Source organism: Ovis aries, chromosome 23 (assembly GCF_016772045.2).
Source record: "Ovis aries strain OAR_USU_Benz2616 breed Rambouillet chromosome 23, ARS-UI_Ramb_v3.0, whole genome shotgun sequence".
NCBI classification, from domain to species: Eukaryota; Metazoa; Chordata; class Mammalia; order Artiodactyla; family Bovidae; genus Ovis; species Ovis aries.
In genome coordinates this window covers 34078557-34150645 of record NC_056076.1, presented here as the reverse complement: position 1 = coordinate 34150645, position 72089 = coordinate 34078557, and positions in this window count along the sequence as shown.

Here is a 72089-nt window from a genome sequence, read left to right as displayed (position 1 = left end):
ATACCTGATGTGTAGAAGATAAGTATGAGAGCATTTGAATAAGTGCTAGGAATCAGAGAGAAGTTCTCAGCCTCATTTTGATGCATAAAAATTACTAAGCCAGAAAAGGGGACATTCCAGTCAATGGGAAGAGTGTAGGCAAAGCTTTGGAAGCAATTATATCCTAACACATTTGGAGATCTGCAAGGAGCTCACCGTTGTTAAAGCAGAGAGTATGTTTCAGGGTAAGGATGATTTTGACCCATCTCACAGGCAATCCAAGCCTTATAAGTAAAAAAACATGTTCAAGGATAGATGGTGCTTCACAAATATAATGTTCAGTTACAGATAAATCATAATTACAATATTTGTGCCAGAAAAAGCTATTTGTGACTATCTGAAAGAGATAGATGGTGCACACACACATGTCTGTGTGTGTGTGTGTGTGTGTGTGTGTGTGTGTATACATGCAGAGGTGGATTGGAAGTTAAAACACACTAGATTCCAAAATTATTTTATAAGCCACATACAACAGTTCGACTAGGAATTTGTTTGCTGTCCAGGTTATATCATAAAATACGGCCAAAAATGTAGCTATGACACCGCATAAACAAAAGGAAAATAAAATACAATGATCCCATTGCTGATCACCCCCACTGGCATGCGTCTCATTAGTTAGCCTAAGTTAAAGTGTGTTTAAATATCCAGCTGATGAAAAGAGTTGGTTTTTTTTTTTTTTAATTGGACTGTCGGGCAACAATTTGTCCTGCATGTGTTGCCTACAGTCATTAATCAGAAAGGAACTATTACTTCCCTATGGAATTCAGCTTCAGTTATTTTCCTCTTGAATGTATCTGGGAATCCTTGACGTGGAGAGTCGTGCTACACCCATTTTTAATTGGAAGATTCGGCTCATCCTTCAAATGTATCTCCTGAAGCTGAAATCTTTCTGTATTAGTCAGAAGGTACCAACTGAGGTTGAGTTTTCTCCCATCTTTCACATACATCTTTCTGTCACTGTTAAGGACTATGGAAATTAATTTTAAGCGGAGGGTTGAAAGCCTGCATGTGGGGCTGTTTAAACAAAACCACATCTTTAGCCACAAATTAACTGAACCAGATGATCTAGAAACTCAGTTTTGAAAAGCTTACTCTGCACTAAGGTTTTTGTTTGGTTTTGATTTTATTTCTTAAATAAAATAACAATTGAGGTTTGGAGAAAGTGACCAGAGCCTCAAAGAAAATCTTGGGCTATCTTTTTTAAAGTTTTATATGCCAACAAATTATTTTACTTCTGAAAGACTGCCTTTAATTTCTGATTTCTTTTTTAAATTAAGAAGCCATATCATAGGGGTATAGGTTACTGAGACATCGATCTTTTCCCCCACACCAGATTCACTATGTAATACTACTCTATTGCTTAGACCCATCACTCATTATTAGCAGAGTAAATAGAAAACTTATTTCATTACTGGACTGCAGTTTTAATTTTCACTTGCCCTCTGTCCTTAGCTCTGCTCTGCTAATACCAATGAATAAGGTGCAAATATGGAAGCAATGTTCAACAGATTTGCAGATGATAAAAATCCAGAAAGGACAGCAAATATCACTGATAAAAGAATCAAGGTTCAGAAAGAGCATGAGAGACTTAAACAATGGCCCAAATATAGCAAATTGAATGAGTAGAAAATCTTATACTTGGGTTCAAAAATCAACTGTGCAAGTGGCTACAAGTCTCTGTGTGGAAGAGATTTGGGAATTTTTTAATAATAAAATCAATATGTGTTGACAGTGTGATATGATTCCAAAAGAAATCTAATGGCTCTTTATGGTGCACTCATAAATACAGAATATCAAGAATGAGAAAGTAGAGAGCTCAGTACTGAATTCAAGTCTGGGCATATATTAGAGTATGTTTGGGATATGCTTGGTTTAAAAAAAAAAAAAAGCCTGAATTCACATTCGAAGAGAATGTTTTCAGGGACTAGGTTATTTAACATAAAGATAGGACTTGGGGAACAAACAGCAGGTATCACCAAATAGTTAAAAAGGGATTCTGTGTGTTGGTGTATTGCAGAAAGCAACACAATATTGTAAAGCAATTATCCTTCAATTAAAATAAATAATCTTTTAAAAATGATTCAACTTACTGTGCATAGACCCATAAAGGAAGAACTAAGATTAATGAGCCTACATTTTAGGAAAGCAGATTTCAGTGCAAAAGAAAAGACTTTTTTGTAGTCAGACCAATAGTAAGGCAAAGATGGAATGGGTTGCCTCTGAGTCTCCTGCTCTTCAGTGGTGGTGATCGAGTTCAGGCTGGACAACCCCAGCTAGGAATATCAGCAAACATCACAGAGAGGACTCCAGCATTACGTGGACTATTGGACTGGACAGTCTATGATCCAGCCTTTTTGGACAAACTCAGCTAGCTATCACGAAGGGACTCTGGGCCCCCGTAAGGCACAAGATTTCTTTCAGCTGTCATAAAATATAGCCTCAAGTGTGGTAAGGCTGACAGAAAGCTAATATTTTAATTGTTCTGCATGGGATCTCAGCCAAAAGGTCAAGAAGCAATATATTTTAGTAATGTGCAACGGCCTGAGAAAGGGACCACGATTTTATTATGTGGCCCTTCTTCCAGCTGGGTGAGATCATACTCATGTTTCCAAGAACATTGCCCAGACCTTGTGGGGACTGCAGGGTGAAGTAATGCCATACTTGGGCCTTTCAGAAAAATGATGGGCTGACAGTGAACCCAACTCAGGAGCCCTGAGCACAAATCTAAGGACCTTTGAGTCAGAGCAGACCTACAAAGACCTACAAAGACAGAAGTCTCAGAGACTAAATGGGGAATTTATCTACAAAGTTTTCAGACAAGGTATCTTTCATACTTGGATTTCCGTCACGATGCATTCAATAAAAGCAGCAAACCCACCACGATGTCCTGCTTGACTTTGCATAGTATATCCTCTAATGAGAGCTGGGGTCTGGGGTGTGCCATCAAACCTAGAATCCTCATTTCCTTAGTTTTGTTGAAGATATTTTCCTTATTATGTGAAAATACTGAACCACCACCCACCTTCTCTCCCTTCTCAGAAAATCCCGGCCCCCGCTACTTGACACCATGTTCACTCTCAGAACTGCAGAACTAATAGTCAGAAGCATGAAAACTTTATCGCCCTCAAACCACAAGAGGAACAACTGGAAGAAAAGGAAAAGCAAATGGACTCCATACTTTAAAAAGCCTAAGCTCTTCTACCAGAAGGTGAGGAGGAAGGGGTTGCTATCTAGCCTAGTTAAGTGAGAGCCTTCTTGTAGTCAGCTGTACCCGAGAAAACAGACTCATAGAAGCAAAGGGTAGACTTCTGATGGCCAGCGGCCAGAGGAAGGGAGAATGGGGAGTTACTGTACAAAAATTTCTGTCTTGCAATGTCAAAAGTTCTAGAGAGCTGCTCTACAACATTGGGACTATCATAAACGATACTGTGAGTGAGTGAGTGAAAGTTGCTCAGTCTTGTCCGATTCTTGGTGACTCCATGGACGGTAGCCCGCCAGGCTGCTCTGTCCATGGGATTCTCCAGGCAGGAATACTGGAGTGGGTTGCCATTCCCTTCTCCAGGAGATCTTCTTGACCCAGGAATCGAACCTGGGTCTCTAGGCAGATTCTTTACTGTCTGAGCCACTGGAGAAGCCCAAACAACACTATACTGTACACTAACAATTTTGTCAAGAGGGTAGATCTCACATTATCTGCTTTTTGTCACAACAAGAAAAGGTATTTTAACCTCCAAAAGATAAGTTCAGCCAGGTTGCAGATTATAAGATCAATGTAAAAATTCTTTTTTTGTGCTTTTCTTTATAAAGCTATGAACATATATAAACCAAAATTAAAAATAGATGCCATTTTAAATTGTACCAAAGAAAATGAAACAAAACATGTACAGGATCTGTATGCTTTAATTATGTATATAATGAAAGACATCAAAGAAGATCCATATAATAGGAGAGTTCATAGGTTGGAAAATTCAAAATAATAAAAGTGTCAGTTCTCCCCAACTTGATGTATAAGCTTAGCACAATTCATATCAAAATTTCAGCAGAGTCTCTTGTAGAGACAGAAAGCTTATTCTAAAATTTATATGGACCTATATTAGCAAAGGACCTAGATTAGCCAAAACCAGGATAAAACCATCAAACATTGTGTAAGTTGCTACTTGCACTTTTTTCACTTTTATAATCACTTTTGTGTGACTACTTTACCTACATATGAAAGGTCAGGGAACTGATAAAACAAGATGCACTCACAAATCAACCACTGAGCCCAAAAGACCTTATGACCTCGTAGTATGTTTTCTTTCCTTACTCTTTAGTGTAAAATCAAGAACAAGTCTAATTATGAAAAATTCACAACTGTTCACATATTCCAGAGGTCCTCATCTTCCTCTGACTCTACTGAGGATCAAAAATAGAATAGGTGGTTCCTTGTTCCCTCATAACATTTGAAAAATTTTCCAGTCATCCAATCCAGTCAATTAACTTCGTTTTTTTATTGTTTTGAAATAAAAGGATTATTTGTGCATAAAAATCAATCTATAGCTATGAGACTTGTGGATACACAGTATTGTCTCTTTTCCCAACTACAGTCTTGATTTAGGATTTTTGATGTCTTTTGGGATTTTTTTTTTTTTTTTTTTTTTTTTTGCCCTTACTACGTGACTTGCAGGATCTTAGTTCCCCAACCAAGGATTGGCATGTTAGTTCTAAAAGATCTTGTAGGTCTTCATAAAACCGTTCAACTTCAGTTTCTTCAGTGTTACTGGTTGGGGCATAGACTTGGATAACTGTGATATTGAATGGTTTGCCTTGGAGACAAACAGAGATCATTCTGTCGTTTTGAGATTGCATCCAAGTACTGCATTTCGGACTCTTTTGTTGACCATGATGGCTACTCCATTTCTTCTGAGGGATTCCTGCCCGCAGTAGTAGATTTAATGGTCATCTGAGTTAAATTCACCCATTCCAGTCCATTTTAGTTCACTGATTCCTAGAATGTCGACATTCACCCTTGCCATCTCTTGTTTGACCACTTCCAATTTGCTTTGATTCATGGACCTGACATTCCAGGTTCCTATGCAATATTGCTCTTTACAGCATCGGATCTTGCTTCTATCACCAGTCACATCCACAACTGGGTATTGTTTTTGCTTTGGCTCCATCCCTTCATTCTTTCTGGAGTTATTTCTCCACTGATCTCCAGTAGCATATTGGGCACCTACTGACCTGGGGAGTTCCTCTTTGGTATCCTATCATTTTGCCATTTCCTACTGTTCATGAGGTTCTCAAGGCAAGAATACTGAAGTGGTTTGTCATTCCCTTCTCCAGTGGACCACATTCTGTCAGGCCTCTCCACCATGACCCGCCCGTCTTGGGTTGCCCTGCAGGCATGGCTTGGTTTCATTGAGTTAGACAAGGCTGTGGTCCTAGTGTGATTAGATTGACTAGTTTTCTGTGAGTATGGTTTCAGTGTGTCTGCCCTCTGATGCCCTCTTGCAGCACCTACCATCTTACTTGGGTTTCACTTACCTTGGGCGTGGGGTATCTCTTCATGGCTGCTCCAGCGAAGCACAACCGCTGTTCCTTACCTTGGACGAGAGGTATCTCCTTCCCACTGCCGTTTCTGACCTTCAATGTGGGATAGCTCCTCTAGGCCCTCCTGTGCCTGCCCAGCCACCACTCCTCTTTTAGAACTAACACCCCAAAAAGATGTCCTTTTCATTATAGGGGACTGGAATGCAAAAGTAGGAAGTCAAGAAACACCTGGAGTAACAAGAAAATTTGGCCTTGGAATGTGGAATGAAGCAGGACAAAGACTAATAGAGTTTTCCCAAGAAAATGCACTGGTCATAGCAAACACCCTCTTCCAACAATACAAGAGAAGACTCTACACATGGATATCACCAGATGGTCAACACCAAAATCAGATTGATTATATTCTTTGCATCCAAAGATGGAGAAGCTCTATACAGTCAACAAAAACAAGACCAGGAGCTGACTGCGTACTCCTTATTGCCAAATTCAGACTTAAATTGAAGAAAGCAGGGAAAACCGCTAGACCACACAGGTATGACCTAAATCAAATCCCTCATGATTATACAGTGGAAGTGAGAAATAGATTTAAGGGTCTATATCTGATGGATAGAGTGCCTGATGAACTATGGAATGAGGTTTGTGACATTGTACAGGAGACAGGGATCAAGACCATCCCCATGGAAAAGAAATGCAAAAAAACAAAATGGCTGTCTGGGGAGGCCTTACAAATAGCTGTGAAAAGAAGATAGGCAAAAAGCAAAGGAGAAAAGGAAAGGTATAAGCATCTGAATGCAGAGTTCCAAAGAATAGCAAGAAGAGATAAGAAAGCCTTCTTCAGCAATCAATGCAAAGAAATAGAGGAAAACAGCAGAATGGGAACGACTAGAGATCTCTTCAAGAAAATTAGAGATACCAAGGGAACATCTCATGCAAAGAAGGGCTCGATAAGGGACAGAAATGGTCTGGACCTAAGAGAAGCAGAAGATATTAAGAAAAGGTGGCAAGAATACACGGAAGAACTGTACAAAAAAGATCTTCACGACCCAGATAATCATGATGAAGTGATCACTAATCTAGAGCCAGACATCCTGGAATGTGAAATCAAGTGGGCCTTAGAAAGCATCACTATGAACAAAGCTAACGGAGGTGATGGAATTCCAGTTGAGCTGTTTCAAATCCTGAAAGATGATGCTGTGAAAGTGCTGCACTCAATATGCCAGCACATTTGGAAAACTCAGCAGTGGCCACAGGACTGGAAAAGGTCAGTTTTCATTCAAATTCCAAAGAAACGCAATGCCAAAGAATGTTCAAACTACTGCACTCATCTCACATGCTAGTAAAGTAATGCTCAAAATTCTCCAAGCCAGGCTTCAGCAATACGTGAACCGTGAACTCCCTGATGTTCAAGCTGGTTTTAGAAAAGGCAGAGGAACCAGAGATCAAACTGCCAACATCCGCTGGATCATGGAAAAGCAAGAGTGTTCCAGAAAAACATCTATTTCTGCTTTATTGACTATGCCAAAGCCTTTGACTGTGTGGATCACAATAAACCGTGGAAAATTCTGAAAGAGATGGGAATACAAGACCACCTAACCTGCCTCTTGAGAAATCTGTATGCAGGTCAGGAGGCAACAGTTAGAACTGGACATGGAACAACAGACTGGTTCCAAATAGGAAAAGGAGTACGTCAAGGCTGTATATTGTCACCCTGCTTATTTAACTTATATGCAGAGTACATCATGAGAAATGCTGGGCTGGAAGAAACACAAGATGGAATCAAGATTGCCAGGAGAAATATTAATAACCTCAGATATGCAGATGACACCACCCTTATGGCAGAAAGTGAAGAGGAGCTAAAAGCCTCTTGATGAAAGTGAAAGAGGAGAGTGAAAAAGTTGGCTTAAAGCTCAACATTCAGAAAACGAAGATCATGGCATCCGGTCCCATCACTTCATGGGAAATAGATGGGGAAACAGTGGAAACACTGTCAGACTTTATTTTGGAGGGCTCCAAAATCACTGCAGATGGTAACTGCAGCCATGAAATTAAAAGATGCTTACTCCTTGGAAGAAAAGTTATGACCAACCTAGATAGTATATTCAAAAGCAGAGACGTTACTTTGCCAACTAAGTTCTGTCTAGTCAAGGCTATGGTTTTTCCAGTGGTCATGTGTGGATGTGAGAGTTGGACTGTGAAGAAGGCCGAGGGCCGAAGAATTGATGTTTTTGAACTGTTGTGTTGGAGAAGACTCTTGAGGGTCCCTTGGAGTGCAAGGAGATCCAACCAGTCCATTCTGAAGGAGATCAACCCTGGAATTTCTTTGGAAGGAATGATGCTAAAGCTGAAGCTCCAGTACTTTGGATACCTCATGCGAAGAGCTGACTCACTGGAAAAGACTCTGATGCTGGGAGAGATTGGGGGCAGGAGGAGAAGGGGATGACCCAGGATGAGATGGCTGGATGGCATCACTGACTTGATCGACGTGAGTCTAAGTGAACTCCAGGAGATGGTGATGGACAGGGAGGCCTGGCGTGCTGCAATTCATGGGGTCGCAAAGAGTCGGACACGACTGAGCGACTGAACTGAACTGAACCAAGGATTGAACCTTGGACCACATCAGTGAAAGTGCCAAGTCTTAACCGGTAGACCACGACGGATGGTCCCAGTTTTGGATTTTTTTCACCAAATAGGGGTTAAAAGCATGGAGTCTGAACACACACAGTTTGGATTTGAATTCTTTTATCCTGGTAACTGCATACCTACCTCTCTTGTGCCTCTCTTTTCTTATCTATAAGAGGAAAATTAAATAACAACCTCATAGGGTTGTCGAGGATTAAACAAATCAATATTTTCAAAGCACTTAGAATAACGCCTGGCATATAATAAGTGCTATAAAATTGCTATTAATAGTTTTTACCCAGTTTGTCCCAATTGGTTTTCTCTTTATATTTCTCCTTATCCCTTATAAGTACCTCATTCCCACTCTCAAGCTTAACTTGGAAAGGATGAGATTTTTCTTCATTACATCAAGACAAAGTGTTATTGTTGGATCCCTCTTTAGGTGGAGACCACATGATTGCATTAAACCTTGTACTATTGTAACTTTCTGAAATGTGAAGCTGACTGGTGTGATGACTGTGGTCAGAGATAAACAGTACCAGGATTTGAACCTGACATACCTGCTGGGAAGCTAACGAGAGCTGCAAAACCCAGAGCTCATCACATCCAAGTAGTGAAAAACATTTCCCCTCCTTCTCCCTAAAGGAGCCCAGGGATTTCTCCCACTAACTAAGATGCATGCTCCTCGACAAAAGAAGCCACCGTGGTGGGAAGCCCATGTACCACAACTAGAGAGTAACCCCCTCTTGCCACAAGTAGAGAAAGCCCATGTGCAACAAGAAGACACAGAGCAGCCAAAAATACATAAATAATTCTTTTTAATGGCACCAGATTCAGGAGGTTTGCAAGTTATTACTAAATTCAAAGAACAATCATTCCCATTTTATTTTATTTCAGAGGATGGTGGGGGGGAGAGGCTACAGAGGTCTTCCTGATTCATTTTATAATTCTATCATAATACTGATGCCAAGACTTGATAAAGCTATTCCAATAACGAAAACTAGCATGCTTATAATTAACAAAAATTAAAGTCTGAAACCAGATATCAACAAGTCAGATCCAGTAACATGTTAAAATAGTTATAAGTGAAGCTTATTCCAACTAAGTGAAGCTTATTCCAGAGAATCAAGATGTTCCAATTTTAAGAAACATATTAGTAAAATAATTACATTTAAAAATTAAAGGAGAAAATACATGGTTACAGAAGTACAGACCAGAAAAACTTTTGAGATATTGGAACAGATATTTCTGATCTTAAAAAACTCTATAAAATAAGAATACTTTCTAAATGTGAAAAAATAAATTAAACAAATCAATAAATATTGGGGGAAAAAACAAAAATAATTATTTGCAGAGGATTTGGCACATGCCTGGAAAATACAGAAGACTATTGACCCTAATTAGAGAATTCAGTAAACTGGCTAGATAAAAGATATAAATGGTGAAGAACAAAGAAGCCTAGTGTGCTTCAGTCCATAGGCTTGCAAACGGTGGGGCATGACTGAGTGAATGAACAACAGCAACAAGATACAAATATATAAACTTATTAATTTATTTTAATAAGCACTTTAATAAGAAAATGTTGTGTGGGGGTGCTTAATAAGAAACTCTGCAAAATAGTGATAAAACTCAGAAATACATTTAAGAATAAAGATATAAGACCTACTGAAAATACAGAATAAATGAAGAAACACATTATCATTCTAGGACGTGAAGATGGAAAGAATTAACAGCATTAAAAAGTCTTATCCTCAAGTTAATGCACAAATTAAATGTAATATCAATTATAATCATACAGAATATGATTTTGGTTTTGGTATGAGGGTAGGGTAAGATTGGAACTACATAAAATAATTCTCAAATGCACCAGGAAAATAAATGTCTAACAATTTTGTAAGAAAATTCTGAAAAAGAATACTGATTACAGGACAAACCTGCCAGTTGTTACCCACTGTAAGGTTTGTGTAAACAGACAATTATGGTACAGGAACAGCACAGGAGAGTAGATCAATGGACCAGACTGTGGAACAAATCAAAGTGTATTCAGACATTTGCATTTAATAAAAAACAGCACTTCGGTTCAGTGGGTTAAAGAAGTATTCTTTGAAAAAATATTGATGTTGGGACAAGCCAGTATCCATGCAGAAGAAAATGCTGAATCCTAAAAGAAATTTCAGGCCAAAGGAAGTAAATGAGAAAAAACTATATATTTTAAATGGTGAAACTTTTTTGTAATCCTGAGATGTAGATCTTACTAAACAAGAAACTCAGAAGCCATAAAGAGAAAAAAGCACAGTAAAACCGACCAAATAAAAATCTAAAGTTTCTCTATAGAAAATAAGCCCATAAACAATATAAAAACACAATATAAAGGAGACAAATGGTTAAATTTTCTAATATAGCCAGTTCATTTCTGAGGTATGAGATGAATGGAAAGGAAAACAATTAATCTCTATTTTATATTCTTTTAAGTGTTGGAAATTACGGGTAACTTTAACTTTTTGAGGTTGCTCAGTAGTTTTCAAATAAAACTAAGAATAATTGCATTGGAAGCAGAAGCCAGATTATGATGGATTAAGGAAGCGAAGGGAATTGATAAAATAGAAGAAACTGATGACAGGAAAGCATTTGATAGGGAAAATTAGGGAAGGTATTTTTTAGATCGTCGATATTTTTGCAACTAGAGGAGAAAGAGCCAGTAGAAGAGGGATACGAAAGACAGAAAAGAGGTAGAGAATGAGACCCAGGATATAGGAGGATTACGTTAAGATAAAGGAGAGACTGCTTCCTATGAGGTGGGATAGGATCTCTCATAGACAAGGTTTAAGGAAGACAGTAATAGAACAGAGATAATGCCTTGCTGCTTATGGTCTCCACTTTCTCTTTGAAGAGGGAAAGACTATGACTATACTGCTGGCTGAGAATGAGACAAATGAAAAGGGACAGAATTTCTAAATAAAACACTACATTTTAAAATAGCTGCTGTTGAGGAAAAGAAAACAAGCTGATCAAGGACAAGCAAGGATTCTGAGCTTCGTGGAAGCTGGAGTTCATATTAATACCAACCTGGCGGGTCATATAGGTTTTTTCCAGCTGTATTCCTACAACAGAGAGCAGAACACAACACTGGAAGAAGGATTCCCTTAGAGTGAAAGACTGACTGGGTAAATGGCACGAGCATGCAAAAGGGTGGAAGGAATTGAGGACATTACAACGGTGATCAGTGAAATCCAAGCCTGGTGGGGAGTGAAATGAAGATAGGGGATAGGGGATAAACCAAGACAGTAGCTTCCAAACTTTACTGTGGACAGGGATTGCCTTCAGAGGAGCCTAGGCATGTACTCTGAAAAATGCTAGTCTAGAATAATAGATACGTAGAAGAGACTTGAGACCCCAAGAGGCAAAAATACAGAAGAGGGAGTAAGACTATTCTGAAGGAAGTTTGGATGTGGCTTTGACCTTGGTGCACTTTCGGCAGAGGAAGGGAGTGTGAGTTTTCTGCAAATGCTGCTAGCACATATTAGATATTCTTCTCTGCTATGACATCTCCATTACAGAAGATAAAGATGCTATTTTTCCCTCCTTGTATTTAGTTAAGGGTTAACTGTTGTTGTTTTTTTAAAAAAAAAAAAAACAACAACAAAAATTGCTTACTCCACTTGAGCTTGAGACCTGGTGAAATAATATACCCAGGAGATTTCCCAACCTAACAGTTTTCATCATTAGGAGGCAATGAAATAGTCTGTTGTGGCTTTGCCTTTTTGAAATATGGTTAACAAATTGGAGCCTTGTGGTTGTTCAGTCACTCAGTCTTGTCCAATTCTTTTGTGACTCCTTGGACTGTAGCCTGCAAAGTTCCTCTGCTCATGGGGTCTCCCAGGCAGGAATACTGGAGGGGGGTTCCATCTCCTTCTCCAGGGGACCTTCCCAACCCAGCGATCAAACCCAGGTCTCCTGATTTGCAGGCAGATTCTTTACCACTGAGCCACCAGGGAAGACAAATTGGGATCTATAATGGCTAATTTAATGTGTCAATGTGACTGGGCTGAAGGGTACCAGATATTAATAGCTAGTAAAATGTCATTTCTGGGTATGTCTGAGAGTGTCTTTGAAAGAAATTAACATTGGGGTTGGTGTACTGAGTAAAGAAGACATCCTCACCATTGCAGGTGGGCATCATCTAATCCACTGAGAGCCTAAATAGAAGAAAAGGAGGAGGCAAGGCAAATTTGTTCTCTGTTTGAGCTGGAGCATCCATCTCCTGCCCTCAGACATCAGTGCTCCAGGTTCTTAGGTCTTTGGACTCAAAGTGAGTTAAGCCAACTTTCTTGGTTCTTCACCGTACAGATAGCAGATCATGAGAATTCTCAGCCTCCATACCTTGTAAGCCAATTCCTGTAGTAAATCTCTTACACAATCATTGCTCAGTATCTACAGGGGACTGATTCCAGAACACACCTTGAATACCAAAATCCAAGGATGATCAAGTCCCATAGTTGGCCTTACGTATCTGAAGTTCCAAATCCACAGAATCAACCAGCCATACACCATATAGTATGTGCGGTTGTGCGTGCTAAGTCACTTCAGTCATGTCCAACTCTTTATGACCCTATGGACTGTAGCCTGTCAGACTCCTCCAGAAGACTGGAGTGGGTTGCCATTTCCTTCTCCAGGGGACTTTCCCATCCCAGGGATCAAACCTATGTCTGCCTGCAACTCCTGCATTGCAGATGGATTCTTTTCCACTGAGCCACCTGGGAAGCCTCACCATGTAGTACTGTAGAATGTATTTATGAAAAAAATTCTCATACAAGTGGACCTGCACAGTTCAAACTCAAGTTGTTCAGGGGTCAACAATATATACTATTGGTTCTGTTTCTCTGGAAAACCCTAATACGTTAAATAATAACTCTAATACTAAACTAAGTGTGGTAAGGAATATAAAGAAACAAATGTCATGATACAGTCTTCATGGTACTCAGAGTCAAGTTGCTCCAGCTCAGGAGACAGTCAGTGAAAGCTGCTGAACAGCATTTAATGAATCTTGTTCATTTAGTCATGTCATTTATTCATTCACTGTAAAACACTTCCTGAATTCCAAATAATAGTGTTTATGCTAGTGAGGAATATTCATTCTTCAGAACCTTACTAATTATACAGAAGCCACCTAATCCACTCTTTATATCTAGACTGGCAGTTTCTTCTTTTCTCTATTTTTTTTTTTTAACTTTTCCATTTCCACAGATTTAAAGGTAGTTGTGGAATGTGGCTTTCCTTTTCAGAAAATACAGTGCCAGCATTTTTCCCTCAGGCCAGCAATTCTTGGGCTTTAAGATATTTCCCTTTGCAGGGGGCAGGTGGGGGTGGGGTGGGGGTGGGGTGTTGTTCTTTTTTAATTTATTTGGCTGCACCTAGTCTTAGTTTCAGCACACGGGATCTTTGATCTTCACTGAGGTATATGAATTCTTAGTTGCAACATGTGGGATCTAGTTCCCCAACCAGGGATTAAACCTGGGCCCTCTGCAATGGGAGCACAAAGTCTTAGCCACTGGACATCCAGAGAAGTCTCTCAGATATTAATTTAGTGTGACCATTATATTTGCTTTCATAAAGAGAAGTCTATGTCATTTGGGCACTGGCTCAGGGTCACATGATGAGAGCGTGGACCCCATTCCTGAATTTGCTGACAAACTTGAACCGTAATTAGTAAGCAGCGTTTGAGCCAGGAGACAAGATGGCGCCAAAGTCACACCATCACCATTCAAAGAACTTGCCAAACCTACTTCAACTTTTTTGTTGTTGTTAGCACAAAACATTATGAATAAATAAAGGGCCAGAATATACCTCACCTAATTGCCCTCCAAACTACAAACAATGCTGTAGTTTGGCAACCCCAAAGCAATAAAGTTGAATCAAGTAACAAGGGGAAATCTTATCTTATTCATGTTAAACCTGCTCTAATGCCTCCATTATGTGACTCACCACACAGAGAATCACTCTATTTTTCTTCTGGTGGAACTCGGGATGCTAAAATTTTTATTTGTATATGTTAACTTTTAAGAACAGAACTTCACTTAATGAAGCTATTGCTGCTAAGTTGCCTCAGTCGTGTCCGACTCTGTGTGACCCCATAGACGGCAGTCCTCCAGGCTCCCCCGTCCCTGGGATTCTCCAGGCAAGAACACTGGAGTGGGTTGCCATTTCCTTCTCCAATGCATGAAAGTGAAAAGTGAAAGTGAAGTCACTCAGTCATGTCTGACTCTTAGCGACACCATGGACTGTAGCCCACCAGGCTCCTCCATCCATGGGATTTTCCAGGCAAGAGTACTGGAGTGGGGTGCCATTGCCTTCTCTGAATGAAGCTATTACTTCTCTATAAAATTGGTGGATTAATAGCAATTTCCAAATCCTCATGTATTTTTGTTGCTGTTGTATAACATAGTGATTCAATATTTTTATACATTATAAAATGATCACATTCATAAGTCTAGTTACCATCTGTCATCATGCAAAATTAGAGAAGCCCAAATAAACAGTGGAGACAAAACCAAGGATGAAAGAGAAAGCTGAAAGGTCTTCTGGCACCTACAGCTACAGCAAACATTAAACACCACCTAACTTACGTCATTGGCTCCTCTGGTTCTCAGGACATTCAGTCTGAACTGGACTACAGTTTTCTGGTCCTCCAGCTGGCAGATGGTTGACCTCTCCATAACTGCACAAGCTAATGCCTTATAAAAAATCTTCTTGTATGTCTATCTGTCTATCTGCATGCGTGCTCAGTCGCTTCAGTCGTGTCTGACTCTTTGCTACCCCACGGACTATAGCACACCAGACTTCTCTGTCCATGGGATTCTCCAGGCAAGAACAATGAAGTGGGTTGCCATGCCCTCTTCCAGGGGATCCTCCTGTTCGAGGGACCAAATCAATGTCTTTTAAGTCTCTGCATTGGCAGGCAGGTTCTTTCCACTAGCGCCACCTGGGAAGCCCATATACCTATCCATCTATCTTCTACTAGTTCTGTTTCTCTGGAGAACCCAGACTAATACAGATCTTATACTTTCAAGCGATGGTCATATTAAGAACAATCTATTTGGTTCAGTTCAGTTCAGTCGCTCAGTCGTGTCTGACTCTTTAGTACAGTATAAACCAGAATGTGCTAGAGTCTCTCGATATTAGTAGGAGGAAACTAAAATTTTCCCATAGCCTAAGTGAATTGCAAGAACCTTGGAAAGGTCTTCCCTGGTAGCTAGGCTGGTAAATAATCTGCCTGCAATGAAGGAGACCCTGATTCAATTTCTGGGTTGGGAAGATCCGCTGGAGAAGGGATAGGCTACCCACTCCAGTATTCTTGGGCTTTCCTGGTGGCTCAGCTGGTAAATAATCTGCCTACAATGCAGGAGACCTGGGTTCAATCCCTGGATTGGGAAGATCCCCAGGAGAAGGGAATGGCTTACCCACTCCTGTATTCTGGCCTGGAGAATTCCATGGACTATATAATCCATGGGATCACAAAGAGTCGGACACTACTGAGTGACTTTCACTTTCACTTTTTGAATGGTCTTCTAGTCTAATTCTTGCTTTCACTACCTCTTGATGCATCTAAATATTCATCATTGTTAAACAAACGGTAAAAACATCAGCCCTCCCCCCGCAACTTGCTAAGCAGAAATTGAAATTACACCATTCCAAGGCCTTATAATTGGAGAAATGACATCCCAGCTGCCTAAGATAAAGCATTGTCATACTTTCGGAAATGAAAAGATAAAAATACTCTCTCTTTTATTGAGGTATCTCCTCCCTCCAAACGCTAAAGCGTAGGGAGAAGAAGCAAATTAAACTATTGGAATAAAAGATTTTCCTTCTAAGGAGAGTTGGCCTAATAAAATTATTCTCTCTAAAATGCAAATCAAGAGCAAAATGAGGTATCACCTCACACATTTCACTCAGGACCCACTAAGGAAAACAGAAACCATTCCAGGTTTTTCAATAAAGAAAATTTAAAATAAGGAGTTGGTTACCTAGGTGGTGGAAGCATTGATTAAAACTAGGAGGGGTGGTGAAGCAACCCAGAGATTCCTCATACCAGGAAACCACTACCACACCAAGCAGATAGGGGAGATGTCAACAGATCCCAGAAACCTCAGAAAAGAGGTAGCCCCTGCTGGAAACGGGAAAAACACTCTCAGAAACACAGAAAGAGGGAGAAAGAGAGATCCAGTTCTCCCTTTCTCCCCCCAGTCCCTCCTTCCAGACAGACTTAGTTGAAGAAAGTTAGTAAAGGAGCTAGAGAACTTGAGATTGCAAAAGAGTGAGGAATGAGCCTGAGGACAAAGGAAGCTGTAGCAATGATCCTTGTAGATGAGTCTAATACGCATAATATACATTTCTTTGTCATATCAAAGCAAGCTTCCGGACGCCCTACTTTTGCAAGAGAAATCCATAGTCACATGTACCTCTTGGAGACCAGACTATCCCTAACCAAATTTGATTGTGCCTATTCCAGTATCCCACCGGCTTGTATGTACTCAACTTGCACTGTTGACAAATATTGACACGCATTCATTAGTAATTTTTAGGATGCAAATATTTTGTCACTTCATGTATATTATAAGCCTCTCTCACACCATATATTATTTCACTTACAAGATACATCCAAACCCTATTCCCTCACTCTACCCTAGGTCTCTTGGATTTCCATGCAGTCTAAACAACCTATGTATTTAAAAATAATTTGAGCATACATTTCAAGAGACAAGCTTAAGGTAATTATTCAAGAAAAAAAATTATCCATGGCCAAATAAGTTTGGAGAAACTATATATTGTGCTTTCCTCTTAGAGATTTACAATGAAGTTCAGTTAAAGATTCAGAGCAATTCTCCAGAGTTTCCCAAGTTAATCAAGTTAACACACACAGAACACATTTGTGCTTATGATGCCTATTAATACCCCACGAATACACTGATAAACACTGATTCAGATCATGCAGTCACAATGTCAGTCTGAGCATCAGTAACATTTATTGTTTAGGGCATTGTGTGAGGTACTGCTGGAGACATTGGGTTGTAAGATACAATCTATTCCCACAGATTATTATAATAAAGTTGAGCCAGAGCATATAAATAAAGAGATAAATAATAATTTAAGGCACCATGGTATAAGTACCAAAAGGGGAAACAAACAGTGTAGCTAGAGCACATAGGAGGCTGAATTGTTATAAGCTAAGTGTTCAGGGAAGGATCTAGAAGAATATGAGACTTGATCCTTGAGAGAAGATACATATACAGAGAGAGGCAAAAATGCAGATGGCATATTTGGGAAAAATAAGACCAGTTAAGAGTTTGTGCAAGTAGATAGAACCAGTGTAACATACCTTGCTTCAATTTCTATAATAAGGATGTAGATCATTATTATTCAGGCCAAAAGAGTTGTTGGAATTCTTTGAGTGAAGAGAGCATTTCAGAGAAAAGTGTGTTTATAGAAAGTTGTGTTCCCCTCAGCAATTAGAACAGAGGAGGCTTTCTTCTTGACTTCTGAGCTTAGGTTCTCCAAAACAGTAGAGCCCACGACAAGGCCTGGCATACAGGTATTTTTTAGGGGGGTGTGATTCTGAGGACCCAGAGCTGGACACTGGGACGAGTAGAGGAGGGAAGAGGGGAAGTCAATGCCATCAAGCCCCTCGCCATTGTGGGCAACTGAGGCTTGATCTGCCAGGACACTCTAAAAGAACCATGAAGAATACATCTCAGAATTGTTCACCCAAAAGATTAAAGGGAGAAGTATCTATCAATTCCCATCACCCTTCAAGGGTTGCCCTCTCATTGGAAGGTTTATATATGCTTCAGAATGCCCAAATGGGTTTCTGCAAGCATCCTACTTAGTGTAAGTGGAGAAGCCCTGGGCAGAAAGTGAGAAATATACAGTGAGGCTAAGGTACAGTGTGGTCCAGTAACTCCTGCATGCAACTGGTGACCCAACTACGGCTGAAGTTAAGAAGAGGGGTTCAAGAGGCTGTCTATGTAAGTGATATCTGATACAACCTCCAAAGGAAGATCAATCCAGTCCAAACCCTTATTTCCACATTACTACCTGATTCCTTTTTCTTCAGTCTTTTTGTACCACGGTCCTTGCACATGTAATCAACTCCAGGGTTTTTAGCATTGTCCTTTTTTCCTCCTTTCATTTCTCCTATCATTCCAAAAAGAAAAAAGGGGGGAAAAAGGAAACAAAAATAGGCAAATATTTTGCTTCAACTTATTTACATACCCAAAAAAAAGAGTTTTCAGATTTGTTTAACAAGGTACGTTTGATGGCCAAAGATTTCCAGAAGTTCCCAGGCAAGATGCACATGCTCCATACATAAAAACGAACTGCCGATGCAGGAGACAGGCATTCGGTCCCTGATCCAGGAAGATCCCCCACGCTGAGGGCCGGCTGCTGAGCCCATATGCCACAACTACTGAGTCTATGTTCTAGAGTTAGGAGCCACAACTACTCAGCCCATGTGCTGAAACTACTGAAGTCCACATGCCCTAAAGCCTGTGCTCCCCAACAAGAGAAGCCACCACAATGAGAAGACCACGCACCGCAACTAGAGAAAAGCCTGTACAGCAAGGAAGACCCAGCGTGGCCAAAAATAAATAAATTATTTTAAAACACTAACTTCCAAAATAAATCTTTCTATAAACTTTACACTGCTAGGACAGTTCAGCACTTCCAATCAGAACAAACCAAAGCAGTGAAGTCAGTGCCTTGCCCATCACTCCAGGACAAGTCTGCCTCAGCAGAAGTCATACTAGAAGGTGTGATTCTTCAAAACTGCCAAAACCATCAATATTCATCATCTATTCATTCAACAAATATTTGTTAGAGACCTACTATGGTCCAGGTATTGTTTTAAGCTCTGGGAATAAAGTTTAATGAAATAGACTAAGTCTCTGTTCTTACGAAACTTATAATCTGATTGCAAGGGAAATACACAAACAAATATCTAATGAGTTGAATGATAACATAAAGGATGGGGGAGGGCTTCCCTGGTGGTCCAGTGGTTAAGAATCCACCTGCCAATGCAGGGGACATGGTTTGATCCCTTATTTGGGAAGATCTCACGTGCCACAGAGCAACCAAGCCCATGCTCCACAAGACAAGCCACAGCAGTGAGACGCCAACACACTACAACGAAGAGTGGCCCCCAGTTTCTGCAACTAGAGAAAGTCCTCGAGCAGTAACAAAGACCCTGTGCAGCCACAAATAAATAAATTAAAGAAAAAAGAAAGAAACTAAGGAGGGAAAACCAGTATAAGAGAATAAAGGATTGCCAGATGAGGAATGAAAGCATGGGTATCATCCTTTTATATGTGTGTGTGTTTAATCACTCAGTCGGGTCTGACTCTTTGCGACCCCATGGACTACAGCCCGCCAGGCTTCTGTGTCCATGGGGATTCTCCAGGCAAGGATACTGGAGTGGGTTGCCATGTCCTCTCCCAGGGGATCTTCCCAACTTAGGTATCCAACCCAGGTCTCCCACCCTGTAGGCAGATTCTTTACCGACTGAGCCACCAAGGAAGCCCATGCTTTTACATAGCACAGCAAGTGCGATATTTGTGCAGAGGCATGGAGGAAATAAGGGTATAAGCCATGTGGTTATGTGGGGAAGAAGCTACCAGACACAGGTAAATTACGTGCCAAGACCCTGAGGCAAAGTATGCCTGGCCTGTCCAGGGAAGAGAGAGGAGGCCAGTGCAGCTCGAGTAGAGGAAGCAGGGGAGAATGTATATGAGGTACGACATATAGGGCCCTGGATATCATTATAAAACCAGCTTTAACGCTGATTGAAACAGGAAGTCACAGAAGGATTTTGAGTAGAGGAGGTGCATACCAACTTATGATTTTAAAGGATGTAATCATTCTGATTACAATGGGGAATAGATGTAGAGCATTGGGGTAGACAAAAGGGACCAGTTAGTGAGGGAGGCTAGAGATGATGTTGGCCCAGAGGAGGATGACAGCAGCGGGGCTCCCAAGAAATGGTGGGATTAGAATTATATTTCGAACATAGTTACAGGATTGGCTGATGGATTGGATGTGTTGTATAAGAGAAAGTGAGGAGTCACAAATGACTCCAAGGTTTTTGACCCAAAAAACTAGAAGAATGAAGCTGTCATTTGACAAAACAAGGAAGATTGCAGGCTTGGGGCTGGAGAAAATTAAAAGCTCACTTTAGGGCATGTCACATATGATATTTGTTAAACAAGTAGTGATGTAGCTGAACATAGGTAGTCCTCTCCCTGCATGATTCTAAAACTGCACAAATTTCAGTTACCACAGTTCCATTAAATAACAGCAGTCCTCCAATAGTGCAGTGCAAATTCCAATTTGTTGTTGTTTAATCCCTAAATCGTGTCCAACTCTTTTGCAACCCCATGGACTGCAGCCCCACTGGGCTCCTCTCTCCATGGATTTCCCAGGCAAGAACACCAGAGTGGGTTGCCATTTCCTCCTCTAGGGGACCTTTCCAACCCAGGGATCAAAGTCATGTCTCCTGCTTGACAGGTGGATTCTTTCCCGCTAAGCTACCTGCAAAGCCCTCAAATTCCAGTTGCCAACAGTATATTAACTACGTGTAACTGCAGAAAGTACAACTTCCGCATTGTGATCAGCGACCAATCGTACCGCTTCTTTCAGAGTCTGTGCTTGGTCACTGCACATCGGTTACTCAGTTCCCACACAGACTGCAAAGTGTTTTGTGCCTCCTTATCTCCCAGTGATAAACCCATATGACATTCCACCAAAATGGGTTCTCAACAGAGGAAACTGGTTAACAAAGATGAAAAAAAGTGCAACTCTGAAAGTAAAAAGTGAAGCAAGCATAAACAAAGTTATAGAAGAAATCTTAATAGCTGACTTGACAGCATCCTGCTACCATCAAGAGACTTTTCACCTGCAGCCACAGGTGCCTAGTGAAGGAAAGTTTGAAGACACAAAGGAGGAAAGCAGCGGTAATGAAACAGATGAAGGTGTCCCAGAGCAAGTGATCCTGGCAAAAGCCTTCACATCAGAGAAACCCTTGGAGATATTTCACAACATTGAAAGGACAGAAGCTAAAATGTTGGAAGTTGATCCATACTTAGAGAGGACTGTGATGATTTTCCAGGGCATAGGAAAGATGCTGGCTCTGTATCACATTAGACAACAAGAAGAAGGCAAGCATGGTTCAAACTACCCCTAGTAAGTATTTTACAAAGAAATAAAACATTAATTCTCAATGTTTCTAATATTTTAAATTAGTGTTGTTGTTGTTCAGTCACTCAGTCCAGTCTGACCCTTTGTGACCCCATGGACTGCAGCATGCCAGGCTTTCCTGTCCTTCACCATCTCCCGGAGCTTGCTCAAACTCATGTCCACTGAGTTGGTGATGTCATCCAACCATCTTGTCCTGTCGCCCTTCTCCTCTTGCCTTCAATCTTTCCTGGCATCAGGGTGTCTTCTAATGAGTCATCTCTTTGCATCAGGTGGCCAAAGTGTTGGAGCTTCAGCCTCAGCATCAGTCCTTCCAATGAATACTCAGGATTGATTTCCTTTAGGATTGACTGGTTTGATCTCCTTGCTGTCCAAGGGACTCTCAGGAGTCTTCTCCAACACCACAGTTTGGGATGGAGGGGATGTGGGTGTACCTATGGCTGATTCTTGTTGATGTATGACAGAAAACCACAAAATTCTGTACAGCAATTATCCTTCAATTAAAAAAATGAAGTGGCAAAAAAGCATCAATATTTTAAATTAGTGTGCTAAATACTCATTTTTATTTTTTTAAATTTATTTGTAATTGGATAGTTGTTTTAAAATGTTGTGTAGGTTTCTGCTGTACAACGTGAGTCAGCCATAAGTATATACATACGTCCTCCTTCTTGAGCCTGTCTCTCACCTCGCCCCATCCCCCGCTCCAGGTCATCACAGAGCACTAGGGTGAGCTCTCTGTGCCATACAGCAGCTTTTCACTAGCTACCTATTTTACATATGGTAATGTATATGTAAAAACTAGTTTACAGATGTAAGTTTTTATTTTTTCATTTTCCTATTTGTTTATAACTGACGGTGTGAGCCTTTACTTTTTGACAATATTTTAAGGGTCCCAGAGAAAAACAATAATGTTTCTCATTGATTCTTAAGAAACCTTTGCACAGTCTCAGTCTGCATGGTCATTTTTACAGTCCCACAGTGTGCAAAGTAAGGACTGCCTGTGTGGTTGTTTGGAGTTCAGGAGAAGAGGCCCGGGCTGGAGACATAAATTTGTGAATTCTTACTGGATAGTTGATATTCCAGGATGAGATCACCTTGAGTGTGAGTGTAGATTAAAAAAGGTCTAAGGACTAGACCCAGGGGAACTCCAGTGATTAGAGTTTAGGGAAAGGAGGACGAATCTACAAAGAAAGCCAACAGGGAGTGCTGATATACTACAACGAGAACCAAGAAAGAGGTGTCCCAAAGCCAACACAGCATTTCAAGGAAAGAGTAATCAACTGTGCTGCTGGCAAGACAAGTGAGACAATACCGAGGAAACGATCGCGGCATTTGGTTGCCACTATGAAGATGACTGATGCCTTGACAAGAGCTGTTTTCAGTAAAGTGATGGGATGCAAGTCTGATTAGAGTGAGTTCAAGAGAGAATGGAAGGAGAGGAAATGGAATGGTGACCACAGACATCTCCTCTGAGGACACTGTCTGTGGAGGGAACTGGCATAGGCTGTGAGTCCAGAGAACTGTCTTCTTAAAGCAGACACTATCACAGAACATTTGTATGCTGTTTAACATAGTTAACTAGAGAACTGTTAGCAGGAGAGGTTGATGCCAAGAGAAGGAACAACTATTAAAACAATGTCCTTGAAAGAGGGTAATATCTTATACTCAACTAGAGGACCTCACCTTACACAGGGACATGGCCTAACAACAGGGCCAGCCTCTGGGCTTCAGGACTCAGTTGCCTCACCTATAAAATGAGACTGGACTAGACCAGAGGTTCTCAAAGTGCAGTCTCCAGAACAGCCATATCAATATCACCTGACAATTTTATTTAAAATGCAGGTTCCCAGGCCTATCAAAGACCTACTGAATCAGAAATGCCATTTTGGAGTTAGGCCTAGCAATCTGGGCTCTTGAACAAGCCCTCTTGGGGGTTCTTATGCACCCTGAGGCTTAGAACCACTGGACTCGATTTTTAAGCAACCTTCTGGCTTTGTATTCCGTCAATCTATACTTCAATAACCTGTTCTAAAATAGGTATATACTTCAATTACCTTCCAAAATCTATTAATTAAGTTTTCATAATACTGAAGACTGTTTTCAAGTAGAAGTTCAAGAACCCAAGCTGTTTTCTAGGTTTTGTCAGCCCCCAAGAGCCAAATCAAGCAACAATAACATTTATGCATCTTAAAATCATGGTTATTCCAATTTCCAACCCAACTTTTTCATGGTGGAGTATTCAACTTAACATTGAGGATATCAGTACAGATATATCAGTAAAGTATACTTTTTAATGAAAACTCACTGGGAATTAAAAGCTATTGCTTTCGAGTCATTTGGCGTTGTTCTGTATTACGTGGAACGTGTTATTCCCTAGGAGCCGACCAGACAAGGATAGACAGGTGACATTAATCCTGTCCCACACTGTTGTTCTTTGTGAGCTTGGGTCTCTCCAGTCACACACTTGGAGGAAATTCCATACAAACAGAGGAAGCCAGACTCTTTCTGGGAGAACTAAGTAGCTGACTTACTGCATTAGACATTGATGCCTGCTAAAGATAAAACCTGGGAAAAGACCTCAGGTTCTATTCTCCATTGTTGCTGCCTGGGCCAGTGTGTATGTCTCAACCATGCACATTTCCCTGGGTGGTGGGGGGCGGCCATCAGCCTGCAGCTGTGACAGGATTGCTGATGTTTACAGTAGGCAAGTTAACACTGCTTTCTGCCAATCCATGTGGTTTCTTATTTTAAAGATGAGAACAATTCCTTCTCTCCCCCACTCCATTGTTATTTGGTTTACTAGGCTTGCAGGAGAAGGAAGCAGTAAATTACCAAAGCAAAGAAGTGTAAATCTCACCAGGGTGTGCCCCTCAGATTTGGATAAACCTTAGCATATGGATCTGATATGGGGATACAGAAAATGGGTCCTCTCCGCTTTGCGGTGAATCGCTTTGGGGAAGTGAAATGAAAGCCACTAGATACTGTGTCGGTGTCTGCACTTTTCTATTTCTGAATCAAACCAGCTGTCCTAATGCCTAGTTTGATGGCTCCGGAAAGCCAGCTGGTTAAGGAGCAGTGAGGACTCTGCTGGCCAAGAACTCTCAGTGCCAGCGAGCCTTCTCAGGAAGGTTTCCCAAAACTCTTTCCTTATTTAATTCTGTTAATTAATATCACATTCTCCCATCAGTGTCTGTTAGCAACGATGCACTGGGGAGTGGAGGGAGAGGAGAATTACAATTTCCTCCATCACAAAAGAAAAAGAAAAGATTTGCATGAAAGCTCAAATTGTTTTCAAACCACATCTATAGGAAGCCAGTATTAAGACAAGGCCAGCAGGTGCATAAATGACTTACCTATCATCTGAATAAGTCATCTACTTCCTCTGTTCAGCTACCCTTTCCTGAATAGTGTCAGTGCCTGCCTGGCTTAGCCCCCGCCCCCTGCTTCAGTGGGTTTCAATCCTGGCTGGTACACTGGGGTCACCTGAAGGTGAAAGTGTTATCGCTCAATCATGTCTGACTCTTTGCGGTCCCGTGGACTGTAGCTCTCCAGGCTCCTCTGTCCGTGGAGTTCTTCAGGCAAGAATACTGGAGTGGGTTGTCATGCCCTCCTCCAGGGGATCTTCCCAACTCAGGGATCAAACCCAGGTCTCCCACATTGCAGGTGGATTCTTTACAGTCTGAGACACCAGGCAAGCCCATTTAAAAGCATAATAAACACTAATAAGTTCAGGGTTGAAAAGTACTTGAAAGATAACTGTCTTACCATTAATCTGAATCACTATGAACCCCCAAATCAAGCAGCCATCCAGTTTAGAAATGAATACTTCTTAATGACAGGTAACTCATTACCTTCCTAGGCAGTCCATTTCTTTCATCTTTGGTCAGCTCTAACCCGCCCCCCACCCCAAAAAAATTCATACATCGAAAAACTAATTCCCTGTATTTCTTTTATTTAGAAAGCTTTTTGTTTGGGGAAACTTTTGTAGAATGAAGAGATTATGGGACAGTTTATAGCAAGGATGCAGTGTCTCTGCATGTTTAACTTATTGCAAATGCTAAAAATATGCAGTAGATGGCAGGGAGTCTGCTGGCACTGTTATACACCCTAGAACGTGAAATGCATTCCCTGCCTCAACATACCTGTAGCCTAACGACATACAAAATAAATCAGGAGTCAAACACTGTGTGATAAAATAGAGTAATACAGGACCACAGGAACTTATCAGAGGGTACTTAATCCAGTCTGGAGGATGAGAATCCCCAAGAAGTGACATCAAAGCTGAGGCTGAAACATGTGTGCTAAGCCCCTTCAGTCATGTCCAACTCTGTGTGATCCCATGGACTACAGTCTGCTTGGTTTTTCTGTCCATGGGATTCTCCAGGCAAGAATACTGGAGTGGGTTGCCATGCCCTTCTCCAGGGGATCTTCCTGACCCAGGGATCAAAACCAGGTCTCCTGCATTGCAGGCAGATTTTTTACTATCTGAGCCACTAAGTGAAAGTGAAAGTCGCTCAGTGATGTCTGACTCTATGCGACCCCATGGACTATACAGTCCATGGAATTCTCCAGGCCAGAATACAGAAGTGGGTAGCCTTTCCCTTCTCCAGGGGATCTTCCCAACCCAGGAATTGAACCCAGGTCTCCTGCATTGCAGGCGGATTCTTTATCAGCTAAGTCACAAGGGAAGCTGTAAATCAGTGTTGCCATTTTTTGCATAGTAGAAAATTGTTTTTATCTTTTCCCCAATACTATACTGAATCTCACTTAACCAGAGATAACTTTCTTTTTACCTCCAGTTTCAAAGCTGAAAATAGGCCAGTGCAAAAATGCAACCTCATATCTGACTTAATGGTTCTTTAGTGTGTTAGGACTGAGAGGAGGATGAAGGAAAAGGGTAAGCATCTCCTAACTGGACACAATAATGGTTTTCTCAGCGTGTCTCTGGTGAACATGGACTTCTCTTGAGGCACTCTCTTATGCACATGTGTATGAGTTCCTCAGAGGGCCCTACAAGTCCTCTCCACCACACAGTTCTCAGACAAGCCCATCCCTCCGCCCTTACCCAGTGGTACATCCCACAACCAATGCCCCTTGCCCAAAAGCAGTCCTCTTGGCTAGAGTATTGGCAGGATGTCTTAACCACTTTTCATCGTGTCCACTCTAGTTTAAGGGACACAAAGTCAATGTACAAAAAACACTCGTATTTCTAAATACTAGGAATAAACAATTAAAAGCCAAAATTTATTAAACAATATCACTTAGAATATCCCCCAAAGAATTGAATACTGAGTTGTAAATCTAACAAGAATGTGCAGTTCTGCATCCTGAAAACTACCAAATGGTAATGAAATAAGACCTAAATAAATGGAGAAACATATCATGTTCACAAATCAGAAGCCTCAATGTACATAAAATTCTCCCCAAACTGATCTGCAGATTTAACACAATTATAATCAAAATTCCAGCAGAGTTTTTTGTAGATAAATAGAAGCTGGATCCATAATTTATATGAAGAGGTAAAGGAACTATAAATGCCAAAATAATTTTGAAAACACAAGAGCAAAGTTGAAGAACTCACACCACTGATTGTAAAATTATGATAAACATGGTAATCAAGACAATAAGTTAATGAAGAAAGGTTGCAGCCATAAATCAATGGAGCGAAATAAAGAAGCATGCAAATATAATCAACCAATATTTTTTTAAAGACACAAAAAAGATCAACAGAAAAAAATAGCTTTTCCTTGGAATCTTGAACACCTATAGGCAAAAATTAACCCCAGCCTAAACCCTACACTTTATACAACAATTAAATCAAAAGAGATTAAATAAATAAACGTAAAACAGAAAACTATAAAACAAAACATTGGAGAAAGTCTTGATAACCTCAGGTGAGGCAAAGAGTTCTAAAGCATGACACTGAACACATTATTCATTTATAAAAATTAATAAATTGAACTTTACCAAAATTAAAATCTTTTCCTCTAAAGCTCCTCAAGAAATTAAACATAGAATTGTCATATGACCCAACAATTTCACTCCAAAATATATAGCCAAAAGAATTAAAAGCAAGCAAATACTTGTACAAGAAATACTTGTACACCCATATTCATAGCAGTATTATTCAAAACAGCCAAAAGGTAAAAACAGCCCAAGTGACCGTCAAATGAATGAATAAACAAAATGTGGTATATACATCCAATGGAATATTATTCAGCCTTAAAAAATGAAATTCTGATGCATGCTACAACATGGATGAACCTCGAAAATATTATATTTCATGAAATAAGCCAGTCACGAATATTACATGATTCTGCTTATATGAGATGCCTAAAATAGATAAATTCATAGAGACAGAAAGTAGAATAAACGTTATCAGAGGTTGGGAGTGGGAGGGAATGGGGAGTTACAGTTTGACAGGCACAGAATTTCTGGTTGGGGAGATGAAAAAGTTTTGGGAAAAGGTAGTGGTGATGGTCGCACAACATTGTGACTGTAACAACTCATGCACTTAATAATGGCTAAAATGACAAATTATACATATACACCTATATGAATTTACCTCCACAGTTTTTAAAAAGAATTGGGAGGAAAAGCCTTTCTTTTGTGAAAAAACAATTAGGAAAATGAAAAGACAAGCTATAGACTGAAGGAAATACTTGGAAATCACACATCCATTGAAGGACTGGTATCTAAAACACATTAAGAACTCTAAACAGTAAGAAAAAAACAATTTTTAAAAAATGGGCAAAAGAGTTCAATAGGTACTTCAGCCAAGAGGATATGGAATGACAATAAGCACATGAAAAGATTCTCAGTATCATTAACCATTCAGTTCAGTTCAGTTCAGTCACTCAGTCGTGTCCGACTCTTTGCGACCCCATGAATTGCAGCATGCCAGGCCTCCCTGTCCATCACCAACTCCTGGCATTCACTTAAACTCACATCCATCAAGTCGGTGATACCATCCATCCAGCCATCTCATCCTCGGTCGTCCCCTTATCCTCCTGCCCCCAATCCCTCCCAGCATCAGAGTCTTTTCCAATGAGTCAGCTCTTCGCATGAGCTGGCCAAAGTACTGGAGTTTCAGCTTTAGCATCATTCCTTCCAAAGAGCACCCAGGACTGATCTCCTTTAGGATGGGCTGGTTGGATCTCCTTGCAGTCCAAGGGACTCTCAAGAGTCTTCTCCAACACCACACTTCAAAAGCATCAATTCTTCGGCGCCCAGCTTTCTTCACAGTCCAACTCTCACATCCATACATGACTACTGGAAAAACCATAGCCTTGACTAGACGGACCTTAGTTGGCAAAGTAATGTCTCTGCTTTTGAATATGCTGTCTAGGTTGGTCATAATTTTCCTTCCAAGGAGTAAGCATCTTTTAATTTCATGGCTGCAATCACCACCTGCAGTGATTTTGGAGCCCAAACGTATATAGTCTGACACTGTTTCTACTGTTTCCCATCTATTTCCCACGAAGTGATGGGACCAGATGCCATGATCTTCATTTTCTGAATGTTGAGCTTTAAGCCAACTTTTTCACTCTCCACTTTCACTTTCATCAAGAGGCTCTTTAGTTCTTCATTTTCTGCCATAAGGCTGGTGTCATCTGCACATCTGAGGTTATTGATATTTCTCCTGGCAATCTTGATTCCAGCTTGTGCTTCTTCCAGCCCAGCGTTTCTCATGATGTACTCTGCATGGAAGTTAAATAAGCAGGGTGACGATATACAGCCTCGACATATTCCTTTTCCTATTTGGAACCAGTCTGTTGTTCCATGTCCAGTTCTAACTGTTGCTTCCTGACCTGCATATAGGTTTCTCAACAGGCAGGTCAGGTGATCTGGTAGTCCCATCTCTTTCAGAATTTTCCACAGTTTATTATGATCCACACAGTCAAAGGCTTTGGCATAGTCAGTAAAGCAGAAATAGATGTTTTCTGGAACTCTCTTGCTTTTTCGATGATCCAGTGGATGTTGGCAATTTGATCTCTGGTTTCTCTGCCTTTTCTAAAACCAGCTTGAACATCTGGAAGTTCACGGCTCACGTATTGCTGAAGCCTGGCTTGGAGAATTTTGAGCATTACTTTACTAGCGTGTGAGATGAGTGCAATTGTGCGGTAGTTTGAGCATTCTTTGGCATTGCCTTTCTTTGGGATTGGAATGCAAATTAAAACCATAATAAGATATCACTGCACACTTACTAGGATTACTACAATTAAAAAAAATCATGACAACATCAAGTACTGGGTGGAAAAACTAGCACTCTCATATGTTACTAGTGGGAATTCAAAATTATAACAGCCACTCTAGAAAATAGCTTGGCAGTTCCCTGTCAAATTAAACATATAGGTATCATATGACCCATCAACGCCACTCATAAAAATTATCAATAAAAATTACAGTCACCCTACTTTCATGCAGTGGTAAAGGAAATGGCAACCCACTCCAGTGTTCTTGCCTGGAGAATCCCAGGGACGGGGGAGACTGATGGGCTGCCATCTATGGGGTCGCACAGAGTCGGACACGACTGAAGCAACTTAGCAGCAGCAGCAAAACCTGTAAATAAATATTTGCATGTGTGCATGCTAAGTCACTTCAGTCATGACAGATTATATGCAACCCTATGGACTATAGCTCCCAGGCTCCTCTGTCCATGGGATTTTCCAGGCAAGAATCCTGGAGTGGATTCCATTTCCTCCTCCAGGGGATCTTCCGGATCCAGAGATTGAACCTGCGTCTCCTGCATTGGCAGGCAGGTTCTTTACTGCCAAGCCAACGTGGAAACACTTGAATGGGAATAGAGATGGGTAAGCTGTTTACTTCTTTCATCTACCGGTGGGGGTGGGGCAGGGGGACCTCTCTTTAGGTGATTAGTTACAGGAGCAATTAATTGAGAATTTCAAAGTGAGTGTAAATTATTTGAACTAAAACAGAAGATTATAGAGGTGAGTATATAAATAAATAAATTTAATTATTACAGAAAATAGTAATGCACAGTAATGGTATCTTAAAATAGCTTTACTATGTACCACATACAGTCTTCGTGTGTTTCTGAAACCCACGCCTTGATCTGGCAGAGACTCTCATTGTCCACCAGAGGGCGACTCATGACTGTGCTTTCCCCTTGGGGCTGCTTCAGGGTTAGTGAGTGCTTCGGTCAAAATCTCCACTGCATGTTGGTATAGAGTTAGGCAGACTGAGATGGAGAAGAGATTTATGGTTCTGGGATAAGATAAAAGGGTTCTGGGCTCCCTAAGTGTCCTGCTTTTCCTCTGGGCCTTAGGTGATTTCTCCTCCTGATCCTCTTGGGGTCTAAAAGCTGAGCTGTTTGTCTTCCTTGGAAAGTAAAGCCCTTCAGATTCCTGGCACTGATCAAGCTGAACAAAGGGCATAGTAATACTGCCCACTAATTCACTCCGCAAACAGGAAATCTTTACCGGGACACAGGTATTATTTCATGCTTTAAAAGGGGGTCTCTAATAATAGGAAAGATCTAATAATAGTGAAAGTGTTAGTAGTTCAGGCGTGCCCAACTCTATGCGACCCCCTGGACTGTAGCCCACCAGGCCCCTCTGTCCATGGGGATTCTCCAGGCAAGAATACTGGAGTGGGCTGCCATGCCCTCCTCCAGGGGAATTTCCTGACGCGGGAATCAAACATGGGTGTCCTGCATTGCAAGCAGATTCTTTATCAGCTGAGCTGCCAAGGAAACCCTGTGGTTAGAAGCACGAAAAGCCTGTTCTAAATCACAACTCTGGATAGGACATGTTGTTTAACTTATAATCAGATTCTAGGAAGTGTGTATACATCACCTTTTATCTGCAATGGGAGATTCAAAACTAGAAAAGACTTCTTAACAAACAGATTTAAGGAATGTACCAGTACAACTCCAAGGTGCTGCTAGGATTTTTTGCTTCATCATTCTTTAAATAAAATAAATCAGACATATGGTGGTGGTGGTGTTAGTCACTCAGTCCTGTCTGACTTTTGCCACCCCGTGGACTCTAGCCTGCCAGACTCCTCTCTCCATGGCAAGAATACTGGAGTGGATTGCCATTCCCTTCTCCAGGGAATCTTCCCTAACCAGGGATCAAACCTGGGTCTCCTCCATTGCAGGCGGATTCTTTATCATCTGAGCCACCATATGTGGTTGCACCATAGCTTTCCGTTCATGATAACCTAATTTTCCACATTAAACCCCCAAACCAGATCTTGAAAAATGAAAAAACTTGGACTTCAGCTCACCTCCATGAGGGAACAAACGTTTTTGCATGACTTGGCTCTTAACTTATTTTTTTTTATGACTTTAAATCCCATCTTATTTGAATACCCAGGAATTTGAGGTCTTGGGGTGGGGATAAAAGTCAGGTCATAACAGAGGAGTGTTTTTCATTTACTACTAGTTAAAGCAGACTGGTATGGGGAAGCAGAGACTGGGGTTAGGAGTGCAGGCACTGGGTTCTGAAGTGGGAAAGAAGCCAGGTTCTTAGCATTCTTCTCCTTGGGCTCTAATTAGCTGAGGGAAGCGGTGAAAGATGACAAACAGGATGGGATTGCTTCAGTGAGATCCTCTTCAGCCATGGTTTATGATGCAAAGTGCTGCGGATGCAAACACGGGCCTGGCTGGAACAGCCAGGGATTGCCATGTACCTGCAGAGCTCCGTCAACAGAGGCCCTGTGAGGTCGGCCAGCAGTCCTATATGAGTGGGAATTCATCTTTCGTTGCAGAGGACGTAAAATGACCTGTTCCAGTAAAACCAAAACTTAGGGAGGGAAAACAAACCAACATAAAATGTAAACTTAGCTCCGTCTGTTTCCGTCCTAGAGGAGCAAAGGTGATCAGAATGACTGCAGAGACTCTGACACCTCACCCTCTTTTATTCTGTCCGTGAGCAGACGCAGAATTGCAAGATCTTTTAGAGCCGAAGGCTAATCACAGAAAGGGATTGTTTTCCATCTCTCAGGAACAAAATCTGTATAAGAAATCCGATGACATGTTCCTGGACTGACCGTAAAAAACATTTTCCCAAATAACATCAGTAAACTCTGGATTCTTTCTTTGGGACTAACCCCAAATTCATTGGGGAAATCATTGTGCTTAATCAGTTCGGTTTTGGGGTATGATACAATTTGCAAGGCTGTGTCATACAACCACATAGTTAGCATAGATGAAAATACTATTAATTAGAGATAAGCATTTGTCCAAGAACTTGCTGTAATCAGATCTTGCAGGGATTTAAACTCGGTACTTTGCCAATTAGAATTATTTTAAAATAGATTTAATTGTGAAAGGGAGGCCCCTGTTTTACAGGGGGAGGTTCTTGCGACTTTTTCTTTCTAAGAAAAATTTGCTCATTTTATCACACTTACCTTCATCTCTGCATTAAAAAATCCAATCTTGTAGGAAATAATAATCAATGAGATTTAATTTTTGGTATCATCTTTTTAAAAGACTTCTTAAAAGTTTCTGTTTAAAAGTAGTTTAGACTTGATCCCCAAAATAATTATATTTAGGTCCTAAAACTAAAATGTTTTATATACAGAATTCTTTTAGAAACTGTTTGACAAGATAATAAAAAATGTAAAGCTATCTGTGCATTTCTTTATAAAAAGTGGAAATTAAACATGATAAAATGATCTAGTTTCTTTGATATTAACTTTTTAATGACTTTTTAAATGACAAATGGATTTATTTCAGAGCATATTTGTGCTTCCTAATGACAAAGTTGTGAGATAAAGTCCCACAAGAATGAATTCTGGAAAACTCAATAACTATACTTTTAATTTATAAGTGCTACCTATACAGTTGTATGTTACAGCTTTAAAATCATATTACACTTTACTGAAATGAATCAGATTTAATACAGTCATTTCCCCAGTGTGCCCTGGACAAAGCTCAGGGAAACATGTGACCAGACAAAGGAACACAATTAGTAATTCAAGGTCGATCCAGGCCAGGAACACATGACTTGTCATTCAGGGCTCTTTCACAGTCATCACGGTGATTCCCTCCCCCACACCTCCTCAGCCCAGTCCACTGCCAGCCTAGCGTGCGTCTCACACCCTCCTCTCAGTGCTGAGACTACACCTCCCTGGGCTGGCCTCTCCAACACAGCTGCCCACACCCCACTTGACTTCCCTCAGCTCACCCTTCTCTGATTATATTTCCCTTGAAAGTGAAAGTGAAAGTCACTCAGTCGTGTCCAGCTCTTTTCGACCCCATAGACTGTAGTCCATGGAATTCTCCAGGCCAGAATACTGGAGTGGGTAGCCGTTTCCTCCTCCAGGGGATCTTCCCAACCCAGGGATCGAACCCGGGTCTCCCACATTGCAGGCAGATTCTTTACCAGCTGACCTTGCCCTCTGCTAAGAAGGCCATGCCAGCATGTGTCTGACCTTTTTCTCCATCAAAAGGCACATCTCCTTCCCTCAACCCCAGAGCTAGATACTCTGCCTACCAACAAAACAGTTAACCTGCCTAATAAATGAGTCTCTCTATCCTGAGGATGTGAGAGTTGGATGTGAGTAGGCATATGAGAGTTGAACCATAAAGACAGCTGAGTGCTAAAGAATTGATAATTTTGAACTGTGGTGCTGGAGAAGACTCTTGAGAGTCCCTTGGACTACAAGGAGGTCAAACAAGTCAATCCTAAAGGAAATCAACCCTGAAAATATTCATTTGAAAGACAGATGCTGAAGCTGAAGCTCAAATAATTTGACCACTCCATAAAAAGAGCCAACTCATTGGAAAAGACCTTGATGCTAGGAAAGATTGAAGGCAGGAGGAGAAGAGGACAAAAGAGGTTGAAATGGTTGGATGGCATCATCGACTCAATGGACATGAGTTTGAGCAAACTCCAGGAGATGGTGAAGGACAGAGGAGGCTGGTGTGCTGCAGTCCTTGGGGTACCAAAAAGCTGGACATGATTGAGTGACTGAACAGCAACAATATCCTAAGGGAAGAAGACAGAGTAGCTGTCTCCCCTTCTTAGGGGACAACTGTTCTGTTTCCAGAGATAGAAAAGAGATTACGACGACACTGAGGCACCTCAAGGTGACTTGAATCTCCCTTGAGTCTATGCCCATGGCCAGTTATGACCGCTAACCATAGATTATGCAATCTCAGCCTCCAACTCCCTCCCTACCCAGGATGACCTCAACCTTTGAGAATATGTGTTTCAGAACAGAGGATTCTGGGATTTCCCTGGCAATCCAGTAGTTACAATTCTGCAATGCAGGGGATGTGGGTGTGATACCTGGTCGGAGAACAAAGATCCCACATGCCTCCAGGTTCGGCCAAAAAGGGAAGGGTTAAAAAAAAAAAAAAATTCTGGCCTTTGGTTGGACTGAGATGAATGTAAAAGTAGGGTTGGCAGTTTACCGACAAAATGAAAAATAATACTTTCTATATAGTGAGTACCTGCTATGGGCCAGACACTATTATTGCTTAATTAATTAGCTGATTAATTATGCATGTGTGCATGTTCTGTCGTGTCCGACTCTTTGCGACCCTATGGACTGTAGCTCACCAGGCTCCTCTGTCCACGGGATTTCCTAGGCAAGAATACTGAAGTGGATTGCCATGACTTCTTCTAGGGGATCTTCCCGTCCTAGGGATTAAACCCAGATTAAACCTGCATTGCAGGGAGATTCTTTACACTCTGAGCTACTAAGGAAGCCCTCTCCAATCCTAATTCCTTACTGAATGAAGTTCTTATTCTTTCTCTTTAAAAGATCAATGTTAAAAATCCTTCATGTGGCACCAAGACTCCTTTGTTATTTGACCTTCAGCCTCTTGAGCCTCATTTCGTTCTGATACCTTATGGAAACCCAGTATTCTGATCTTATTGAACCATTCTGAAATAGCAAGCTCCCTCTTAACTTCAGATCTCAAAATGTACCTAGCATGTAGTCAGTTACTCTTGAATATATTTTGAATTAATTGGCTTCCCAGGTGGTTCAGCAGTAAATCATGGAGACACAGGAGATGCAGGTTCAGTCCCTGGGTCAGGAAGATCCCTTGGAGAAGGAAATGGCAACCCTCTGCAGTATTCTTGCCTGGAGAATCCCATGGACAGAGGATCCTGGCAGGCTACCATCCATGGGATCAAAAAGAGTCAGACACTACTGAGTGACTAACACTTCCACGCTCAACGTATCAAGCCTGAAGATATAGATTTAGTTGTTGTTCTCGTAATCTTCACCAAGGATTCTATAAAAGTCAGCATTATCATTTGCACTTGATATTAGAAGTGCATCGTGCACATCTATTGATTTCATCAGCCAGAACCCTTTCCCGCTTCATCTAGTAACAGCCTCCTCCTTCTTTTAGGAAACTGTCCTCCCCACCCCTGGCCTGTGATCCACGCGGAGCCAACGTAGAGTCCTATGCTCTCCAAGGCCAGTGACCCGGGCTGGGCCACTATAGTAGCTTACCTTTCTGGCCACTGCCTGAGGGTGACGTGACCAGAAGAAGAGAACTTCTACCTCAGTTTGTCTTATTAAGTCAGTACATTATTACTGGCATATAGCACAGAGGGACAGAACTACAGTGGGGCGGAAACAAACCAGGGCCGTGAGAAGAAAAGAGAGGAGCCCCACCCAGAATAAGAACTTTGTTCCTGTTGTGCCCTATTATACCTCTGCCTTTCCAATTATTTGTTGTTCAGTCCGACTCTTTGCGACTCCATGGACTGCAGCACACCAGGCTTCCCTGTCCTTCACGATCTCCCTGAGTTCACTCAGATTCATGTCCATTGAGTCGGTGATGCCACCCAACCATTTCATCCTCTGTCACCCCCTTCTCCTCTGCCCTCAGTCTTTCCCGCCATCAAGGTCTTTCCCAATGAGCTGTCTCTTCGCATCAAGGGGCCAAAGTATTGGGAGTTGCAGTTTCAGAACCTGTCCTCCCAATGAATATTCAGGGTTGATTTCTTTAGGATTGACTGGTTTGATTTCCTTGCTGTCCAAGAGACTCTGAAGACTACTTCTAACCATTTCAGTGGTGAAACTCTCCCAGGATCCAAGCTAGTTCGGACTCATATGAAAGCTGAGACCGAGGGAGCTAAACAACTTGACCAAGGCAGGTGGTAGGCAGAACTCAACCAGATCAGGATCTTCTGGCCACTGCACCAGGCTGTAGAGTACAGGCTTCTAAGGTGATGCCCACTTTCTGGCTAGAGGAGAATCTCAGACTTGGTGGTTAAGTGAATAAAAAGTTTTAAATGAGTCAAGAACCAGGTTCAAAATCAGAGAAGCTCAATTACTGCAAAATTAGGGAAGTCAATTAATCTTTTTGAGCTCCATTATAAAAGGAAATATATATCAGGATCTCCATTATAAAGGGAAAATTGCACTGCTCAATTCATAGGTGTTTGACTAAGGGGCCTAATACAAGTGAGAGCATTTTGAAAACAAAGAAACTATCCCCAGGTAAGGATTGCCATTCTCTATCAGCAATAGAAATGTATATTAAATCCATTCTCCCTCTGTTGCTTAAACTCACAGTCAAGGGAATGGGAAACCAAAATGCAGAATGTTATCTCATCCACGTTAATTTCCATCTGAATACACAGTCACTTCTGTGTTATTGTTGTTACCGAACACTTATGGAAACCCAGACAGGACCTTGGAGCCCTGGAAAATACAAAATCTAGAGAAGTCTCTGGGAAAGTCAGGAAGCCCAGAGCAAAATTTGGCGTGGTACTTGGGAACAAGAAACCAAGGCATGGTCTCCAAGTCCCCTGCAGAATTAACATGGCAGTTTGTCCACAGCCTGAGCCTGCGCCGCATTGCCTTCTCCATTCCTCTCTCTCATGGGGCACTTTGGGGACTGGGAAGATAATTCAGTGTGCATGTCTTGGGGACAGAGCATGCTGTTCTGTAATTAGGCTTGATTCTGTTCAGTGCAACACCACTTCATTTTGAAAACAGAACCCTGTCTTTTCCTTTGGGGTATATTTTATGACATCATAAGGATGTCATTGCTTTTCTTTGCTGCACAGGTGTACCATGCTGAGATAATAGGAGGTTCTTTGTCCTGGAAATGTACATATACATTGCATTTCATCAAAATCGAATTACATCTAAAATGTAACACGATCCCTATAGACTTCATATGGGAGGTGTCGTTGTGTATAGGAGAGAAGGGTAGGAGTCAGAAAATCAAGAGTCAGGCATTAGTCCAACCATTTCCTACTTGTGTGAGTCTGAGCATCCATTTAACATCTTTGCCCAATAGGTTTTACATCTGTAAAATGAAAATAAAATGAGTATTTTACCTACACTATGGATTTTCATGAATGCCCTGTGAAGTGCTTTTTGAGTAGGATAATGAAGGATTGAACGCATGTCCTCTGGGATTTCAATCCCTATTCATAAAGATGCAATTTCAAGAATTGGAAACAATGAGGAAAGTAAGGCAATGGATGTGAAAATGAAACCATCTCAAGATGCGGGCATATTGCTGCACAAAACCAGCACTCAGTAACTACTTCCTGATTAAACATAAAGAAAATATAACTGCTTCAGATGCTGTTTGCTGTCCTGTACACTGGAAATCACAAGCAGTCCTACACCCAAATGGCACTTACCTATGTTTACAAACAAAGGCCATCCGCAACCTATTAAAAAGTAATTCATTCTTATTATGAGAGGCCACAGTCGCAAAAATCCTTTGCATATCTTAAGTCATTCATTCACTACCTGAGGAATGTCTTATTTTTATACACACACACACACACACACACACGTAAACTCTTTCAAGACAGTTCTCAGAATTCTATTCTCAAGATATAAGCATCAGAACCTACCCCAAGGTTACATTTTGAAAATGTACGATCCTGAATCCCAGTCCAGATCCAGTGAATTAGAAACTGGATAATTTGCATTTTAACAAATACACCTCCCCCCAACACACACACACACACACACACAATGAATTCTACACTGAATTCTGAAGTTTGGGAGTTTAGATTCTAAATTCTAAAGTTTGGGGGTTTTCAAGTTTCTATAAAAAAAGAAAAATTTTATCTTTAGAAAAATCTGGCTCAGTAGAAATGCCCTTGGACTTGGCATTGACTTTGACTTTGTGTCTCTATGCATGTGTGATTCACTGTGACAGTGTCAGTCACTCATTCGTGTCCGACTCTTTGTGATCCCATGGACTGTAGCCCGCCAGGCTCCTCTGTCCATTGAATTCTCCAGACAAGAATACTGGAGAGGGTTGCCATTTCCTACTCCAATGTGATTCACTAGGTGGTGCTAATGATCTGATCTGAGCTGGGACACATTTTTCAGTAAGGAAAAATGCTAACTAACCTCTGACTTTGCATAGCTGTTTTTATACAAGTAAATTCAAAGAAGTAAGTCTCAATTATTAAAAACTGTACTTCTTGAAAATATAAAGGGAAACAATGCTTTAGGTTAAGAGTGATCATGAGCTTTTTCCTTTCCAAAATTACTTATGATTACCTACTTTGCCAAAGACAGAAATTCAGCCATAATTCTGCAGAAACTGTCATATAATTTTTATCTTCAAGAAAAGCTGAGCTTGAGTGAAATCTTCTAAACCGGAAAGTCACCAGTCCTGGAGGAGTCACAATATGGAGAAACACTTTGTACAGCAAGGTAGAATTTATATTCCAGATCCAGGCATGTTCAGGCAAGAATTTAAGACTACAGCCAGCTGCAGGGGGAAAAACTTCCTCTGATGGTTCAAATCAACAAACGACTAAATCACCAAACTAAAAGGCTCCTTTACCACTCCATCTAATATGGAAACTTTAAAAAAGAGGAAAGTCTGGTCAGAGTTGATTGTTCAAAGACTAGCAGCTCACCAACTAGCATATAATCCAGTGCCAATGTGAAACATAAAGGAACATCTGTGTGAATCATACTTCCTCCAAATTGGATTAAAGGAGAAAATGGTTCTAATTTGTAAATGTTAAAAGCATTTCTCACCCTTAAATAATTTGCTGATTTGCACAACTAAACACACACATCAGGTTTTACAGTCTTTGTCCTTTGTGGATGCCGGCACCAGGTCAGGCAGCATCCTTGTAATACCACACTGAGGTGCCCCTACAAGAGGAGGTCAAAATAATCACTGTTCCAATTCTGAGCCCCACCTCTGCCTGGTGGAATTTCCACACCAGGTCTTTAGATCTCCATTATATAACTCATAAACTCTCTTCATGAATGGCTATACCCGGAACTTTGGCGCCTGGAGGAAAAAATTTTTTTTATATAAACTGGATTAAATTTAAGTACAGTAAGTACCCTATATATGAATTAGTTCCGTTCCAAGTGCATGTTCATAAATCCAATTTGTTCTTAAGGCCAACAAAGCTAGCCTAACTATCCAACTAACACGATCGGCTACATGGCACTGTACTGTTCTAGGCTTATAATACTCTTCACACCAACAATACACAAAAAGCAAAACACAAAAAATAAAAGACATTTTTAATCTTATAGTCAAGGAGATCCAACCAGTCCATCCTAAAGGAGACCAGTCCTGGGTGTTCATTGGAAGGACTGATGCTGAGGCTGAAACTCCAGTACTTTGGCTACCTCATGCGAAGAGTTGACTCATTGGAAAAGACCCTGATGCTGGGAGGGACTGGGGGCAGGAGGAGAAGGGGACGACAGAGGATGAGATGGCTGGATGGCATCACTGACTTGATGGACATGATTTTGAGTGAACTCCGGGAGTTGGTGATGGACAGGGAGGCCTGGCGTGCTGCAGTTCATGGGGTTGCAAAGAGTCGGACACGACTGAGCGACTGAACTGAACTGAACAGTACCTCAAAAGTATGGTACAACAGCTGGTGCTTCTTAACAGTACCAGCTACATCACCATTGCTTTTACACTTGCTTCAATGCATCCTGGGCTTGAAATACAGATATTGTACTATTGTTCTCTATACAGTCCTCTACAGTGAAGTACACAAAAGCACAACCACTTGCAGAGGATGCACGCGTGTAACGATGTACACCCGACACGTGAACTAACTTACATGATTGGACATTGAATTCACATTCGCATCTTTGAAAGTTTACAACTTGAAGGTTTGAATGCAGGGGACTTACTGCAAAGATACCCAATTCACCTCATAACTGGCAAAGTTCTCATTATTATAAATGAGGAGAAATTAAATAAATATAAGCAGAAAATAAATGCACAGTTATATAATTGATTGGGATGTATTATATCTTGAGTGGGTTGTGGATTCACTGTCTGTTATACTATTAAAAGTAAAATTAAAATAAATTAAAGAGCCATTTATGAAACAATGACAGTAGTATTTTATAAATCAAAGACTATGATAAATTCAATTCTATTCAAACAAATAAAGTCAAAAGCAACATAACTTACTGCACATCCATGTGACTGTGTCTTGCCCTTTGCCCTACCCGATCTTCTGCTGGGTCTCAAATGATAACCTGGACAAAAATATTTCAGAATCGGGATAAGTGGTTCTTCTACCTTGGTGGGAACATGAGTGGGGAAGAGTCATGCAATGATTTTTACAATGCTTTGGGTCAGAGAAAGGGGACAGGAGCCTCCTTCCTGAGGAATGAAGTGTGTCTAGTTTAGAAAAAAAACAAGATTGTTCTGGGAGAACACAGAAGCATATTAAGCTTCTAAGGAAGATCAAGGGGTCCCAGCATGGAGTCAGGACAGAAAAGGACAGACACAGGACACCCTCCCTGCCAGAGACCCTCGACAGTCAGATCCAAGGGTTGCAATGGAAAAATCTAGGACTAAGTTACAGAGAGATCCAGCTCCGAATATGAAGAATATTTGTGGTTTTGCTCAAAGTTCACAAGCAAACACTTTCTATAAGAATCCTTGATGTTAAAGATCTTCCTAAAACTAAAGAGCACGTCTTAGTTCTTTCAGTAAGTACAGAATCCTAAGGACAAGTGAAAGCCTTTGATTCATTATCTGGGGCATGCATCTATTTATCTGTTCTTGGGATTCATTAGGCATCAGGGTCACAGTAAGTAAAAGGGAATGGAAACATAAAAGTTAAACAGCAACAGACAGAATGAGTTCTGAAGGTGACTTTCATATCCCTGGTAATGTTACTGAAAGGAATTTGTGGGTCCCACTGCTTGCCGCTCAAAACTAATCAACAGGCCAGGTTGGGAAAGTTTGCTTTATCTCAGATGCCGGCAACTGGGGAGAGGGGAGGGGGCAGACATCTGTTCAAAGGCCAACTCTCCACCTGCCCCCCACCCTGTCAAGCACTGGGTAAGAGCTTTTATAGACAGAGTGGTGGGGGAGGGGGTGGTGGGACTTACATGCAGAAACAGCACAGTCATCTCGAATCTGTCGTTAGTGGTCTGACCAGCATCATCTTGGTTGTTTTAGGTACAGTTTATCTTCAGTTCCAGGGTACATTTGTTCTCATTTCTTTGCGGTCAATTCTCAGAACTGTGGCAGCTCAAGTCCTGGGTAAAGTCTGGTCATCACATAGTTACAGCTCACAGGATATGGCTCGGAATACTATCTATAGCCCTTGAGAAAGAACTGAAGGTCCTTGACTATGCTTAATGACTGCATTATTATTATTTAGTCTCCTTTGACTCTTTTCCTTTGTTTCAGCATTTCTTACTTCTCTGATTAAATTTATTCTTTGATTCAAGTTTTCCACAGGCAAAAGGCAGGCAGAGGACATGGTGAGGTGGGGAAGGCAAGGACAATATGGTCCTGCTCCATGTCAGTAAGAGCCTTCTCTACTGACATTTTCCTCACCCTCCTTAAGTATTTTACTTAAGTTCATGTGTATCAAAAAGTTTACTCAATTGGATATTCTCATTAAGGTGGGCTCTAGTTCATTTACATTTCCTATACTGTACTGGTCCTAAATGTGAAAGCCTGAAAACACCTATCTTCATTACACTGTGTCCTGGGTCAGCAGCCTAACTGATATCCTCCCCCAAGACTCTAGAATGCTACAGATGCTGATGATGCCTCCGAGTCTAAAACAAAGGCATTAGCTTCTGAAAGTGTGTAACACATGCTGGTAGGGACTTTCCACGCTGTCAACAAAATTCATCATGGAACTTCTTAGCCCAGTCAGTTATCAGGTTAAGCATAATTCTGTGATGACTTGTTAAAGGAAAACAAATAAGCTGGAAGCTATTCAAAGGTAAGGACTATGTTTTCAACTTCTTTGTAATGCCTTACAGTAACCTAACACAATGTGGAGCTGATGATGGTTGTTCCTTGATTAACAATTGGCTTTTGTTGATTTATCCCTCTTATGTACTTTTCAAACAAAGAGTAGGGCAGAGTAACAGGGGCTACACAAGCAACAGGATATTCTTCACACACTTTTCTGAACCATCAGATTTGCTCAAAGATCTAGAGGCATAAGACATGGACATTTGTATTTTTTTTTAAGTGCAAAAATTGGCATGAATTTTCAAGATAAAATATGAAAATCAAAGACAACACACATTTGCAGCTGGATATTTGAAGACGTATTCTCAGACTCCAAGAGATGCACGCTCACTCTTTCTCTTTGGTTGAAAAGAAGGGGCAACACACTGCTTGATGTATGGTTGGTTAGCTACACATACACACACACACACACACCCCTCCCCAAGACTTTGCTTTTCTGCCCCCCTCCCCAAAAAACTGTAGATTTAACCCAGAAATTTTATTTTTAGGAACTTATCTTAACAAATAATGAAATAAATGTGCAAATATATGTGAGTGCTGCTGTTCACCTAGAATTGCTTTTATAAAAATGAGTCTATCCATCTATCATCCTAGATATCTCTATATACTTAAATGCACATAGATTCACTAGATAGATAAATGATAGGTAAAGAAGCAGATCAATTAAAGTTCATTAAAATAGAATCACAGAATATATGTTACATTTTCATAAAGAAGAATTAAATACAACCTCCACTGATTTTAAAAGAAAAAAAAAGAAATGGAAGTACACTAAAATAATTGATAAACTTTAGCTAAATGTTTTTAACACAAAATCTATTGTTTCCTAAAATATCTCTAAGATTCTAAAACATTATAAAATACAAGCAGTTTGTCATTAGATGATTACATTTTACATCAAATAGATATAGTATAAATTGACTCCTTTCTAAGCAAGAATAGAAAATTAGTAAGTTTCACTTCTTCCCACATCCTCATTGTAGTTAGTTATATTTTCATATTTTCAGAGTTTATAATGTTTACATTAGCTTCTACAGCTACAATTCCTCTACTTGTTAAACCTTAGATTGATACCTAAATAGATCTGACAATCACTGCCTGTTTTTTTATCTTTCCCAGTCCTGAGTTCTATATTTTTAATTTATCCTTTGATTATCAGAATTTCATCAGTCTTTTGTTTTTCAAAGAGGCTTCATGTGTTCTGTTTTCACTGAATTCTTGAATGTTTAGGAATAACTCTCCGTTACCTTCATACATGAATGGCAATTTGAATTCTTGAATGTTTAAGAATAACTTCACATTACGTTTGGACATGAATGGCAATTTGGCTGGGTATTACCTTCTTGGATTGTGTTCTCTTCCTGCCATTGCCTTTGACATTGAATCTGACTGTGTGAAATATACATAGTCTATAAATACTCTGTATATACTCTATATACTCATATTCTGTATAAACACGATCGAGCTTCCCCGATGGCTCACTGAGAAAGAATCTTTCCTCCATGCAGGACATGCAGTAGATGGGGGTTCAACCCCTGGGTCGGAAATATCCCCTAGAGGAGGAAATGACAACCCACTCCTGTATTTCTGCCTGGAGAATCCCATGGACGGAGAAGATTGGTGGGCTACAGTCCATAGGGTTGCAAAGAGTCAGACATGACTGAGCAACTGAGCATGCATATACTCTATGTGTATATTACATATTTTTATATTATATTATGGATACATAATATTGAAATCATATTCTCTGAGCTATTCATTGGCTTATCTACTTTAAGGGCTCTGATTATCTTTCTGCTATACCAGTTTTGTCTCCTCTATATTATCTTCTAATTATTTTAATGTATTTTTTGCTTTGATTCTGTTAAGCCTTTACTTCACATCAGTAACTCAGTTTTAAGCCATGTAAAACCTGTCCATTACTCTTACCAGATAAATCAGTTCCATATCGTGTATGTCCTCTGTTTTTTTAGCTCTCTGACTTCCCTTTTCATTTTATTCTGCAGTTTGAAAGTTTGTTATATGTTTGTCATGTTCTTATTAAATCCTTCTATTTACAAAATACTCACGGAGAATTTTTTTTCTGTTCCCTTTAATTATATATTTTCTGCACTAGATTCTTCCTCAGTCTTGTTATCCTATATATCTTACTTATAATTTATTGATTTACTGGCTATGTTATGCTTACATAGCTGCCGCTTTGTCTCTTTTCATGTTAATTAACATCAGAACATCTGTTTATATCTCCTGTTTGTATTAATGCAGATGAATTCTCTTTACTCTCTTTGCGTCTCATCAAGAACTGGCTTCATTGGTTTTTAAGATGCTCATTCTGTATTTTAGCATCTCTAAAACTTGAGGACATCCTGCAATTGGCAGCGTGGTGTTTTTTGGGGTTTTTTTTTCAGTATTTTGTTTTCCCCTTCTGGGCTACAATGTAAGAATATCTATTACAAAACTCTACTTTCCTCAAACTTTCAACTTCAAAGCCACCTTTCATGGTCAATAGGTGACCATTTATCCTACTTCATAAAGATAGTAAAACCCATCAGATGGAAAATCCCTCACCTTTCCATCACAAAACTCAAAACTTAGAATTCTTCCCTCTGGCTCTTCCTGTCTAAGGCTACCCCTCTCTCTGTGTTCTGAATTCCACTTCCTCCAGCCTTCTTGGGAATCTCAACATTTCACCCATCTCCTGTCACTCATGATTCTTCAAGCTTTTCTTCTACTAATTCCTTCCCATCAAGACTAGATCATCCTTTAAAAATACATAAATAACCCTCTTCACTGTCACATTCTTTTTTCTCCTTCAAAGCCAAATTACTTTTGTCTAGACCCACAATCTCCATTTGCTCAACTCTGACTCATGCCTTAGCCATTTAATTTGTTTGTGACTCTACTGTTCCAGTAAAAACTGCTCTCAGCAGGTAACCAAGGACTTCCTTGTTGCTAAACACCATGAACTTCAGTCTGACTTGTACTCACAGCAGCATCTGTGGTAGCTGATCACGCCTTCATCTCAACACTCTTCCCTTAGCTCCCATTATGACACTTCCTTCTAGTTTTCCTTTTCCCTCTGATTACTTCTTGATACTGTTTGCAGGAGCTACTTCCTCTGCCTGTTCCTAAAGTTTTCTGTTCTACAAGGATCGTGCTCAGAAATTTTTTTCACTCTACATCCTCTCAAGTATATGAACCCAGGCACTTCAAGGTTCCTATGGCATCTATAAGCTTCTAAATTAGTAGCCCTATTAACAAAATCTTTCCTGTATATCTAATTATTTGTTGACTATCTCAATTTGTAATTTCCACAACCAACTCAAACTCATCAGGTTCAAAAGTGAACTCATAGTTTTCATTCCAAACCTGCTTCTCCTCTTCAGTTCTCAGATTCTCTGAAATGTCACCAACAAGTTGTTCAAGTCAGATTCTTGGGAATTATCTTTAACTCTGTGTTTTCCTTCTCTCACAGCTAATTACCAGGCCACCTGACTTTACCTCTTAACAAAGTTCTCTAAGCTAATTCTCTTGTCACTACTTTCATTGCCTATTTCAAGTTGCTATTTTCTATTTCCACTGTTTCTACAATAGTCTCCAACTTTCTTTCCAAAGTAGTTTTACTAAAACTCTGATCACACTACATTCTGTTCCCTATAAAATCTTTCAATAACTGGTCATTGCCACTGGGATAAGCTCCAAACATCTGAACCCAGCATAAATGAGCCTTCATGATTACGGTCTCTCAATACTTCTCCAAACTCATATTGTGCTCCTTACACTATACGCTCAGGCATGTTGAACGATTTACGGTTTATTCAAAATTGGTTCCCTTTCAGCTTCGTATGTTAGTCCATCTACTTCCATCACTCTTGTCCCTCCCCCTGGTCTGGCTAAATCCTAATTACCTTTCCATTCTCAAGTCCCTTCTTCGAATGAAACTTGCTTGCATTTCCAGGTTGGTTAGATATCCCCTTCCTAAAAATCTCTCATAGCATTCTGAACTTCCCTTAACACATTGTACTATCATTTTATGAAAGCTGGTCTGTGAGTATCATGATAGCAAGTATTAAACTAGGTTAAAAGGTAAGTCTTGGTCCTAAATTTTCCTTATGTCATCTCATTATTAACATGGTTGATCTCTTCTCATACAGGTAGCCCGTGTATACTATAAAATAAATTGGAACACTGAGAAAAAAAAAAAAAAAACTAGTAAAATCAGATAATAACCAATCTGGATCGTTTATGTTCTAAATGTTGGTTTTCATTCACTAATGTTTTTTCCAGCTGAAATCTTCAGACATAATTCTCCACATAAGTAAAAATCTTCAGATATAATCCTCCACATAAGTAAAGATTGACAATAAATGGATATAATAACAACACCACTAGTTGGTTTGAATGAGTCAGTGAAGTAAAACTCAGTCATTTAGGGTTGTGTAATGAAATAACTGATTGAACTGATCACTTTTCGGGGGGGGGTGTGTGTTAAGTACATGAACTCAACACTGTTATCACATAAGGTCAAGTGCAGAAAGAATTCATTACTTGTAAAGAGTGAGCAATTTTCACCCACCAGGATAGATGATTATAAAAACTTTTCCCCTTATAGTCTACCACCAGGCAATTTGAGTCATAGTGCTAAATTAATATCCATATTAGTGTACAATATTCAGTCCAGAAAGGTATTTTGTGAAGCAGGACTCTTATCTGTCTTGTTCATTGTTGTTTGTCCAGTGACTACACTGTAAGCATTCAGAAAATATTTGTTGAATGAGTTAATGAAGAGATTGTCATCAGCTATATATCTAACTAAACAAAGCATTTTGTTTATAAAAGGATCTGAGCAGTCACATTTGATGTCACAAGCTCTCCCAATATAAAGACTCCTGGGTAATTTTAGAACTGCAAAAGTACTGCTGGTCTCAGTACTAATTCGGGTTCGAGACAGCAGGTTCCAAACTTTAGCATGCGTCAGAATCACCTGGAGAACTGATTAAAACACAAATTTCTGGGCCCCAGCTCTTGAGTTTTTGTTTAGTAGGTCTTGGTAAGGCCTGAGTATCTGCATTTCTAACAAGTTTCCAGATGAAGCTGATGCTGGTGGTACAGAGACCACATTTTGAAAATCACAAATTCAGCAAATCAGTTTATTTGTCCTTTTGTTTTGCTGCCTGATATATTTTCTGCCTAAATCATGTTTATACGGAGAAGGCAATGGCACCCCACTCCAGTACTCTTGCCTGGAAAATCCCATGGACAGAGAAGCCTGGTAGGCTGCAGTCCATGGGGTCTCGAAGAGTCGGACACGACTGAGCGACTTCACTTTCACTTTTCACTTTCATGCATTGAGAAGGAAATGGCAACCCACTCCAGTGTTCTTGCCTGGAGAATCCCAGGGACGGGGGAGCCTGGTGGGCTGTCGTCTATGGGGTCGAACAGAGTCAGACACGACTGAAGTGACTTAGCAGCAGCAGCATGTTTATAAACAATGGATTTCTTGCGCATGTAAAACAAGCTTACCAATTCTCTGCAATTCTCATAGTCTCTTTTATTCTGTATGGTATTCCAATAGTAAATCTGTCGAGCTCAATTTGTATCTGTCAATTCAGTGCCAAGAAGAAATTCAGAAAGCATGTCATTCTTTTTGATACTACAAGACTATCCAAAGATTCCCACTTTTAATTTGCTTTGCTGGGCATTATTTCTTAGATTGGTTTAATTGCCTTCCGCATAAAAGGACACCATATAGATAACTTTTGTCAGTAAAAGTGTTAACAAACTATAGTTACTCTTCATCAAACTGAGGTATGGCAGGTGCTTTAATAGCAAATACCTCCAAATGGTAACAAGTCATAAGGACAAAATTTTGGCACAGTGGTAAAATCTACATTTACGGTAATACTGTTAAAGTTTCAAGCTTCATCTTTGAAGCCTTGCCAGAGAGACATATTTCTTTGTTAAGGATTTTTCAGGTGTCTCATAAAGGCTAAATATTACTCATCTTTTAGCAAAATCATAACCTCTTGCAGGTTTTGGAAATGTGAATCCATTCACACTTTTTTAACAAAAGAAGTGTTAAATAGAGGGCAGGATCCTTAGCTGCTCTATTGGAAAGTTTAACAAGTAATTAAAGAACAAAAGCCTAGTAGGTTTGCTAGCCCATGCCTTGCCCTGAAAGGTATCACATTTTTAGCAGCTTTTTATATCTCAGTAGATGAATAAAATCAAGAATTGAGCATTTAATCTGATTACTCAATAGAACCTCTAAAATTGCTCACGTTGGAGACGGGAAGAGAGATGGAGAGAATGCCTGAAGGACAGAAATCACTCTGCTTTTCTCCTCGAAATATTACTTGTAAGGGCCACAGCTCTGCCTCAGCCGTGCCAGCACCTGCTCGGGAGGGTCCTCCTCTCCTACCTGGGGCGAAGGCTCAGCAAGAAAAGATTTACTTCAAAGGCTGCCAAGGCTGAGTATCTACAGACTGGTTTGAGTTGCACATGCAGCAAGGAAGCAGGTTTGGGGCAAGTGCAAGCACCTGAGGATAGCACAGGAAGGCTTTTTGACAGCCCCTAGTTGGGGATTTTCTCAAAAAGATTCGCAAGATGCCAAGTTAATCTTGAGGTTTCTTGCCTCACCTCCTTTTATGTCCCTCCCTGAGTATTCTTGTATAAACTTGTCCTCAGGATGTCTTTCTGACTCCTATAAACTCCCACCTCTGGGCAGACTTGGCACCTCTGCCTTACCCTGAGGCCCTTGAATTACTTGCCCATTTCCACATTTCTGTGCTTTAAAACCTTTCTTCCAGGCAGCAATGGAAGATACATTCTCCTTTCTGAGTCAGGCAGAGAAAGCGGTCATTTCCAGGCCACATATCCTTTCACTCAGGCGACTGCCTCTTTGTTCCAGAGGACTCTCCTCCCCTCTGGAAATGAGAAAGTGAACTACCTTGACAATTAATTACCTAGGAAGGACTAAGTGAAGGACTTAAACTTCTGAAGAGCCAGCTCCCAGATCATTTTGATTTGGAGCAAAACCCTGAACTGAATCCAGAGGGAAAAGTGGCTAGCAGCCCATGCTGCAGGTTGCAACTCTCCAGATGTTCCTACGTGCGTGCTCAATAGCTAAGTTGTGCCCAACTCTTTACAATCCCATGGACAATAGTCCACCAGGCTCCTCTGTCCATGGGATTTCCCAGGCAAGAATACTGGAATGGGTTGCCATTTCCTCCTCCAGGGGGTCTTCCTAATCCAGGGATCGAACCTGCATATCCTGTGTCTCCTGCATTGGCAGGCAGATTTTGATTTTTTTACCCCTCCAGGTGCTACTGGCAACCAAAACACCTCAGTTTGCTTGGGATTCGGTAACAAAATACCATAGACTTGGTGGCTTCAACAATATAAATTTTTTTTTTCTCTCTCTCTCTCTCTCTTTTTTTTTTTTTTTTTGGGTAAAATGAATAGGCTGAGAATTTTCCAAACCTTGAAGTTCTAGTTCTGGAATTGTTTAACAATTTCTTTTTTCATTCATCTCTCTCTTCTTGTCTTTTGCCCTAAGCAGTTAGGAGGATCCAAGCCACTCTTTCCATACTTAGAAATTTCCTCAGCTAAATATTCAGTGTCATTACTTGCAAGTTCTACCTTCCACAAAACACTAGACTATGAACACAATTCAGCCAAGTTCTTTTCATTTTATAACATAGGCTGCCTTTTCAGTAACATGTTACTCATTTCCATCTGACATCTCACCAGAATGGCCTTTGCTTCCTTATTTCTACCAACTCGGAGTTCATGATTTAGTTACATATTCTCTAAGAAGATGGAAACTTTCTCACCAGAATTTCCCTGACTGATGAGACCCCTCCGTGTACCTCACAACTCCTCCGGTCTCCATACCTCACCCATTTCCAAAACCATTTCCACAGGGTTAGCTTTTTGTTGCAGCAGCACCCCCTCTTACCTTCTGCCCCACCTCACCCTCCAGGCAAAGTCCCATTAACTAGATGAGGATTTCACACTTCTCTTTGTTCCTCTTTCCACAGCCCACAAATGACAAAGCTCATTTACCACAGGAAATCGCACTCACAGGAATTTGCACTTGTTCTTTTATCCAACCTAAAATATTAGTAGGGCCTTTATCTTAATTCTTTTAGGTTGAATTTTTGCCTGTGTTGGCTTTATAGTAACTACCCCCCACCCTTTTCTTCCCCTCTTAATTCTCTATCTCTTTTTCTGGGTCCTTTTTCTTGCCTGCCTCTTAAATATCTGTATTCCTCAGGTGTCTTTTCTTGGATCTTATATTTTTTTACTCTAGAGATTAATGGTTCTTCCTTTGGGGGATTTAAAAAAAAAAAGTAAAAGTCACTTGGTCATGTCTAACTCTTTGTAGCCTGCCAGCTTGCTCAGTTCCTGGAATTCTCCAAGTAAGAATACTGGAGTAGGAAGCCATTTCCTTCTCCAGGAAATCTTTCCAACCCAAGGATAGAACCCCATGTCTCCCCATTGCAGATTCTTTACCATCTGAGCTACCAGGGAAGAGCTTTGGGGAATTAAGAATAAGGAGAGGGGAAAAAAAAAAAGGTATGGGTGCCTCTTCAGACATATTTATCAAATATTTTAAAAATTTGATGCAAAGAGCTGACTCATTGGAAAAGACTCTGATGCTGGGAAAGATTGAGGGCAGGAGGAGAAGGGGGTGACAGAGGATAAGATGGTTTGACGGCATGATCGACTCAATGGACATGAGCTTGAGCAAACTCCACAAGATGGTGAAGGACAGGGAAGCCTGGCATGCTGCAGTCCATGGGGTTCCAAAGAATCGGACATGACTGAGTAATTGCATAACAAAAGCTTATTATATGTCAGCCATTGTCCTAGTTGTTGAGGATGTAATAGAGAACAAAACACACAAGCTTCCTGTTCTCATGGGGAAGACAGACAATAAGTAAATAAGTTTAAATATGTATATGATTTCAATTAGTGATAATTGCCATGAAGAAAAACAAAGCAAGGTAGAGAGAGTCATGGAGAAGAAAGACCTCTCTGAAACAGATAATTGACCACATGTTATTTAAAGCCATGACTGTGGATGAGATCACCTAGGGAGGACAGCAAATAGAGAGGAGAAAGCTGAGGACTCAGCTCTGGGGTATTTCACCTTTTCAATGTCTATCAGAATTGGAAAGACTCTGTGAAGCAGACAGAAGGATGCAGTTGCTAAGGAAAGAAAAGAAAAGGAAAAAAAAAGAAAATATGACGCTCTGGAAGCCAAAAACAATAACAACAAAATGTTCCAAAAAAGAGGGAGTAATCAACTGTGTCACATTATGCTGAGATGACGAGTAAGAGGAAGATTAAAAATTGTTTATTGAGTTTGGCAAGAAAGAAGTCTTTGCCAATCTGAAGATCGAATTAAGTGGAATTGGAGGACAAGATCCTGACTGGAGTGTGCTCCAGATAGAAGGGGAGGTGACAGAGTGATTGTAGATGACTCTTCCAAAGAGAATCGAAATTTAAAAAGAACAGAGAAATAGAAAGAGGAAGTTATGGGATGGGAATGTAGGGTCACAAGAGGCTTTTTTCAAATGGGACATATTACAGCAATGGAGATGGCTGTGATGTGTAACAAGGAGGAAATTGATGATGCAAAAGAAAAAGGGAATGATCGCATAAGCAGAGTCCTTGAATACAAGAGAGAGGACAAGATCCAGTCCACAACTCTGGTTTGATGAGGACTGGAGCAGTTTACCTATTGCAACAGGAATAACAGCAGCGTGTGTGTACAGACGCAGAGTAACTGGTAGATTGGATGGTGAGAAGGTAGTTCTCTTATGATTGCTTTTGTTTTCTCAATTAATTAGATGCAAAGTCAATAGCTGAGTGTGAGGAGAGAAGAAGTGTTGTTAGAGGTTTGAGAAAAAAGATTGCTGCTCTGCCATGGGAAGACCACTTAAAATATGGAATCATTTAACATGGGACTGATCAGCACAGCTAGATGTTTTCCTCCAGCTACATTTAGCTGAACTTCTGATTAGGAGGGCTTCACTGGTGGCTCAGATGGTAAAGAATCTGCCCGCAATGCAGGAGACCTAGGTTCAATCCCTGGGTTGGAAAGATCCCCTGGAGAAGGGAATGGATACTCCGGTATTCTTGCCTGGAGAATTCCATGAACTGTAGCTCTCCAGGCTCCTCTACATGCAAGCTACAGTCCATGTACAGGTCGGCTGTAGTCCATGGGTTGCAAAGAGTTAGACATGACTAAGTGACTAACACTTTTCAGATTAAGAGGCCCTGCTCTACACCCTCTCTCTGAGTGACTTCATCCAAATTCATGACTTGGCTAACAGTTATGTCTTGTGATTCCCAAATCTGTATCTTCAAGTTAGTCCTCCTTTTGGAACTCCAAACTCAACGTCTACTAGAGTTTTCAACTTAAAATCTCCCATGTACCTCTTAAACTCAGCATATCCAAAACTAAAATAGCACTTTTAAAACCACCTCTATGGTCCTTGACTCTGCTAACAACCTACCAACCCTCCATCTAACACCTAAAGTAAGGAGCAAAAGTCTTCTTTGCACACTCCACACTTGCAGCTCCTACCTTCTTCACATCACGCACATCTCTTCCCTCTAATTTCACTGCCATTTGCCTAAGTTCAGTCCTTGTCACTGTTCACCTAAGTTCCTGCAACAGTCTCCTGTCTTTGATGTCAGTCTATCCCCACGTAACCCACCTTCTGCACAGCTTCCAGTCTTCTCTTTGGTAAATCTCATTACCTGGCTCCCCTACTTAAAATATTTCAAAAGTTCTCTTTAGCTCAAAAAAGTAAAATTCACTTCAAAGTCTGATGCTGGCTATCCTTTAGCCTAATAGCCTACCAATCCAGCCATTCCAAATTACTTGCTGTTTGCATATTGCATCATATGTACACCAGGGGGCTTCCCTGATGGCTCAGATGGTAAAGAATCTGCCTGCAATTCAGGAGACCCAAGTTCAATCACTGGATTGGGAAGATCCCTTAGAGAAGGGAATGGCAACCCACTACAGTATTCTTGCCGAGAGAAAACCATGGACAGTGGACTCTGGCTGGATATAGTCCATAGGGTCACAAAGAGTTGGACATCACTGAGTGAATAGAAATAGAATATAAAACATACTTTCTTTTGAAAAATCTTTTCTTCACCTGCAATTGCTACTAGCTTCCAGATGTTCCTCTGAACACCATCTTGACATTTACTGCAGGTAAACTTCAGATGTACTCCCAAAGCACAGTGAGTGTACTATACCCACTTATCACACTGACTTCACTTGACACTATATCCCCTCCAGCTACTTCCTCATTTTTCTGCTTTCCTTTGAAGAAAACCCCATCAAAAAGTATCATCAATACTTCACTGCCACCCCTTCGTCTCCTCCCTTTATCTCTTTAAATCAGTCTTTTCATTTTGACTCTTCTAGCAAAACAACTCTTTCAGTTCAGTTCAGTCACTCAGTCATGTCTGACTCTTTGTGACCCCATGAATCACAACACACCAGGCCTCCCTGTCCATCACCAACTCCCGGAGTTCACTCAGACTCATGTCCATCGAGTCAGTGATGCCAGCCAGCCATCTCATCCTCGGTCATCCCCTTCTTCTCCTGCCCCCAATCCCTCCCAGCATCAAAGTCTTTTCCAATGAGTCAACTCTTCGCATGAGGTGGCCAAAGTACTGGAGTTTCAGCTTCAGCATCATTCCTTCCAAAGAAATCCCAGGGCTGATCTCCTTCAGAATGGACTGGTTGGATCTCCTTGCAGTCCAAGGGACTCTCAAGAGTCTTCTCCAACACCACAGTTCAAAAGCATCAATTTTTCGGTGCTCAGCCTTCTTCACAGTCCAACTCTCACATCCATACATGACTACTGGAAAAACCATAGCCTTGACTAGATGGACCTTAGTCGGCAAAGTAATGTCTCTGCTTTTGAATATGCTATCTAGGTTGGTCATAACTTTCCTTCCAAGGAGTATGCGTCTTTTAATTTCATGGCTGAAATCACCATCTGCAGTGATTTTGGAGCACCAAAAAAATAAAGTCTGACACTGTTTTTCACTGTTTCTCCATCTATTTCCCATGAAGTGATGGGACCAGATGCCATGATCTTCATTTTCTGAATGTTGAGCTTTAAGCCAACTTTTTCACTCTCCTCTTTCACTTTGATCAAGAGGCTTTTTAGTTCCTCTTCACTTTCTGCCATAAGGGTGGTGTCATCTGCATATCTGAGGCTATTGATATTTCTCCCGGCAATCTTGATTCCAGCTTGTGCTTCTTCCAGCCCAGCGTTTCTCATGATGTACTCTATATATAAGTTAAACAAGCAGGGTGACAATATACAGCCTTGACGTACTCCTTTTCCTATTTGGAACCAGTCTGTTGTTCCATGTGCAGTTCTAACTGTTGCTTCCTGACCTGCATACAGATTTCTCAAGAGGCAGGTCAGGAGGTCTGGTGTTCCCATCTCTTTCAGAATTTTCCATGGTTTCTTGTGATCCACACAGTCAAAGGCTTTGGCATAGTCAGTAAAGCAGAAATAGATGTTTTTCTGGAACTCTCTTGCTTTTTCGATGATCCAGTGGATGTTGGCAATTTGATCTCTGGTTCCTCTGCCTTTTCTAAAACCAGCTTGAACATCTGGAAGTTCACGGTTCACGTATTGCTGAAACCTGGTTTGGAGAATTTACAAAGTCATAAATGTCTTTGACATGGCTATAAACAATGGTCGATTCTTAGTCCTCATCTTACTGACCCATCACAGTTGCAGCATCTGATACGATTAATTACTCCTTCCTTCTTGAAAGACCTTCTTCTCTTGGCTTCCAGGCAGCATTTTCTTTTGCTTCTGCTGTCTCACTGGCAGCTATTATCCCATCCCCGTTTCCACTTGTCCTGATCATCTTAATCTCTAGAACTTGGAATGTTCTTTTCTATCTATTTCCTTTCTAGGTGATATCATCATTTTATAGCTTTAAACACCCACTCTAAGGATTACAGTGCCCAAATGTGTATCCTAACCTAAACCTCTACCCTGCCTGCACTCTAGAATACCCAACTTAACACATGCATTTGAATGTCTAATAGGCAGCTTCCCAAACTCCTTCAGCAATCCTTCTCTTTTTAGTAAATAGCAATTTCATTCTTCCAGTTGCTCAAGCTGAAAACCTTGGAGTCATCCTTGGCTTCTCTCTTTCTCCCATACCTCACATTTACACCGCCAGTAAATCTTGTACGGTCTACCTTCAAAATATATTCACAGTCCAACCACATCTACTCACCAGCCTGGTCAGCCCATTCTCTCTAACATGGTTATGTAACAGCCTCCCACCTAGTCTCTCAGCTTCCAACCTTCTCTCCCTTCACGCAAGAGCCAGAGTGGTTCTTTGAAGACAAGTTGTATCATGTCTTTTCTCTGCTCAGAATCCCCAAAGTATTCTCATATCAGAGGCAATATAATGGTTTACAAGACCCTATATAATTTAGTCCCCCTCGTAACTCCCTAAACTCATCTCCAACAACCCTCCCCAACACTCTGTTGAAACTCCACTGATCCTGTCTCAGGCCCTGTACACCTGATGCTTCCTCTGCCTGCTATGTTCGTCCTTGAGGATAGCCACAGGCACACCCCCTCACTTCCTTCACATCTCTGCCATCCTCTCAGAGGGCTTGTCAGATTCATTTTCAATTATACTTATCACTGTCTCTTACATTATTTGTTCATTGGTTTATCTTCTGTCCTATTCCATTATTGTTGCTGTTGTTCAGACACTGTTGTGTCTGACTCTGCCACCCTGACACTTCAGTGCGATGAAACAGACATGTGCACCCATAAGTGTGTGTGTACTTGTGTGTGCATTTACACGGTTGTTGTTTTTTAGTCACTAAGTTGTGTCCAACTCTTTGTGACTCCATGGACTGCAGCACGCCAGACTTCACTGTTCTCCACTATCTGCTAGAGCTTGCTCAAACTCATATCCATTGAGTCAGTGATGCCATCCAACCATCTCATCCTCTGCCACCCTCTTCTCCTTTTGCCTCCAATCTTTCCCAGCATCAGGGTCTTCTCTAGTGAGTCGACTCTTTTCATCAGGTGGCCAAATATTGGAGCTTCAGCTTCAATCTCAATACTTTGGCCACCTGATGAAAAGAGCTGACTCTTTGGAAAAAACCCTGATGCTGGGAAAGATTGAAAGCAATGCACCTCTATCAGGACCTTATTTTATTCACCTTTGTGTGCCAAGCACTCAGCAGATGTTCCATAATAAGTCAAATGGCATTAAATACTGATTTACTTATGCACCTCCTCCCAACTAAAACTTACACTCTTTTAAGAGAAGGATGATGAGACTTCCCTGGCAGTCCAGTGATTGAGACTTTGCCTTCCAATGCTGGGGGTGCAGGTTTGATCCCTGGTCGGGAGCTAAGATCCTACATGCCTCGTGGCCAAAAAACCAAAACATAAAACTGAAGCAGTATTTTAACAAATTCAAAAAAATCTTTAAAATGGACGCATCAAAAATAATTAAAAGAAGGACAATATCATACTGAACTTTAAATCCCCTTTGCATAGCACAGTTCAGCTCATTCATTCAGTCGTGTCTGACTCTCTGTGACCCCATGGACTGTAGCACGCCAGACCTCCCTGACCATCATCAACTCCTGCAGCTTACTCAGATTTATGTCCACAGAGTTGGTGATGCCATCCAGCCATCTCATCCTCTGTCGTCCCCTTCTCCTCCTGCCCTCAATCTTTCCCAGCATCAGAGTTTTTTCAAATGAGTCAGCTCTTTGCATCAAGTGGCCAAAGTATTGGCATTTCAACTTCAACATCAATCCTTCCAATGAACACTCAGGACTGATCTCCTTTAGGATGGACTCTTTGGATCTCCTTGCAGTCCAGGGGACTCTCAAGAGTTTTCTCCAACACCACAGTTCAAAAGCATCAATTCTTCGGTGCTCAGCTTTCTTTACAGTCCAACTCTCACATCCATGCATGACTACTGGAAAAACCATAGCCTTGACTAGATGGAACTTTTTTAGCAAAGTAATGTAATGTCTCTGTTTTTTAATATACTGTCTAGGAGTAAGTGTTTTTTCATTTCATGGCTGCAGTCACCATCTGCAGTGATTTTGGAGCCCAGAAAAATAGTCAGCCACTATTTCCGCATCTATTTGCCATGAAGTGATGGGACCGGATGCCGTAATCTTAGTTTTCTAAATGTTGAGCTTTCAACCAACTTTTTCACTCTCTTCTTTCACTTTCATCAAGAGGCCCTTTAATTCTTCTTCACTTTCTGCCATAAGGGTGGTGTCATCTGCATATCTGAGGTTATTGATATTTCTCCTGGCAATCTTGATTCCGGCTTGTGCTTCATCCAGCCCAGCATTTCTCATGATGTACTCTGCATAGAAGTTAAAAAAGGGTGACAATATACAGCCTTCACATACTCCTTTTCTTATTTGGAACCAGTCTGTTGTTCCATGTCCAGTTCTAAGGATTGCTTCCTGACCTGCATACAGATTTCTCAAGAGGCAGGTCAGGTGCTCTGCTATTCCCATCTCTTTCAGAATTTTCCACAGTTTATTGTGATCCACACAGTCAAAGGCTTTGGCATAGTCAATAAAGCAGAAATAGATGTTTTTCTGGAACTCTCTTGCTTTTTCAATAATCCGACAGATGTTGGCAATTTGATCCCTGGTTCCTCTGCCTTTTCTAAACATCTGGAAGTTCACGGTTCACATACTGTTGAAGCCTGGCTTGGAGAATTTTGAGCATTGCTTTACTAGCATGTGAGATGAATGCAACTGTGCGGCAGTTTGAGCATTCTTTGTCATTGCCATTCTTTGGGACTGGAATGAAAACTGACCTCTTCCAGTCCTGTGGCCACTGCTGAGTTTTCCAAATTTGCTGGCATATTGAGTGCAGCACTTTCACAGCATCATCTTTCAGGATTTGGAATAGCTCCACTGGAATTCCATCACCTCCACTAGCTTTGTTCGTAGTGATGCTTCCTAAGGCCCACTTGATTTCACATTCCAGGATGTCTGGCTCTAGGTGAGGGATCACACCATCATGATTATCTGGGTCATGAAGATCTTTTTTACATAGTTCTGTGGATTCTTGCACCTCTTCTTACTATCTTCTACTTCTGTTAGGTCCATACCATTTCTGTTTTTTATTGAGCCCATCTTTGCATGAAATATTCCCTTGGTAACTCTCATTGTCTTGAAGAGATCTCTAGTCTTTCCCATTCTATTGTTTTCCTCTATTTCTTTGCACTGATCACTGAGGAAAGCTTTCTTATCTTTCCTTGCTATTCTTTGGAACTCTGCATTCAAATAGGTATATCTTTCCTTTTCTCCTTTGCTTTTCGCTTCTCTTCTTTTCACAGCTATTTGTAAGGCCTCCCCAGACAGCCATTTTGCCTTTTTGCATTTCTTTTTCTTGGGGATGGTCTTGATCCCTGTCTCCTGCACAATGTCACGAACCTCTGTCCATAGTTCCTCAGGCACTCTGTCTATCAGATATAATCCCTTAAATCTATTTCTCACTTCCACTGTATAATCATAAGGGCTTTGATTTAGGTCATACCTGAATGGTCTAGTGGTTTTCCCTACTTTCTTCAATTTAAGTCTACATTTGGCAGTAAGGAGTTCATGATCTGAGCCAACACATTGTTTTTTGCTTAAATTGGTTTGAATTAGGTTTTCTGTCACTTGCTACAGAGAAAAAAAAAAACTTGATTAATTTACAATCTTTAAAAATTAGATTCCCATGTCCTGATACAGAATCTTTATTTTAACAAGGTCTCCAAATGTACCCAACAGATACGAAGCTGCAAGCAGCAAAACCCAGTCTAGAAAAACCAAAGCAAAAACAATTTCTTAAAGACATTAAATATCTTACAAAATAAGTAGGAGGGCTGGAAAGCTAGGCTTGGGGCCATGTAGTGAGGAATGAGGTCCAAAATTATGCTGGCGAACTCACCCAGGAAAGTAGTCAGCGATGCTGCCAAAGAACACTAAATACTACGGTTTGCACAACTGCCCCAGGAACTCAGTCTTAGGGCAACCATAGACACCTCTAGCACTGCAGCCACTATTATCCTATATATTCAGTCTGATTGCAGCTACTACTGCAAACCAGTTTACTGCCACTACTGAGCCAGAAGCGTGGTTTTGTACTACTGCTAATGCTACTAGAAAGCCAGAAATATTTTTCTATAATCTGCTCTCCTTTGCATCACAGGATCCTCCACATTGCACTGGAATTTTCAATCCCTAGAAAAGAAAACAGCTCTTGCCTCATAATAATATTCTTACATCGGGGAAGACTCCAGTCTTGCATTCCACCCAACTCTCTTGTGAGACTAGATCAACCAAAAGAAGTCTGTTACTTTCTTGCCAGTGAACAATACATGAAGAGGCTCATTCTTTGCTTGGGGGTCCAGAGTTTAATTTATGCCCCTGGCATTGTTTCCCTGTTTCTCATACCAAAAGATATTATAAATATTTGTGCTCATACCAAGGATACTATTTTGATCAAATTGTTAGAACAATCCAGGCTTACAAGTTATTTTATTATTTTTTTCACCAGCTTCTTCAGTGAATTTATAAGCCATATAACCTACTCATTGAAAGCCTTACATGTCAAGGATTAGAACCACCAGGAAAAAAATTATGTTAGACACAGGTTCCAGGAATTTGACATAATATTTGTCACACTTGCCAAAAAGCTAGTAAAGAGAATTTTCTGTAATCTTAGAATTAAACGTTAAAAATCTTTCTCTATAACTCATGCTGTCTTTTGCATGAGAATGGGAGATTTTCCTCTCTTTCCACATGGACGTTTGTCCTCAGCAATTTTGTTCAAATTGTTCCAGCCAAACCATTGGCCCCATCTCTAATGATCCTTTCCTTTGCTCTGCTATCTGGCTAGGCTCCTTCCTGGTCTCTGACCATGGAACTCTGGGAAAATGAGTTTGACCTCTTCATTAAACTCAGTATGAAGTGTGACTGGCATACTCTTTGCTTCTTTCAACAAGCAACCTTTCACCTGCTATAAGTTTTAACCCAGAAACACGATGAAAATTCTTAGGTGTTGGGTCTGATTCCAAATGAAAACTTTTCTAGTCCTCTTGCCACAGCAAAATCTGATATTATGGTACCTGAACAGCTGACAAAGTTCCAACAGAGGAATCATTACCCAGACGTCCCTTCAGGCATGCAGCCCCACGTGTGAATAAATGACCTGCAGGCACTTCCTTAATCACTGATAACACCTTTGACTAAGGCTTCTGACTGCACCTATACCTAGTTTGTATACTGCCACAATACTGTTGGTGGAAGCTGTTGCAATCCACCTTTCCCCTTTGACAGTGTATTTCAGTGGATCCCACACACAGCTAAGGCCCTGAGTCACTACCAGTTTTTCCATTGCATGACCTCAGGGAAAGGCTTTGTGCATGTTTGATGATGGAGATTTCACCTGCAAGTTGGTTGGATCCCTTTGGAACACTGCTGGGAGGTATCCCCCTGAGCACTGAGCTTGTGCCAGCCTTTGTGTTTTGTTTTTTTTTTTTTTCCTCTTATTTTTACTCCTTGACTCTTGGGCCTTCCCCCAACAGCCTGTTTGGTTCTGTTTAGGTTATATTACCTCATGCACAATTAGATTTGTACAGTTACTTGCTGGTAGCAAAAAAACAAAAAATAGGTCTCTTATATCCAAAGACCTGAATTTCCTTGAAAATCTACAGAAGGCTCTGGCTCATAAGCCTTGAATCTCTTCTACAATGACACATTTCATGTGCTGGTTTAATCAAACTACAGGATACATAAGATTTATCAAACAGTAGAAACAGGACTTCCCTGGTAATGCAGTAGTTAAGAATCTGCCTGCCAATGCAGGGGAGGGCCGATCGGATCCCTAGTCTGGAAAGATCCCACAGACAGAGCTTGCACACCCTTAGAACATGTGCTCTGAAACAAGAGAAGCCACCATAGTGAGATACCTGTGCACAGCGACAAGGACCCAGCACAGCCAAAAATAAATAAATAAATGTTTAAAAAAATACACTGAGAAGTAGAGTGAAAATTTTGAACTTTGGAGGTAGTCTAACTTCAGCATTTTCACACTAGTTTTGTGGCCATGGGCAAGTTACTTAAATCGAGCTTCCTTGTGTATGTAATGATGCTATTAATACTGCACCTATTTCATAATCTACTGTGAGAATTAAATGACTTCCTGTGGTTAGCAGACATTTGGTCCTGTCCAAATCACCCATAAGACATTGCTCCGTACCAAAAGGTCCCTGGTATTTAGTCTATCAAAACCATTTGGCATGAACCAAATATGGTCATGTATATTTTGGATAGAATCAAATTTCAAGGACTTCTTGGCATTCACCAAATGCCATACGGATGTTTTAGATGGGACCAAATGTCCTGCAAGACTTTCTAGAAGTATAGACACTATAAGAGCTCAAGAAAGTTTCATTCCCAGCCCCTTTCTGACATAAGGGGATATGTCCATGTCTCAGTGTTTCCTCAGTTACAAAACTGAATATCTTCTAATGAACAGCTTTCTTTCTTCTGGACTAAAATGGTTTTATAAGGAAAATTATATTCCAAGTGCTGATATGTAGGAGGTAATGATTTGATTTGCTTTATGAGGCCTCCTTTAGGAGAAGGGAATATTCTTTAAACACAGTTGCTTTGATATTTACTGGGTGTGAGGGAGAGGAGGAAAAAGAAAAAGGAAAATGATAAATGGGTTCATTTAGAGCAATGGAGATCAAAGTAACCCTTAAATCTTTGACTATAAATATAATGTAGCTCTTAAATCAAAGCTCCTCCCCCAAAACATCTCAGCTCTTTTACTGTCTTAACTCCTGACAGTCAGACCTCTTTTTATATCTACTATCCCCACTAGGTTGTCCCCCTTGTAACAAAAGTGTTATCATGGCTGTTACCATTCCACAAGCATTAAGCCTCCACAGGGAATTTGTTTTTTATGTTATTGTGATTTCAGGGGTTGATTTGAGCTGCACTTCTTTGTAGAGGGTGGGAATAGAAGAAAGAAATTGTAGAAGAGAGATCCTCATGAGACAAAGCTCTCTGAGAGCCAGAACTCTCTTAGAAAGCTAAGATGGTAAATTTTTTTCTTCTTTTTAAAATTTCTATTTACTTTTGGCTATGCTGGATCTTCATTGCTGCATACATGCCTTCTTTAGTTGTGGTGAGCAGGGGTCACTTTTCATTGTGGTGCACGGGTTTCTCATTGTGGCCACTTGTTGCAGAACACGGGCTCTAGGCACAAAGGCTTCAGTAGTTGTGGCTCCTGGGCTTTAGAACATGGGTTCAGTAGTAGTGGCATATGGGCTCAGTTGCTCTGCAACTTGTGGGATCCTCTTAGACCAGGGATTGAACCTGTATCCCCTGCACTGGCAGGCAGATTTTTAAACATTGGTCCACCTGCAAAGTCCCCAAGGTGATAATTCTTAAAGACAGTCTTTACAACCTCTTTTGACTTGGTTTCTCCAGTATTCTTCCTTGCTTACACCATTTAAATTGAGTAATCGTGAGAAACGGTGGCCTGGAAGAAGCACAAGCTGGAATCAAGATTGCCAGGAGAAATATCAATCACCTCAGATATGCAGATGACACCACCCTTATGGCAGAAAGTGAAGAGGAACTAAAAAGCCTCTTGATGAAAGTTAAAGTGGAGAGTGAAAAAATTGGCTTAAAGCTCAACATTAAGAAAACGAAGATCATGGCATCTGGTCCCATCACTTCATGGGAAATAGATGGGGAAACAGTGGAAACAGTGTCAGACTTTATTTTGGGGGGCTCCAAAATCACTGCAGATGGTGACTGCAGCCATGAAATTAAAAGACGCTTACTCCTTGGAAGGAAAGTTATGACCAACCTAGACAGCATATTAAAAAGCAGAGACATTACTTTGCCAACAAATGTCCGCCTAGTCAAGGCTATGGTTTTTCCAGTGGTCATGTATGGATGTGAGAGTTGGACTGTGAAGAAAGCTGAGTGCTGAAGGATTGATGCTTTTGAACTGTGGTGTTGGAGAAGACTCTTGAGAGTCCCTTGGAGTGCAAGGAGATCCAACTAGTCCATTCTGAAGGAGATCAGCCTGGGATTTCTTTGGAAGGAATGATGCTAAAGCTGAAACTCCAGTACTCTGGCCACCTCATGCGAAGAGTTGACTCATTGGAAAAGACTCTGATGCTAGGAGGGATTGGGGACAGGAGGAGAAGGGAATGACAGAGGATGAGATGGCTGGGTGGCATCACTGACTTGATGGATGTGTGTCTGAGTGAACTCAGGGAGTTGGTGATGGACAGGGAGGCCTGGCATGCTGCGATTCATGGGGTCGCAGAGTCAGACACAACTGAGCTACTGAACTGAACTGAATGAGGTGGATGAACCTGGAATCTATTATATAGAGTGAAGTAAGTCAGAATGAGAAAAATATTATATATTAACACATATATATGGAATCTAGAAGAATGGTAGTTTTGACCCTATTTGCAGGGCAGCAGTGGAGACACAGAAATAGAGGAAAGACTTGTGGACACTCTGGAGGAAAGAGAGGGTAGATGGATTGAGACAGGAGCATGGGAACATGTACATCACCATATGTAACATAGAAAGCCAGTGGAGACTCGCTGTATGATGCAGGGAGCTCAAATGCAGTGCTCTGTGACAACCTAGAGGGGTGGGATGGAGATTCAGGAGGGAGGGGACACCTATGGCTGATTCATGTCAACATATGGTAAAAACCAACACAATATTGTAAAGCAATTATCCTACAAATAAAAATAATCCTTTTAAAAAGGCGTATGAAAGAAAGTAAAAATGTTTTTCAATGCACTGTCAGATCACAGAAAGAGCAGGAAAGTCTTAGTTATATCACACAGAAGAGAAGTAAGCTTCAAAAATCACATATAGTCAGACTTCCTAGTGGTCCAGTGGTTAAGAATCTACCTGCCAATACAGGGGACACGAGTTCAATTCCTGGTCCGGGAAGATTCTTCATGCCATGGAACAACTAAGCCTGTGTGCAACAAGAGAAGCCACTGTGATGGAAGTCCAAGCCCTGCAACTCGAGAATAGCCCCCGCTCACCACAACTAGAGAAAGCCTGCATGCAACAAAGATTAATAACTATTTTTAAATGTGTGTTAAAAGATCACATATAGTCTATCACCCTATCTGTTACAGTTTAAAAATTCAAAACTTAATAGGGCTTATCAGCTTACTTCCATATCCCAACTGCTGACTCTAGCACAAAGTTTCTGTTTTGATCCTAAGATTGCACAGCTGTTTATTCATTAAGACTCATGAAATTTCTACAGCCCTGAACAGGGGTCACTGAAGTTGTAATCTCTCCTTTCTCTGCCTGATCTCCGTTATAAATCTAAGGTGTCTTTGGAGATAGATAGGTACCAAGTTATCTGACTTAGCTTGGCTATACAGGCATCTGGAGGATTTCTCCTGATAATACAACAAAAACAAAGAAGTCTCAAGAGTACAATGGATGTTTGCAAAGTTTACTTCATCTCTCTTCTTTTTTTCTACCCAAGATTTATCACTATTCCCAAAATACCAAAGGAGAGACAAACGAGAGATACCAACAGAAGGAATGAGCTTAGAGAAATATTCATAACATAATGATTTGCCAAGATAATAGGGAAGCACATAGTCCTGCACTATTCAAGTGTTTACCTAAGAAGAGGCAGGCTGAAGATATCCAACATGAGTCAAAGAAATGCTTTGGATTGCCAAGTAACAACATCTTTCTTATCAGTCTCATTGATAATTATCGAACTATTTTGTGTGATGTCAGACTGTAATAATGCCACTGAAGAGGATAAAGAGAGAGGAAAAAAAAAACATAGGCAATAGAAGAAAAGGGCAAATAGCTACTTACGTGTTAAAATCACTCTTACGATGCAAGAATCACAAAGCACGCTAACTGAAGCAGTTGCACGGTACCACAGACGAGGGAGGAGGGTTTTGATTCAGTAGGTCCAAAATTTCTCCGTGATATTGGTAGTGTGACTATCGAGATGAGCTGAAACACTGTTATACCATGGCACATGTATCTGCAAAAAGGCATTCACACATATCAGGTCCAAAAAGTCGCTCTGGAGCCAGAGATAATGGAAATTCAGGGTCTGAATTATCCAATCTAGGCTAGGTTTGTTATTCCACTGAAACATGATGTCAGCTATTTAGATACATTTATTAAGTTTGCCTTCTCCTTTAAAATTAAAAATGGAAAGTGGTTGTCTAAATGATTTAAAATGACTATCCCAGAAGTACCTACTTAAACTATTTTTTCTCAGCTGGTTTCAACTACAACACAGAATATGTCCAACCCAATGAAGACGAGAAATCATTTGTAGCTGGGTTATGATGTGCCACACTCCTCAAAAGTTCTCAATGACTTCCTGTTGTGGGAGCATAAGGAAATCAACCCTGATTATTCATTGGAAGGACTGATGCTGAAGCTGAAGCTCCAGTACTTTTGCCACCTGATGTGAAGAGCCAACTCATTGGACTTTCCTTCATTGGAAAGACTGAGGGCAGGAGAAGAAGGGGGAGGATCAGATGGTTGGATGGCATCATTGACTCAGTGGACATGAGTTTGAGCAAACTCCAGTAGATAGTGATGGAAGTCTAGTGTGCTGCAGTCCATAGGGTCATAAAGAGTTGGACACGACTTTGCGACTGAACTACAACAACAAACTGACTGACAGCCCCTTCTGTTTCTCTGGATAGACCACTGCATTCACCCTGAGGTCACACTTCCGATGGACAACTCCCGGTCAGTAACAGCAGCAGAGATACTAAGCCAGGCTGAATTCCACACTATGCAAGACTCTCAGTGACTGATTTCAGGTCTTCCCATCAACCTGGCCAAGCCACTCTAGGCACTGCACTGCAGTCTAAGACATCCCCCACCCAATCCTCTGTCCTCTCTTCCCTTCTACACTGACAGTCTGAAGCCTCTTTCTGTCTCCCACTGCTCCCTCCCACAAAATCTCTTTCACATCGAATCCCATCTCAGTATTTGCCTTGGATGGATTCAAACTAACACAGGTGGTTCAGAGAGTTGTCTAAGAAAACAGCCAGAAGATGGGAATTTGGAACAGGCTCACTCCCCAAAACAGTAGATTAGGAGTGTGTGATAGGGTACAGACAGTCACCGACACAAGGTGGGGACCCAGTTGCTAAAGATTTCTCCCATGACAACCTGGGGAAATGCCCCAGGGGAAGACAAAGGTTGGTTGATACAGGTCCAATCATTCAGGCTTTTGAAAGAAAACCAAGCATCTACAAAGACAGCAGGGTTGACTGGTAATTGCTCAATTGTATTGACGCCCTGCAGAGGGGTATTGAGAAATGAAGGCTATTGACAAGCAGTTTAAAAGGCCTTCTTGGTTGCTTTTTACAAGGAGGCTCTTGCCTGTTACAGCAGAAAAGAAGAAAGCCATAGACTGCAAATCTGATTGTTAAAGTTGCAGAGCTCTGGTGATGTTTGAATATCATCCAAGACAGTTCTGTTATCCTAAAGTAAGTGCTCACTGGGGAAAACTGGGACCCGAAAAAATGGAGTGGGAATGCTTGGGCTTCCCTGGTGGCTCAGTTGGTAAAGAATCCATCTGCAATGCAGGAGACTCAGGTTTGATTCCTGGGTCAGGAAGATCCCCTGGAGAAGTAAATGGCAACTCACTTCAGTGTTCCTACCTGGTAAATCCTATGGACAGAGGAGCCAGGAAGGTTACAGTCCATGGAGTCACAAAAGTCAGACATGACTTGGCGACTAAACCACCCACCACCACACTTGGATGGATGTTCTGAAGGTGTTGACTCTGCAGATCCTGCTAAACCGTCAAAGCTTACAGAGATGACCGACCCATGCCTCATCAGAGGAGGAACTTCCAATTGTGTTGAAAAATGCTACAGAGGCCTGCCCTGACAAGGAAACAAATGGTTCCCCTCAGGATTCATCCTCTCCTCCACTCTTGGCTACCCAGCTAAGGACCTACCTGGCCTGATAAAAGAGGTTTTATCTTATTCTACACCAAAGAGGTTGCAAGAATTAGCTAGCACATACAAGCAGCAGCCAGGGGAGTGACCGTGGAACTGGATTTTAAGAGTCCTTGATGAAAGGGGCTGGAGTATAAGACTGGATTGGGTAAGGAAGAATCCATGGACTTGAAGGCACTTTTTCTTGGACATAAGATTTAAAACCTGGCAAGGATTCCAAAGTAGTGGAAAAACACACAGCTAGGATGGCAGAGCCTGGTAGGCTGCCATCTCTGGGGTCGCACAGAGTCGGACACGACTGAAGCAACTTAGGAGCAGCAGCAGCAACAGGATGGCTCTGAGAAGTTTGATGGCAGCAATGGCCAACATTCAGCAAAGCGGAAATGTCTGAGTTGCTCTGACACATCTAGAGGGAAAAGTTAAGAGGCTAAGGGAAGTGTACTTGACCGAGATGAGGGTGAGGCAAGAGAGGTCCACAGGGGCAAAATTTAAGGAGCCACTCACTCTAAGGGTATTGCAGGAGCAGGGTCCCTTGTCTCACCCTTGCCCTGATCCTGAGAGTGGGCCTGCTAGATGCACATATAAAGTAAGGCCAGAAGGCCTCCCAGAGGGCTCGTTCCACAGGAGGACCCAGAAGACATATCTTTCCCGCAACCATTAGGAATCCACTGAGAAGAAAACAGAATCACTAAGAAATTTGGAGGTGGCTCCTCTATAGACCGTGGGGAATGGTAGGAGAGACCGGCAGAGAGCTGAGTTCATTTATGTTCATGAGATGGTAACAGTCCCCAAAATACAGAGGCCAAGCAACAGCATTAAACTGCCAGAAGTCGGGAAGCTGCAATTACCATAACGACCTGCAAGACTAGCGCAGCCAAGAGGTCTGACCCCCAGGGAATTGTGGAGATGACTACTTGAGCACAGTTGCCCCAGGAACAAAATAGAAGGGCAGCCAGCAAGTGTACTACTAAACATTTTAAAAGGAAAAAAAGCGAGAACGGGAAAGAAAGAAACCAGCAGCAACACCTATAAAAAGTCACAGTCCTTTGCTCAGGTCACAGATCTGAGCAAATTTTCAGATCTAGAACTCCTTGACTAAATACTACAGAAAGTATATACTGTATTGATTCCTACGAGACCCACTGGAGTAACCGCTACATTGAGCCCTTGGCCTATAGGGTAAGAGCTCTCGCAGTGGGGAAATCCAAGTGGAAATCTCTGAAACTGTCCTTTCTCACAGCCAAGATGGTAAGATACCAACAACACTGAAGCCTGGAGATGATTTCAGAGATGAGCTTTGCCACTAATGACCTAATGGAGGCAAAGAACATTGGAACATACATGTGCTTAGTCACTTAGTCGTGTCCGACTCTTTGCAACCCCATGGACTGTAGCCTGCCAGGCTCCTCTGTCCATGAGACTTTCCAGGCAAGAATACTGGAGTGGGGTGCCATTTCCTTCTCCAGGGGATCTTCCCAACCCAGGGATCAAACCCTAGTCTCCTGCATTGGCAGGCAGATTCTTTGCCGGCTGAGTCACTGGGGAAGCCCAGCAAAGAACACAGCTATCATCATATCTTTATATAATTCACAAGTCTGCCCCTTGCAAAAGCCATCTTGGAGAATGACTATAGGCCAAACTCAGTCAGAGTATCCTTGATCATGGCTACTGTGCCAGACATGGTACCACTAACCCTCCTCTAATTTTCCCCTCAGAAAGAGGTACCCAAGGGAAGCCGCCCCTCAGACTAATGTGAAGTAGATCTGTGTGGCATGAGGGTTAGACTGTGGCAGTCATGCAAACACTCTCTCAGGACTTTCGCTGTGGGAGCATAATTGACTAACGGCTTAAGATCCTGTCCCTCTGAACCCACCAGAACATTTGCCCCAAGGCCACACTCCCCACGGACTAATCTCAGCCAGCGCTGGAATACAGCAGAAGTACTGAGACAGGCTTATTCTAGAAATACAACTGCAATTCCAGGATTCCCCATCGAACTGGCCAAATATTTCTTGGCCAGACTGCAGTGCAGTCCCAGATGCCTCATTTGTCCTTTCCTCTCTTCTTCATGATCTGAAGACCTTCCCTCACTTTCTTGTTTTCACACTAAATCTATTTCTCTTGTGTGTGTATGTGTGTTATTTGCTCAGTTGTGTCTGACTCTTTGTGACCCTCTGCACCATAACCCACCAGGCTCTTCTATCCATGGCAAGAATACTGAGTGGTTTGCCATTCCCTTCTCTAGGGGAATCTTTCTAACTCAGGGGTTGAACCCAGGTCTCCTGCATTGCAGGCAGATTCTTTACCATCTGAGCCACCAGGGAAGCCCCTAACCTATTTCTTAGTGGACCTGAACTAGCACACTCTAAAAGTCTGAGCAAAAGGATCTACATTTCCACTGGCAATGTTTTAAAAGACACAGAATCACACAGGTGATCAGAGACTTATTTCTTTATTTTTACTACATAAAAGTAACCTGCTAGAGTCTGAAGAGGATTAAGAAAACAAACCTGGAACAAAAATGGCTTTGTATCTTAAAATTTGCATACAACGTAGCCAGAGCACAAAGAGGAAGATGCAGCCTCAGCGCCAAGGTAAACATGCGCTGTACTGTCAGTGCCAGTCATACAAATGGGATCTGCCTGGAGCTGGTCCTACTTGTGTTCCTAACTTGTCTGAAAATGTTTAGAGATTGTCATTCCTGGATCAGCACTTTTAGTTTGGATCTTGGTGCCAACAGTACCTTTAATTTTGTGGTTTCCATTCATCTGTTATTGGCGTGGCTCTTGATGCATACAACCTCACCCAGAAAATAATAAATGGGTTCCTACTTCTGGTGGAGTAAACTTAGATTAGAAGCCATAGTTTGGTGGACTCTGCTCAGATGAGCCAGGTTCTGCTGGGTTTGTGGTTGATTTAATCTAAAATAAAGTTCAATGGTCCATGCACTTTCCAGATAAGTCCAGGATTTTAAGAACAGTCCAAAGTTAATTTGGATCCATGAAAGGTGTGGTTTTTCTGGAAGTCACCCAAAACTAGGGGATCCTAGAGTTATTCTTATCCTTGGTGATTAATGGACAAGTCATTCAGAGTCTCTCCGTCTACATTTCCTAATGGATATAATAACCCCTCCCTTTGAGAAGGTTGTGATGCTTTAGATATTTGTATGGAAGGCCTTGAAATCTTCAATTGGTATAAGGGGAAAAAAATACACAAAGCTGTATATTGTCACCTTGCTTATTTAACTTATATGCAGAATACATCTTGCAAAATGCTGAGTTGGAGAAATCACAAGCTAGAATCAAGATTGCCAGGAGAAATATCAACAACCTCAAATATGTGGATGATACCACTCTAACAGCAGAAAGTGAAGAGTAACTAAAGAGTATCTTGATGAGGGTGAAAGACGAGAGTGAAAAAGCTGACTTGAAATCTGACATTAAAGAAACTAAGATTCTGGCATCCAGCCCCATCACTTCATGGCAAGTAGAAGGAGGGAAAGTGGAAGCAGTGACATATTTTATTCTCTTGGACTCCAAAGTCACTGTGGATGGTGACTGCAGCCACGAAATTGAAAGATACTTGCTCATTGGACGAAAAACTATGACTAACCTAGTTTAGTTCAGTTCAGTCGCTCAGTCTTGTCCAACTCTTTGCGACCCCATGAATCGCAGGACGCCAGGCCTCCCTGTCCATCACCAACTCCCGGAGTTCACTCAGACTCACGTCCATCGAGTCAATGATGCCAGCCAGCCATCTCATCCTCAGTCGTCCCCTTCTTCTCCTGCCCCCAATCACTCCCAGCATCAGAGTCTTTTCCAATGAGTCAACTCTTGGCATGAGGTGGCCAAAGTATTGGAGTTTCAGCTTTAGCATCATTCCTTCCAAAGAAATCCCAGGGCTGATCTCCTTCAGAATGGACTGGTTGGATCTCCTTGCAGTCCAAAGGACTTTCAAGAGTCTTCTCCAACACCACAGTTCAAAAGCATCAATCCTTCGGCGCTCAGCCTTCTTCACAGTCCAACTCTCACATCCATACATGACCACAGGAAAGACCATACCCTTGACTAGACAGACCTTAGTCGGCAAAGTAATGGCTCTACTTTTCAATATGCTGTCTAGGTTGGTCATAACTTTTCTTCCAAGGAGTACACATCTTTTAATTTCATGGCTGCAATCACCATCTGCAGTGATTTTGGAGCCCAAAAAAATAAAGTCTGACACTGTTTCCATTGTTTCTCCATCTATTTCCCATGAAGTGATGGGATCAGATGCCATGATCTTCATTTTCTGAATGTTGAGCTTTAAGCCGACTTTTTCACTCTCCTCTTTCACTTTCATCAAGAGGCTTTTT